At 33.8% G+C, this 72,089-nt stretch overlaps 2 protein-coding genes across 2 annotated transcripts; one reads left to right on the top strand and one right to left on the bottom strand.

Annotated features, from left to right (window-relative positions):
* Positions 1 to 33,384: 33,384 nt before the first annotated feature.
* On the top strand, positions 33,385 to 52,719 carry LOC139890161 (uncharacterized). The gene is made up of 9 exons (XM_071873057.1): positions 33,385 to 33,778; positions 49,555 to 49,842; positions 49,886 to 50,099; positions 50,208 to 50,379; positions 50,813 to 50,893; positions 51,009 to 51,456; positions 51,505 to 51,593; positions 51,723 to 51,780; positions 51,941 to 52,719. The coding sequence occupies exons 1-9, from the start codon at positions 33,385 to 33,387 to the stop codon at positions 52,717 to 52,719; spliced, it is 2,523 nt and encodes an 840-aa protein (XP_071729158.1).
* A 7,403-nt stretch (positions 52,720 to 60,122) lies between these two features.
* Positions 60,123 to 63,933, bottom strand: LOC139890160 (mechanosensitive ion channel protein 6-like). Its single transcript, XM_071873056.1, has 5 exons — positions 62,525 to 63,933; positions 61,865 to 61,985; positions 61,437 to 61,730; positions 61,138 to 61,340; positions 60,123 to 60,411 (listed from the first exon to the last, which is right to left on the bottom strand). Exons 1-5 carry the CDS (start codon positions 63,931 to 63,933, stop codon positions 60,123 to 60,125), a joined length of 2,316 nt encoding a protein of 771 aa, XP_071729157.1.
* Between the last annotated feature and the right edge of the window lie 8,156 nt (positions 63,934 to 72,089).

Genomic DNA, 72,089 nt, shown 5'->3' with positions numbered 1-72,089 from the left:
GACTTTTGTTGTTAAACATGACACAAGTGAACAATAACAATAGATTATTGTTTTTGAAAAGAATAATGATGCGTTAATTTTATTGTATAAAATAAAATTAAAGAAAATGGTTTTCATTGATGACTATGAACAAACGCAAACAAAGTGTTTGTGGTATTTGGTGATTAAAAAAAAAGTGCATCTAAAGCTTCTACTGAAAATAATATGCATCTAAAGCTTCTACTGAAAATTAATGTGCAAGGTACAACGTATAACTATATGGTCAAATTCATTTGAGCCTTCGGAGTCACAAGTATATGATGTATATATATATTACTCAATTAACAAAATAGTAAATCTAAATTAATTCATATGAATAGTAAAACGAAATTAATTAATTTACTATTCACATAAAAAAGCGCATATGATAAAAAGCGCATCGCATATGATAAGCGCATATGATAAAAAGCGAATATGATGAAAAGCACAACGCATATGATGAAAATCGCATATGATTAAAAGCGCATATGGTGAAAAACACAGCGCATATGATTAAAAGCGTATATGGTGAAAAGGATATATGATAAAAAAAAAAAACACATATGGTGATTTATAAATAAAAAAAAAAGCACATATGGTGATTAATGAAAAGTATATTGTGAAAAAGAATCACAAATGTTTCTTGAAAGAATTCAAGGTAAGATATATGAACCAATTCATCCATCATGTGAACCATTTTGATATTTCATGGTTCTAATAGACGCATCTAGCGGATGGTCTCATATTTGTATGTTATCAAGCCGTAATATGGCATTTGCAAAGTTTCTTGCACAAATTATTAAATTGAGAACACATTATTCTGATTACACCATTAAAAGGATGAGACTTGATAATGCTGGTGAGTTAACATCTCAAACATTTAATGATCATTATATATCTACAGGGATTGTTGTTGAACATCCAGTTGCTCATGTGCATACACAAAATTGGTTTAGCTGAATCAATAGATAAACGCTTACAGCTAATAACTAGACAATTGATAATGAGTACAAATCTCTCAATATTTATATGTGGACATGTAAATTTACATGCTGCGACATTAATTCGCATTATACCATGTGGAAGTCGTAAATATTTTCACTTAATACTTGATTTTGGCCAAGAGCCAAATATTTTCTACCTTAAAACATTGGTTGTGCAGTGTATGTTCCAATTGTATCACCACAACACAATAAAATGGTTCTTCAAAGAAAGATGATAATATATTTTGGATATAAAACATCTTCAATCATAAGATATATTGAACCCATGATGGGTGATGTTTTTACAGCACGTTTTGCTGATTGTCATTTTAATAAAACATTGTTTCCTAGATTAGGGGGAGAAATAAAAATAAAAATAAAATGATGCTTCATGATGTGAACATCAATTAAGGTATATTGAACTCGCACAAAAGAATGTGAAACGAAAGTTCAAAAATAATGCATATGCAAGAACTTGCAAATTAATTACTTTATGCATTTACAGATATAAAAAAGTGACTAAATCATATATACCAGCGATAAATGCTCCAGCTCGAACTGAAATTCCAAAAGCTGGCAATAATGTCACTGTTGAGTCTTTGCCACGCATCAAACGTGGAAGATCAATTGGTTCCGAAGATAAAAATCCTCGAAAAAGAAAATCAGCTGATAATGAGGTAAGAGAAAGTGTTCAAGAAGAACCACAAATCAATATTCCTTCTGCAGAGGATATTGATAAATGTAAATACTTAAATTGCGATAAATTATGCAATATTATGGAACCGAAATGAAACTAAAATCTCTATGAGATATTTTCATATAATGTTACAATGACATCATGAATAAAGATGATGATCTGGAACTAAAATCTGTCATTGAATATACAAAATGGACATGATTGAGCTCAATGGAAAGGAGCAATAAGAGCTGAATTAGAATCGCTCGATAAAAGAAAAGTTTTCGGATCAATCGTTATCACTTTTAAAGATGTGAAACGTATGGGATACAAATGAATTTTTATCCGAAAAGAAATGTGCAAATGAAGTTACAAGGCAAAACTAGACTTGTAACTCAATATTTCCCACAAAGACCAGAAATGAATTAGGAGGAAAAATTATCCTCCTGTAATGGATACAATTACTTATTAGATACTTAATCAACCTGGTAGTTATTTAAATGCATCTCATGAATGTTGTTACTACTTATCTGTATGGATCACTTAATAGTGATATATATGAATATACCTAAAGGGTTAAGGTATCATAAGCATCTAATGTAAAACCCAAGGGAATATATTCCATTAAATCACAAAGATTTCTAAGTGGGTTTATACAAACGGGACGTATGTGGTATAACCGATTAAATGACTACTTGATAAAAAAAAGGGTATAAATATAAACTTATTTTGCACGTATGTTTTATAAAAACAATGTTCGGATATGAGATCGTAGTTGTTTATGTCAATGTTCTTAACATCATATGAACAAATAAAGAGATCTATGAAATCATTCAACTTCTAAAGAATTATTTTGAAATGAAAGATCTTGAAAAAACCAAGTATTACCTTGGATTGCAAATTGAGTATATGCCTAATGGTTTACTTGTACATCAAACAACTTATACCGAAAAGATTTTAAAACATTTTTTTTTAAAGACAAACTCATTGTTGTTAGATCACTCAATATTGACACTGATCTATTTCATCCCTGCGAAGATCATGAAAATCTTAACAGATCGGAAGTTCCATATTTTAGTGCAATTGAGGTTCTTATGTATCTTATAGATTGTACAAGACCTGACATTTCTCTTGCAGTTAATTTGTTGGCAAGATTCAGCTCAAATGACAATGGAGCGGGATCAAACACATATTTTGATACCCTTGAGAAACTGCTGATTTAAAATTATTTTATTCTAACGTTTCAAAACAAGATTTGGTTGATTATGTATATACAGGTCATTCATCAAATCCTCATAAAGATAAATCTCAAACTCGATATGTATTCCTAAATGGAGGTACCACAAAATCATGGCGTTCTTAAAACAAACACTTGTTGCGACATCATCAAATCATGACGAAGTGATTGCATTATATGAAACTACTCGAAAATGTGTTTGGTTGAGATCAATGACACAAATCATTATTGATTCTTGTGAACTAGAACGCTATAAAAGACTAACAACTATCTTCACCAACAACTATATATGAAGATAATGCAGCTTGCATAATACAAATGAAAGAAGAGTATCAAAAGTGACTGAACAAAATATAAATACTGACGAGGCGCCAAAGCCATAGACGGTCTTAACGGTCATAAGTTTGATGGAAAAGAATGGTATGTTGGTAAGGCTCAGAAAAAACTACAAGGGAATAGGAATTGAAACAAGGGTTTGAGCAAACCATGAAGGAGACTGTAGACAAATCACAGGGGCTAAACTTGTACATAAAAGATTTAGATGATACAGTTTCAGATGAAAACCTCAGATTCTTCTCATATACTCAAGATCTCGTAAAAGACAACCAGATTAAAATGAGATACGTTCAATTAACAACTCTGCTGATCTTTATACCAAAGCACTGCCAACTGCTATTTTCAGAACACACGTTCATAATATTGACATGAGGCATGTTCAGAAGATGTAACAACTCAGGCGTTGCCTACTTGAGGGGGAGTCAACTCTATACTGCACTCTTTTTCCCTTAGCTAAAGTTTTATCCCAATGAGTTTTCTTTAGCAAGGTTTTTAACGAGGCAGTACTAGTTATTCTCTAATAAAATTGTCATCCAAGGAGGAGTGTTATAAAATATCTAGATTGTGTTATAAAATATCTAGATTGGATGTTAATTTTATTATTATTATATTTCTTGCATAGTAATATTTTATACTATAAATAGACATGTATGGTAACCATTTAAGGTGCACCATTTCTCTTGAAATATCAATATCAATATTTCTTCTCTCCTTCTTCTCTCTTTTTCTCTCTTTGTTCTTATAACCATTAAAGGTAGTTATAAGCCTACTGAATTATAACATATATATATATATATATATATATATATATATATATATATATATATATATATATATATATATATAACACATCCAACTGTCGGGATTATATCCAGGAAAAAAATGTAAAATAAGTCAAACTAAACTAAGTACAAATTTATTACTACAAGAAAAAATTAAAAGAATGAATTGAAAATGAAAGATAGAAAGATTTTCGTAAATATCGAGGAAGATGTTATCACTCTATTAATAAATAACTAGTTTTAGAGGTCCGTGCTTCTCTACGGAGACCAAATCCACATATAATTTCAATACTTTTGGTTAAATTATAAGTCGACTTCCAAAAATAGATAAAAATAATCATTATCTTTTGTATATAAGATAAAAATATAGGTAAAAAATAAGTGATTAAATGGTAAAGTAAATAAAAAGTATAATATAGTGAATGTAATGTTTTAAACTATGTATTTTTACCTAAAGACTATTAATATTGGACCGAGGGGTAACATATAACAATATTTTATGATACTTAAAAAAGTAAACAATTTTTCTATTTTGTGTGTAATATTTATATATGTTCGGTTTCATATTGGCTGGAGGTCTCCTTGAAAGCAATCTCTCGACCCATCAAGGAGAAAGATGACTTTCTATGCTTTTGTGAGTGTTTCATTTAGGGTGGAGAAACGACTTTTCTTTATTCAAGGATAGATGAAGGATTATCTACGTCTCACATCTCCTATAACCCATACATGTGAGATTGAGTTTTATTGTTGTGTACACCAAATTATATTTTAAAGAAAAATCAAAGAAATCATTTGGTCAATTACTCAACCAACATTTTAACCTCCAAAACCCACCAATGGGCCTCTGGGCTAGCCCGTCTACTAAAAACCCTAATCAGACTATATATTATATAAACAAAATCACTTTTCATTAATTAACTCATTTCTCCAGTTTTCTTTCTCCGTTCTCTCATCCCATATCCCTCATTCTCCTTATCATTCTTTTTTTTGTTATTCTTTTACTTATCATCTACTAAATGTTTAATATCTAATTAGGTAATTAAAATTGGTAAATGTATTATCATACCTTTTTTTTTAGTTTTTGACTCAAATTTTTGTTTGTATATCGATATACATAATATGTATATTTATAGTTGCAAAATACAGAGCAACTGTGTTTATCTATGGATTTATATTTTATACTTCATTGTGTTAAGGGGAAAAAAAATTAAAGCAACTGTATTTATCTATGGATTTATATTTTATACTCTATATTTTATAGTCTATATTTTATACTCCATTGTGATAAGGAAAACCAAAAAAAAAAAAAAATTAAAAAAATAAAAAAAATCAGAGCAACTGTGTTTATCTATGAATTTATATTTTATACTCCATTGTGGTAAGGGAAAATCAAAAAAAAAAAAAAAAAAAATGCTACAATAGCTACAGTGATTGCTACAGTATAACAGTGATTTTAAGCGAGGTGGCGAGATATTATTGGTACCCGTTGTTCATATTTAGTATATAGTATAATATGAGTGTGTTTAAGTCTCTCGTGCTAGCACTTTTTGTTCAGGCACACTAACAGCTCTAGTTATTGTGTCAACAGTAAGCGTCGATTTATTAGCGACTTCACTGACTTTTAAAGCTTCAATTAAATTTGAAGCAGGATTTATAATTCATGAAAATTTGATTTTACCATTTTAATGGCGTCTCAAATTTATTTTTAATTTAAGTTTATTTTTTAAAAATTTTTTCCTACTTTTTGGCCGCAGGTCCACTCCGAAGCAATCTCTCTATCCGTCGAATAGAGAAAGATGACTTTCTCTACTTTTGAGAGTGTTTTCATTCTGGGTGGAGTAATGACTTATCTTTATTCTCGAATAGGGGAAGGATTATCTACATGTAACTTTTCCATACATGCATGTGATATTGGATTTTCTTAATGGAGTTTTTAAACTAATCCTTGTATTCTGAAAAACTTATTTAAGAAAATGAGTACTTTCAAAAATATTTAATATCTACTATTATCTTTTTTTTTTTTGTTATATGAATTTTAAAAAACACAATACCAAATACAAAAGACGTAACAATGACGACTCTCTTAAATATTTTTTCAAATTACCCCATCCCTTAAAAAACTCTTTCTTAATGTGTATCAAAATAAAGCTTTTAAACAATCACGTGATCACTGACCATTATACGGAGTCATATACATTATTTAATATGGAGCAAATTTTTTGAGAATCAAGTAAAATCTTATCTTCATATTTCAACTCTGTATACCATTTCACCTCATTTCCATTGCCAAGTCTTCTCTCTCATCTACAATTTTCAACTCAAAAAACTCCATTACAACCTATTACCCACTTCTCTCATTTTAATTCATTCTCAAATAATCTAACAGTGAGAAAGACATGGATTTACTTTTGTGGTAAGCCTTAGTGTGGTAGCGATGGAGAGGCGTGTTGGTGGTTCAAGGTCGACGTTGACGGTGGTGGTTCAGGGTCGTCGTTGACGGTGGTGGTTCGGGGTCGTCGTTGACGGTGGTAGTTCCGGGTCTTCGTTGACGATGGTGGCTCAGAGCGATGACATACAGTTGTTACCCGGTGGTATAGTCGACGGAGGTTGTTTCCGGTGGTTAGGTTCTGATCTCATAATAGATTGAAATTTTATAATTTTCTTTTGTAGTAGATCTACTTGAAATGGAGTAAAATTGAGGAGGTGGATGGTGGTTAATGGCAGATGTCCAGGTGGTCAGTGGTGGTGGTCGAAGCTGGTTGGCGGTGGTGCAGAAGGTGTTTGACAGTGGTGGCCTTTGGTGGTGGTTGGAAGTTGTGTGTGACAGCGCCGGTGATGGGAGGCTGAAGATGGCGGTTGCAGGTGGCTGAGGGTGGCGGTGTCTGGTGACTAATGGTGGCGGTGGTTGGTAGGTGTGTAGAGATATAAAAAAAAATTGCTACAGTAGGTGTAAGGATTGCTACAGTGTGACAGTAATTTTAGGGAGTTGGCGAGATATGATTGGTTTCTGTTGTCCATATTTAGTGTATAATAATTTTCTTTTGTAGTAGATCTACTTGAAATGGAGTAAAATTGAGGAGGTGGATGGTGGTTAATGGCAGATATCCAGGTGGTCAGTGGTGGTGGTCGAAGCTGGTTGGCGGTGGTGCAGAAGGTGTTTGACAGTGGTGGCCTTTGGTGGTGGTTGGAAGTTGTGTGTGACAGCGCCGGTGATGGGAGGCTGAAGATGGCGGTTGCAGGCACGGGCGGATCTATAGTGGTGCAACCGGGGTCAGATGCCCCCGGTGCATCAAAATTTTTGCTGGTATATATATATGTGAGAAAACTGTGATTAAGAATAAATGCTATGAAACCCATTAATGGAGAAAACTGAGGTACAGGGGATTTGATTTGTGGTGTGGGAAGTTTGTTTAAGAAGATAATGGTTCCACCAGCTGTACTTTTATTACAAATTTTACCTTTGGCCTTTTATTTTAATTCGATATTCATTTGAATCACAAAGTTTAAAATATAAATCTCACATCAGCCCTTTATTTGAGTTCAAAATTCATTTTAATCACAGAGTTTACAAATTTTCATAGTTTCATGACTTCTTATAGAAAACAACTTTCATATATTAGTAATAATATTGATGAATAAGACTACTAAATACATGTATAAATTTAAATTATGATAGATGAATCGAGTTGTTTTAAATTGTTTTGTTTGTTATTGATTTAATTAGACAATTTTATTAATAATAATAAGGATCGCGTAGTGGTGGTGATTTGTCTTCTCATATGGGAGGTCAGAGTTTCGGCTCCCATTCACAACAAAATTTTTCTTGTCAGTGACTTCTAATCGCCGTTAAAATAAAATTAGACAATTTTATTAATATTTTAATATATATTTTTGGTATTTTTGTTAACCATATTATTTTACGAACTTTTTTACGACTCCGGTGATGAAAATTCCTGGATCCGCTACTGGTTGCAGGTGGCTGACGGTGGCGGTGGTTGGTAGGTGTGTAGAGATAAAAAAAAAAATTGCTACAGTAGGTGTAAGGATTGCTACAGTGTGACAGTAATTTTAGGGAGTTGGCGAGATATGATTGGTTTTTGTTGTCCATATTTAGTGTATAGTATAATATAATATAATATAATATAATATAATATAATATAATATAATATAATACTCCTCGATCATGATTTTCCCCCAAAAGGCCCTTCCTTTTTGGGCATGTTGTGGACCTGACTTTTAAGTATCTCTAGATATTTGCCCCCACCACACCACCACCACCATAATATTCACCCATTTTCAATGTTTAATCTTTACTTCATCTCATTTCAAGTGTTTTGTTTTGTTTTGATTTTTATTTAAACTTTATCTATAAATATTTTTTTTGTGTTGTAAAATTTATATGAATGGATTAGTTTTAAACTAGTCTGGGTCCGGCCCGCGCTATGCGACGGGGGGCTTTCGGCCACGTATTCATATTTAACGCAGTTTTATTTACAGAAGGAAAAACGGCCCATGTGTTATGCTTCGTTGTTGGTGTCGTCGTCTTTAGTGTTTTTTAAAATATGTCCGGTTCGAACGTATTGATAAAATATTTCGAGCCTAATGGTGCTGGCGAAAAAATTTAGCTCGCGGTGAGCAGGAAGATACGGGCTGTCGTTGTATTTGGCTTTTTTTTAAAAAGTGTCCGTTTTGAACGTAGTTAGTATCGTTTTGTTCATAAAATTATTTCGAGTCTGACGGTGCTGTCGGAAAAATTTAACTCGCGGCGAGTGGGAATATGCGGGCTGTCGTTGTGTTTAACTTTTTTTTTTAAAATTGTCCGTTTCGAACATAGTTAGTTTCGTTTTGTTCGTAAAAATATTTCGACTTTAATAGAGTGGTTGGTGAAATTTAACTCGGAGCGAGGCGGAAGATACGTTGAAAGGTTTGGGTGAAGTTTTTATTTTAATTTGGGGAGTTTACATTTTACTCCCCTAAAGTTCAGTGTAAATTTTGCAAGTTGGGTGTAGGTGAGGGGGAAAGAATGAAAATATGAGTGTGAAAAGGGGAGGGGAGAAACGACCACAATGTAAAGGATAAACTAGTTAAGAATTAAGAAACAAAATATAAAATTGGAGTTTTAATTATATTGTAACATATATATTTACTATATATGAATTAAATTCAACAACTACTTGTATTTTAAAAAAATAATGACCATTGATGTTGAATGAACCAAACATCTCCAGTTCTCCATGACTCCATCCCTATATGTAGATAGTTCATCCTGTTAAAAATTTATATATTCAAATAAACCATAATCTATTTGTTCTCATGGGAACCTTATTAGAATTTCTTTTCATCTTAGCACTAAACTTTTGTGATGCCACTCAATCACATCGTAGTAACGACACAAACAATATTCCTAACCATCATTGCTTTTTAACTGCATGGCAAGTTCATATTAACAGCGAGGTAAACAATCTTCACTTTCATTGCAAGTCAGTAGATGATGATCTTGGGGAGGTTGTTCGGAATTCAGGAGGGGAGTTCGACATTAATTTTTGCTTAAATCTTAGAGGAAGTACACTTTTCCATTGTAATTTTGCCTTGAAATCGAAGCAACAACAATTTAAAGTTTTCGAGGTGAAGAATGTGATTGATGTTCCCGTATATTGCAATTTCGTACAAAAGGATGGTCAAGGTGATTGTTATTGGCGAGTACAAGAAGATGGATTTTATATTCCCTGGTCTTACAATCATGAACCTATTGATTGGTACAAAGTATATGATTGAGCTTAGTTGAATTATTTAGTTTGTGTGAATTATTTATTATTATAATTTTTTTTAGGTAAACAAGGAAACCCTCCTATGAACGAGCACATTGGCTCCCTCATTGAAGGTAAAACTTCGGGTAATCAAACCCCCCGAACGCGAGACCTGGTACCGGGTGAATTGCGCATTATGCGCACCCTCTAGTCACACTCCATTTTTGAATAATTTGACATAGCCAGGAATTGAACCCGGGTGGTGTACTTCATTGGGCAACTCGATAGCCACTCCGATAACTCAGTACTAATTAAAGCCAACATATATAATAACGTATGGAGTAATAATAATAAAAATAATAACTAGAAAAACAATTATCTCGAGTTTCTATGAAAAATAGTTTGCAACAATACATAATATAACTATATATATTAAACTAGTTTACAACTACAATACACATATCTACGATTGTTAAAAAAAACTATATGCATCCAATTAAACTATTTTAATTTTCCCGTAATGACCTAACAGATTCCAGTTCTACCTAATGGATTTCAGTTCTACTATTAGTGTATATACAAAGTATTAATTATTATAGTTATAAATATATTCATTTAAAACACATGAACACATGAACAGTAGCAATAGTAAAAATTGATTGTCAATAAATTAATAGGGTAGTTGTGAAATTATAAAAATACTCTTTGCAATAAAAACTTGGTCTAAACCTATGAACTCACCAACCTTTTGGTTGACACTTGAAAGCATGTTTATTCTCAGGTATGAAAGAAATCTTCCGCTGTGCATTTTCTCATTGTAAAGACATTACTTGGAGTCATTCATGACATATTTCGGAAGACGTTGCATTCGAGTCATTAAGTTCATCAAGATTATTATTAAGTCAATTATAGTTGGATATATTATGAAATGGTATGCATGCCGTCAACTTTGGTTGTAAAGAAAGATTGTCTTTTAAAATCGAATGCAATGTTTGTAAAATATATCATATAGAGGTCATGTACCCCGCGATGTAACCAAATGTAATGTATTCGTCCAGGTGGATTTGGACGGACCAGATGTTGGTGACTTCGTCCAGACCGATTAGGACGGAGTATGACATGTGGTATCAGAGCGGTGGTCTTAGCGAACTAGGTCTTGCATTAGTGTGTCTAACTGATAGTTGTTTAGATGCATTAGTGAGTCTGGACTTCGACCGTGTCTGCATGTTAAAAGTTTTGCTTATCATTTCGTGTCGAAAATTACCAGCTTATCATCCTTAGGAAATTACCTGCTTATCATTCTTAGTCTAGACATATGTTACTGCATTAATTGCATGAATAGTGTATAGACAAAATTCATATCTTAGCATATCTGTTACTGTAAACTTTGCCTGACATATTCCGTGAATTTCTCCGTAATCCACGAAATCTTTTGTTCTATATATATAGATATTCTATGTAATTAGAATACCATCCGATGGCCGAAAAAAAAAAGAAAAAAAAAATCATTTCATATCAAAAACCGTTTATCTAACCGTACAAGATGGAACTCGCAACTAGTTCAAATTCCTTAGATTTCGACAGCTATTCCGACACGGATGTTCACCTAAGCTCCGGAAGCAGTGTCACCAGAATGGATCAACCAACTAGTCATCTTCAATTCATCTGATGGGTTCGTAGTTGATAACGCCAAAATCATACATGTTTATTGCCGTTATTTCGATCCAAAGTTGTTCCATTTGTATGTAATTGTTGTACGTATGTATTGTAATTCGTGTATATTTGTAAAAGTCCATTGTGAATGAATAAATGAAGACCAACAGCGAAAACAGAGTTAAAACGAAGATTGAACGCGTAAAACAGCCCGAAACCACTGAAACAGGTCCAAATGCGGGGCATCTCTCTTAGATGCGCGCATCTCTGCACCAAATAACTCCCGACAGTTTCAGATGTGGGGCATTAGGATTTCTGGACCAAAACAGCATCAGATGCGGCGCATCTGAGAGGGATGCGGCGCATCCAAGCCAGATGCGGCGCATATGTCCCAGATGCGGCGCATCTGGTCCACTGCCGACAGTCCTGAGTGCAGAATCGAACTGGAATCTACTGAACGTAAAGAGATGCGGCGCATCCCAAAGAGATGCGGCGCATCCCAAAGAGATGCGGCACATCCCAAAGAGATGCGGCGCATCTGGTCAATTTATGCCATTTTTACCTAACTTTTGAGCCTATTTAATGGAGCTTTTGGTTACATACTTCAGACACCTTCACTACTACGTTTTCCCTCAGTTCTAATATGATTTTCAAGGTTCAAGGAAGGCTACAAGTCAATCTCCACTCTTTCAACATCAAGATTAAGCTAGGATCATTCATCACTATTGGTATTATTGTTCTATATCTTTTAAACATGAATTCAACTTGTATTTACTGTTTCATTAGTTCTACTATGATTATGTTTGGCTAAAAGCCTTGTGTGTTTGCTTCAATGTAAGATTTATGGCTTGAGATTGTTCTATACTTTGATGTTATGCTAGTTATATATATGTTTGATTGATTAAATCATCTAGTCCAACTACAAGAACCATTGTTATGCTTGCTTAGTTCATTACTTCAATTATATAGATTGCAAACCTATTAATGTGAGTTAACTAGGAAAACAATCTATACTTCAATACACCTAGTAATCTAGACGATTAGATACATAAACTTAAGTGATTTTTGTTATGTGTTTAATTCGGTAATTGAATAAGTTCCAAAGCAACATAGTTATGAAATTACCTCAAGTGATTGTTGTAATTCAGGTTTCAAGTTTAACCGGGTTGGATCTAGTTAGTTAATCAATCTAAATTACCATGTTCTTTCAAAAGATCCATTGTTGTAATCATCCTTGTATCCTAGTTCAATTATGTAAGTTATGACTTAGTTTATGTGAGTTTATCAAAGACCATAGCTTATACTTCAACACCTAGTGATCTAGCCACCTATATGTGAGTATAGGATGTTAATTGAACGATATTTAGGATATACAATCATGTAGTTTACTTAGAGTGATCTTAGTAAACTAGGTTTTATGTGAATTCAACCACGCAAGAATCTTGTTGATTAAACATAGCTCTTAAGTTTATAGATATTGTGAAATTGATATAAACTAATCACTTGTAACTATGAAATAACCGTTTTAATTACAAAAGAACAATCCCTGTCATTTATCAAGCATAGAAGTAAACACCGCATTCTCATTCTTGTTATCCATTATATTTATTTACTGTTTCATTAAACAAAAATACAACTTAAAACACAAACCCCCCCTTTTAGAATAATTAATCGTTGTAAAATCCTTAAAACAAACTTCTCCCTGTGGATCGAACTGGTCAATTTACTTGCTAGTTACTACATGATCGGGTTTTATTTGCCTGTATTATGTGTTAATTATTAAGCATATTGTCTACATTTTAAAGGTTACGTCTTGACACATCAACTTTTTGGCGCCCCTGCCGGGGAGCGGTTTTGTTAAAAGATTTTAATAAACTTTGAATTATTCGATCCTTTTGTAGGAATTCAATTCCTAGAAAAGTTATTTTTTATTGTAAGCTTGTGTTTTTGCAATTGGTTTGTTTGTGGTGTTGTGATTGCAGGATAGGTATTAATGCATGAATCTACGTTCTTCCAACTCTAATTTAATTCCTTCATATCCTGAACCTGAAAGAGAACTTCACGAACGCTTAAGAGCTCAAGAAGTAGAATCTCTTGCTCAGGGTTTAGAATCACTTTCATTAGATTCTAACTCTGAACCAATTGTTCAACCAATCATCGAGCCAGTTATTAAAGAAGAGGAAGAGATGACTGCTACAAATCAAACGATGGATGCATTAATGAAGGCAACAAGAACAGGTCAGGGCCACGCAATTATTCAACCTACAATGACTGATGGTTTTGAAATAAAGGGTCAATTTCTCCACATGGTGACTAATACATGCCAATTCGGTGGAGCCCCAAATGAGGATGCTAACGAGCATCTTCGTAAGTTTGTAAGCATTTGCAAGCTTTTCAAAATCAAAGATGTCACCGATGAGGTAGCATGTTTAAAAATCTTTCCATGGTCATTAAAGGACGATGCAAGAGATTGGCTAGACTCATTACCGGAAGGTTATATTGAAGATTGGAATGATATGATGGACAAGTTTTTGTCAGAATTCTTCCCTGCTTCAAAAGCAGCAAAATTGCAAAGTGATATAAATCACTTCAAGCAAAAGTCTAACGATACTCTTTATGAAGCTTGGACCCGATTCAATAAAATGCTTAGGGTATGTCCTCAACACGGGTTGAATACTTTCCAAAAGGTCCAAATATTCTATAAAGGAGTCAATGTGGCTACCCGAAAGGATATAGATGTTGCAGCAGGATGATCAATCATGAAAAAAAGCCCGAAGAAGCTCACACAATAATTGCCGATATAGCAGCCCATTCTCATAATTGGCATCAAGAGATGGAGTTCTCTAGATCATCAACGGTTGATAATGTCGAAAGCAACGATGAAATCGCTGCATTAAAAGTTCAATTGGCAAATCAAGCAAGGCAAATTGAGAAGGTAACCAAAGAAATGCACGCTATCAGGGTAGGGTGTGAATTGTGCCAAGGTCCCCATCTCACTCGAGATTGCGACCAAATGACAATGGAAGAGCAAGCAAATTTCTTAGGTTACTTGCGTACAGGTGAAATGAATTTTGACGACTTTTCGGCGGTTGAAGCAATGAACCGGAAATATCCTCCTGTCAACAGTTATCAAATAGGAGGACCTTCAAGTTCAAACAACAATTACCACGAAGGAAATTCAGGTTACCAAAATAACCGGAATTTCCAAAATCAAAATCAAAGAAATGCACCACCGGGTTACAATCATCTAAACAATCGTAATCAACCTCCACGAAATTACCAAAATAATTTTCAACACAATCAACCACAACCACAACCACAAGCACTTATACAACCACAACCCGAGAAGAAATCCGGTTTAGAAGATCTTTTGAGAGATTTTATGGTTAAGCACGAGCAAAATGCGGAACTTCAAACTCAGCAAATTTGAAATCAACAAGCTACGATTCAGAATTTAGAAAGGGATGTTGGAAGGATCTCACAGTTACTATCAGAGAGACCTCCAGGTGCTCTCCCCTCAAATACTCAAGTGAATCCCAGTAACAATCAAACAAGGAATGAGCATGTAAATGAAATAACTACTAGAAGTGGTTTAACCACTAACCCGGAGACCCTTAAGTCCCCGGAAGTTCCTTTGTCTCCTTCTGTTTTGCAGGTACCTGTTGATGTAGATAAGCATGTTGAAAAAGAACAAGAGAAAGATGATCCACCAGTGACCATATCGAAGGAAAGTGAAGAACCACCAGTGAAGGTGTACAAGGCACCTATTCCATACCCAAAAGCATTGAAGAAAGACAGACTCGCGAGTCAATATTAGAAATTTGCGGATATGATCAAGCAAATCAGCATTAACATGCCACTCGCGGAGGTTCTTAAGGGTATGCCCCATTACGGGAAGTTTTTGAAAGATCTCATATCCCCGAAGGGTAAATACCACGAAGTTTCTGCCACATTCCTCCATGAGGAGTGTTCGGACATCTTGAAAAAGCAAAATGTACCTCCAAAATTGGGAGATCCGGGTAGTTTTATCATACCATGTATGATGGGTGATTCGGTAGTGTACGATGCACTAGCCGACCTAGGTGCAAGTGTTAACCTAATGCCTTACTCGTTATATTTGAAACTTGACTTAGGAGACTTGAAACCAATCCGGATGGGTATTCGATTAGCAAATCAATCATTTGATACCCCCATAGGTATAGCTGAGGATATTCTTGTAAAAGTTGGCTCACTTGTCTTTCTCGTCGACTTTGTTATTCTAGAAATGCAAGAGGACACAAAAGTTCCTATCATTTTAGGACGTCCTTTCCTTAACACCGCAGATGCTATCATTAATGTCTAAAAAGAACAATTAAGTCTAGGTGTGGGAAACCAGAGAATAATTTGTCATATTGACAAAGCCATGAAAAGACCCACTTCCACCGATGACTCTTGTTTTCAAATTGATGTTATAAATCTTTGTGTTGAGGATGAATTGCATGAGCTACTTGAAATTGATACCTCGGGGTTTGCCCCGGTAAGTGAAAGTGAATATTTCAATATTGATGAGGCTTTTGATGAGTTGATGAAAGTGGTCACGGATGATGAGACCATAGAAGAAGAAATTCCCAAGGAAGAGGAATCATTTGAAGATGTCGGAAATCAAGATAGATTCCGAATAAAGAATTCCTTAGAAGAACCACCCGTACTAGAGCTTAAAGAGCTACCCAAACCCTTGGAATATGCTTATCTCGAAGGTACATCTCAATTACCGATAATTATTGCTTCACATCTTTCCGGTAACGAGAAGGAAAAGTTAATCTCTGTTTTGAAAACCCATAAAAAGGCTATAGCCTGGAAAACGACAGACATTCTAGGGATAAACCCGTCTTATTGCACACATAAAATTCTCCTTGAGAATGACTTCAAACCAGTAGTACAAAGACAACGTAGGCTAAATCCCAACATGAAAGAGGTTGTTAAAAAGGAGGTAGTCAAGCTTCTTGACACCGGGTTAATCTACCCCATCTCCGATAGTCCTTGGGTTAGTCCAGTACAAGTAGTACCCAAAAAGGGGGTACATCCGTTATTGTAAATGAAAAGGACGAACTCGTTCCAACTTGAACGGTTACCGGTTGGAGAGTTTGTATTGATTACTGACGTCTCAATGATGCCACTAGAAAGGATCATTTCTCGTTACCTTTTATTGATCAAATGATTGAACGATTAGCGGGGAAAGAATACTATTGCTTTCTATATGGTTTCTCCGGTTACTTCCAAATTCCAATTGATCCCAATGACCAAGAAAAGACCACATTCACTTATCATTTCGGGACCTTTGCCTATCACCGCATGCCATTTGGTTTATGCAATGTACCCGGAACCTTTCAAATGTGCATGATGGCAATTTTTGATGATATGGTAGAGGATTGTATGGAAGTCTTCATGGATAACTTTTCCGTGTTTGGAGACTCCTTTGAATCGTGTCTTTTTAACCTTGAACGTATGATTATCCGATGTGAGAAAGCAAATTTGGTCCTGAATTGAGAAAAATGCCACTTCATGGTGAAGGAGGGCATTGTACTTGGTCACAAGATATCTCGTGCGGGAATAGAGGTAGATAAAGCTAAAATTGAAGTTATCTCTAAGCTACCTATACCGACGAATGTCAAGGCCATTAGAAGCTTTCTTGGTCACGCGGGATTCTATAGACGATTTATCAAAGATTTTTCTAAAATCGCCCTCCCAATGACCAACTTCTTAAAAAGGATGCTCCATTTGACTTTGATTCTAATTGCGAGAATGCATTCTCCATTCTAAAGTCAAAACTCACACAAGCTCCCATTATCGTATCTCCGGATTGGAGTATTCCATTTGAGCTAATGTGTGACGCGAGCGACTATGCCTTAGGTGCTGTTTTAGGACAACGCCCCGATAATCATTTTCGTTTAATTTATTATGCGAGCAAAACTCTAACGGGAGCTCAAATTAATTATACCACCACGGAAAAGGAGCTCCTGACGGTTGTTTATGCGTTTGATAAATTTCGGTCATATTTGGTGTTGTCCAAAACCATTGTTTACACGGACCATTCGGCCCTTAGGTACTTATTCTCGAAACTAGATGCAAAGCATCGTCTCATACGTTGGGTTCTTTTACTTCAAGAGTTTGACATTGAGATACGTGACAAGAAAGGAGCAGAGAATCTAGCCGCCGACCATTTATCCCGACTTGAAAACCCTGAATTAGATAAACTCGATGATACAATCATCAAGGACACATTTCATGATGAATCTCTAATGAGGGTTGACAAGGAATCTGAAATCCCATGGTTTGCCCATTTTGCAAACTATCTTGCTTCAGGCATTCTTCAAAAAGGACTTTCTTATCAACAAAAGAAGAAATTCTTTGCGGATTTGAAGTCCTATTTCTGGGAACACCCCGACCTATTTCGTGTTGGTGCGGATCAAATGATTCGCCGTTGTGTGTACGGAAAAGAGGCTCAACAAATTCTTGAGCATTTCCATCAAGGGCCCACCGGCGGTCATTTTGGACCAAACCTCACCTCAATAAAAATCCTTGACTCGGGCTTTTATTGGCTCACGATCTTTAAAGATGCCCATAATTTTGTTCAGACTTGTAATGCATGCCAACGAACGGGTAACATCACGAAAAAGGATGAGATGCCTCAAACCGGCATCCAAGTTTGTGAAATCTTTGATATTTGGGGAATCGATTTCATGGGACCATTTCCAAGTTCCCATAAGTGCAAATACATTCTAGTAGCCGTTGACTATGTATCTAAGTGGTCTGAAGTGAAAGCTTTACCTACGAATGATGCTAGGGTGGTGGTGAACTTCTTGAAAAATCTCTTCTCGCGCTTTGGAATCCCAAAGGCGCTCATATCCGATCGAGGAACACATTTTTCCAACAACCTTCTTGAAAAGGTGTTGAAGAAGTATGGCGTAACTCATCGTTTCTCTACTCCGTACCACCCGCAAATGAGTGGTCAAGTGGAGAATACGAATCGTGCCTTAAAACGCATACTTGAGAAGACGGTTGATAACAACCCTAAAATTTGGCAACGCAAGTTAGATGATGCGTTGTGGGCCTTTAGGACTGCTTTTAAAACACCAATCGGTACCACACCATTTAGACTTGTATATGGTAAAGCGTGCCATCTTCCGGTTGAAGTGGAACATAGAGCATACTGGGCATTGAAGCTTTGTAATTTAGACATGGAAAAGGCTGGTGAAAACCGATTCATGCAAATGCATGAATTGGAAGAGTTGAGGTTAGAAGCGTACGAGAATTCGAGCTTGTATAAGGAGAAAACGAAAAGGTGGCATGATGCCCGATTGAAAGAAGTGAAGGAGTTTAAAACCGGTGATAAGGTTTTGGTTTTTAACTCACGGTTTAAATTTTCTCCCGAAAAGTTGAAGTCCCGATGGACGGGACCTTATTTGGTGAAACAAGCATTTCCATCGGGATATGTTGAGTTGTTTGGAAATGGAAATACTTTTAAAGTGAATGGTCATCGATTAAAACTCTATTTTTATGGAGTTGATACCACGGTTCAAGATGACATCACTTTCTCCCCCAACGCTAATTAGCTTGGGAAGGAGTCGCGTGAACGACTCGCTAATAAACTTTACAAAATTGTACATAGTTCCTTTCGTGTGTTCGTTTCTTAGGATTGATTGTTTTAAGTGATTTGAGTGATTTTTCGAGCTTTAGTACGAACCAAGTTGTTTAGGGACCTTCCGCAATGTTTAAAACGCAAAAAAACATCAAAAACTGGTGAAACAGAGTGAGATGCGCCACATCTATGCTGGATGCGCCGCATCTGAACACAAGAAAAATCCCGACAGTTTTTGATGTGCCGAGAATTGGTCATGCGCAGCATTTGGGCCACCAGATGCGCCGCATCTGCTTCAGATGCGCCGCATCTGAGCCAGATGCGCCGCATCTGCTACAGATGCGCCGCATCTGTATCTGAATGTTGGAGTCTGCCTATTTTTTCCCCACAAATACGGGAGTTTATCAATTTTACTCATTTTTTCACCTACAACTCCCAACTTCATCTCATTTTCTCTCAAGGATTCCATCTCTAAACACTAAATCAACCGATTAAACCCATCTTTGAGCATCTAATCCGTCTATCAACATGAGAAAGGTAAGATTAATCTTCATTTCTTCATGGTTCTTGTGTTCTTCATTCTCAAATTCGGATTTAGCTTGTTCTAAGTATGGGGAAGTTTAAATCTTCATTTTTTGGTCATTATATGCTTGTATTGTTGTTACTAATCCTTATTTATGCTCAAATTTCATGGTTAATTGCTCAAAAAAAAATTACTTTAGAAATTAGGGTTCTTCATGAATTTGGGGATTTCGAAAGAATGACCATTACTTGTTTAAATTGGGATGTTTTAGAGTTCAATTACTAGTATACATTAGCAAATCCGCATGAACCTTAGTTGAATTACACGATTAAACAAATTATTGATTTTTAGGGTTCTTAAATTGGGGATTTTGACTTTTGTTGACTAGTAAGTGTTCTAAGTGGAATTAAAGCAATTCATTGATTATGCTAGACTCATATATGCCTTAACTTAGTGTTGTTCGAATTGAAAAGTTTTATTTGCAAAAGTTAAGGATTGTATGCTTAGGCTTTCTGATGAAATTGTTGACTTGAGTCGACTTTAGTGTCTAAATGTATGATAACCATTGATTGCATATTGTTTGACATGCTTATTGATGAATGATAATGGTTTCATATACTTGTTTTGGTGAAACTAATTATGCTAGATATGATTGAACTTATGAAGTGATAAAGATTATGAGTCATACTAGTACATGTTTGTTAAAAATGAGATAAGTACATCCATGATAGAATTATGTTTGACATGAGAGTTTGTGTAATGCGTACGATATAACGTGTTCTACATGGTTTTGGCTTGTGCAATATGAAAGATGTTTTGAATAACTTTAACGCTAATCAACTTGGTTTGTTGTTTTGTTTGTTTGGTTTTGTTGTGTTTTTGTAGACTAGAGCATCATCATCAAACCCAAAATCAAAGAAGCAAAAAGCCCCGACAATTATAGATCAGGAAACAAGTGAGGAGGAAAATGCTATTGAGGAAGAAGAAATGGATATTGACAACTGGCAATTAAATATCCGTGGATAAACCACTCTGGATCCATGGATCAATGCAGTTTTGAGGCATCTGGAATATCATGAACGGATGAAGGAACTTCTATACAAAGACGTATATCTGGGGAAATATATCGATTGGACACCATTAGAAGAAGCCGGTGAATATCAACATTTTCGCAACCTTTTTCGAGTAACGAATCAAGGCCATCGAATATATGCATGGGAAAATCTGTTCAGAATGCAAGAAAGAGTGTACCCACTTTTAGTCAAAGAATTCGTTGGTTCACTTAGGGTTGATTACACGTCACCAACATCCGGTACCTTTATGAGATTTCGTCTTGGAGGACAAGACCAGACATTAACACTGCTACAATTTGTAAAGGCGTTGGATATCTATGAAGGGTTGCCACACCAATTGATGCAAAATTACTTTAATCAGGCTATATACTATGTTTCCTCTTTTAATCATTCAGAAGCATGGGTGGACATGAGCAATAGCGCATATAGTGCAAGCAAGCAGACTTGTAGCAAGCTACGTACCTACGAGCATCGATGCGTCCAAAGATTCATTTCAAGTACCATAAACTGTCGAAAAGACAGTAGCGAAAAAGTTACCAACTTGGATATCTGGTAGATTCACGCGATAATGGATCACTCCTATGTTCATATTCCACGAATGATTCTCACTTTCCTTCTCGAAGAAAGGAAAAAGATTATACCAATCATGGGAGGCCATTTTGTAACCAGGATTGCCCAACATTTTTGTATCAATACAAGTGGGTTAGAGGAGAAACATATGATTGCCTTTGATAGAGTAAGCTATACAAGGGTAAACATTTTGACGAGGGGGTCGAACGGCCTTCTAAATAGGTATGTGGATACCGAGAACAGGCAACCGCAACAACCACAACCACAGCCAGATCCACAGCCAAATGTTGGAAGTAGTTCGGGTCCGGTAAATGATTGGGAGGCTTACATGGCGCGACAATTTTCAGATTTGCGACTCCATAATGATCAAAACACCCAAAAGGTAATTGATCACTACGATACAGGTAACAGGGAGATGCAACATTACATTGATGTAAGGAATGATCGAACGTGGTACACTCAAGCCGGGCAGCAAAATCAGCTTAACTGGATACATGAACAGAATGTGTCATACGCTGCAGATCCCGCTAACTATACCCCCTCTCCTTAGCCTGCATACGAACCATGGGTTCGAATGGGTGATCCATATCCTGCGCCTTATCCTCCTCCCCCTAACCCGCCTAATGAAGACACTGCTGTCTTCCCTGCTCAAGCAACCTAACAGGGGTACAACCCCTCAATATTTCAGGACGACGACGCGGGAAACCAAAATGAAGGCGGAGCTGATCCAAGTAACTCTTTTTGGAGATTCTTCTAAAGTTGACATGATTATTGGTGAAGTGTGTGAATGGTTTGATTGATGTTGGTTTGTTTCAAAAATAATTTATCTTTATGTTTGGTGTATTATAACTTGATAGTATTTTGGATGATTGTAATTTGAATAATTTAGATAATTAAAAGTGGGGTTTTTAGTACATGGAGTACACCCCCATTTATTTGTGTGAATCGTATGTTTGGTTTGAACAGGTGAGCATCGTGCTAATTGCTGCGATTTTCAAAGACTGGTAGTAAGTTCAGCACATACTTGATTAATGAATGAATTGTGGTAGCAAGAAGAGGATGATGTTCTTATGCTGGCATTCAGTTCAGCGCCATCATCCCGTGAACTTCGGTTTTAAACTTTGAAAGTAATAAACTCTCTTACACTCTTTAACCCTCTCGAATTTAAAATTTTCTGATTTCATGTAACGAGAGCGATACATGAACTCAAGTGTGGGGAGGAAGTTATAAATTCTTTCGGGTTTTTGATTTTGGTTAAAAAGGCTTAAAATGGTGAAAATTTTTAACTTTTATCTTCATAAATTCAAATTTTGTTTAAAATTTGTAGATTTTAAAACTAGGTGTATACAACGAAATTATTATCACAAAACAAATTAAGAAACAACCAAATGATTGAGTTTATTTTGTTAAAAATCATAAAACTAGTAGTCATATAAAAGATATAATCATCATGCTATACCACATTCTGAATGAAAAGAATCATCAAGTAATTTGTTGTTCTAACAATCTAATCCAATGCTCATCTATGTAATGATTGTGAAGGAAGTCAAGTCTTCCAATATGACACACTTGCTAACTTATGTTAGAAGATGTAGTCTATAACAGCTGTAGGTTGACGAAAAATCTTGAAAAGTCATCTCTATCATCGGCTGGAAATCCACCTCACCTCAGCATCAAACAGGGTTTTTAGTGGTCAGACTTATCCTAACCATGAGATGGATCTATCTCGTACAATAGGGGGCACATTGCAAATTAGCTTTTAAGACTAATGAATCTAATCCCCAGATGGATGATCTCCGTAAAGATCAACCGCATCTATGTTGACTGCGGCCAACATACATATGCCATAACAAATTGAGGTGTGAAAACTCATGGTTCACCGATGATATTTGGACATGATATAGTTTCTTCTAAAAACTTATGCTATTTTATGAACTATATTGTGTAAAACCATTTTTAGGACATCCGGTTTCAAGTTTCATGATACTTCAATCATGAGGGCGAGTAGCTTGCTAAGCGCCGACTGAGGCTTCGGTTTTCAGTTACCCTCAATCGGACTTTGAGGTTAAAACCGGAAAACTTGTTAGTGTAAAAACTAACATGTCTAATTTTCAAAATATAAAAGGTTTTTCGCAAAGGTCCCAATTTCCTTAAGGATCCAAATTTTTAAGAAATGTGGACTTTAAAACCCACCTTTCGACTTTGGTGTGATTTCATTTCGTGTGTGTATTAAAAGTATGTGTATTACATTGTGAAATAAATAAAAGCGTGTGTACTCCAAAGGGTTGTGTATACTCAAAACGCGTGAGTTTGATTCGTGTGTGAAATAAAAAGTGTGAGTGTGTATATATTGTGACCCGAGTATGTGTTCCATATAGCGTGAGTTATTGTGTTCCAAAATAATTTGTGTATCTTGTGTACTACATCGAGTGAGTGTGATTCCCATTTTTGTGTTCTCAATTAAATATGTGTGTTTACTGTAGTAAATTTCGATTTCTTGTAAGTCTTGCTTGAGGACAAGCAAGGTTTAAGTGTGGGGATTTTGATAACGCCAAAATCATACATGTTTATTGTCGTTATTTTGATCCAAAGTTGTTCCATTTGTATGTAATTGTTGTACGTATGTATTGTAATTCGTGTATATTTGTAAAAGTCCATTGTGAATGAATAAATGAAGACCAACAGCGAAAACAGAGTTAAAACAAAGATTGAACGCGTAAAACAGCCCGAAACCACTGAAACAGGTCCAAATGCGACGCATCTCTCTTAGATGCGGCGCATCTCTGCACCAAATAACTCCCGACAGTTTCAGATGCGGGGCATTAGGATTTCTGGACCAAAACAGCATCAGATGCGGCGCATCTGAGAGGGATGCGGCGCATCCAAGCTAGATGCGGCGCATCTGTCCTAGATGCGGCACTTCTGGTCCCCTGCCGACAGTCCTGAGTGCAGAATCGAGCTGGAATCTACTGAACGTAAAGAGATGCGGCGCATCCCAAAGAGATGCGGCGCATCTGGTCAATTTCTGGCCATTTTTACCTAACTTCTGAGCCTATTTAATGGAGCCTTTGGTTACATACTTCAGACACCTTCACTACTACGTTTTCCCCCAGTTCTAATACAATTTTCAAGGTTCAAGGAAGGCTACAAGTCAATCTCCACTCTTTCAACATCAAGATTAAGCTAGGATCATTCATCACTATTGGTATTATTGTTCTATATCTTTTAAACATGAATTCAACTTGTATTTACTGTTTCATTAGTTCTACTATGATTATGTTTGGCTAAAAGCCTTGTGTGTTTGCTTCAATGTAAGATTTATGGCTTGGGATTGTTCTATACTTTGATGTTATGCTAGTTATATATATGTTTGATTGATTAAATCATCTAGTCCAACTACAAGAACTATTGTTTTGCTTGCTTAGTTCATTACTTCAATTATATAGATTGCAAACCTATTAATATGAGTTAACTATGAAAACAATCTATACTTCAGTACACCTAGTAATCTAGAAGATTAGATACATAAACTTAAGTGATTTTTGTTATGTGTTTAATTCGGTAATTGAATAAGTTCCAAAGCAACATAGTTATGAAATTACCTCAAGTGATTATTGTAATTCAGGTTTCACGTGAGTTTAACCGGGTTGGATCTAGTTAGTTAATCAATCTAAATTACCATGTTCTTTCAAAAGATCCATTGTTGTAATCATCCTTGTATCCTAGTTCAATTATGTAAGTTATGACTTGGTTTATGTGAGTTTATCAAAGACCATAGCTTATACTTCAACACCTAGTGATCTAGCCACCTATATGTGAGTATAGGATGTTAATTGAATGATATTTAGGATATACAATCATGTAGTTTACTTAGAGTGATCTTAGTAAACTAGGTTTTATGTAAATTCAACCACGAAAGAATCTTGTGGATTAAACACAGCTCTTAAGTTTATAGATATTGTGAAATTGATATAAACTAATCACTTGTAACTATGAAATAACCGTTTTAATTACAAAAGAACAATCCCTGTCATTTATCAAGCATAGAAGTAAACATCGCATTCTCATTCTTGTTATCCATTATATTTATTTACTGTTTCGTTAAATGAAAATACTACTTAAAACACAAACCCCCCCTAGAATAATTAATCGTTGTAAAATCCTTAAAACAAACTTCTCCCTGTGGATCGAACTGGTCAATTTACTTGCTAGTTACTACATGATCGGGTTTTAGTTGCCTGTATTATGTGTTAATTATTAAGCATATTGTCTACATTTTAAAGGTTACGTCTTGACACATCAGTAGTTGACTTAATCAATGGAGACGCAAAGAAGGCGATCCCTTCCATCCACCATATTGCCCTCTTGACGATGAACCTGAAGCACTTACCGATGAACCTGTTCGAGACACCATTTTCTCTCTCATTTCCAGAGTATCTCGTCACGATTATATACTATCTCAGATTCTAGATCTTATTCATCCGCTCGTCTGAACCGACAATCATCCCGGTGTAATAGAAGAAGTCAACGAGCTTCGCGCCCAAGTTATAGCCTTGGAAAATATGGTGCAAAACGTACCAGCTTCAGCAACATCATCGGCACCAACAGTACCACCAACAACCTAAGTTCAAACATCACACGTCTCAACATATCATTATGTACCTCGAGCATAATCATCGTTCTACGTATCGTTCTACATCATTATCTTCGTTTTTCATGGCGATTATGTAATCTCTAATGTTTTAGAGATTATATATTCTTGTTCTAACGGTAAATCAAATGAGTCTAATATCATATTGACACATTAAATCCATGATTATATCTGAAGAAAATATATATGTATATATGTTTTCATAAAAGTTGTAATTAAAAATTCTTTCGTACAAACTGTTAATGATGAAAATATTTTAACGGGTAGGTAATACCCAAGGAATATTTAGATTTCACATTAATAAGTTACACTGTACATTCTTCCAATTTGATTCAACAGTCATTTACTATCCTACTTACATCCACAGATATACGAATCCGTTCACCACAAAATAACCATTTTCATTCAATTTCATATTTGGATTTTGACTTATCAGAATCCAATAAGTCGCATAATGAAGAAAACATTGGACAAAATAAAATTTGTTAGAAACAAACAAATTAACTATGAGAAATTTTGTTAAGAATCCACGCTAACTGTTCCTAGCTAACTGTTCCTAGCTAACTGTTCCTAGCTAACTGATTACATTTTATTTATCGCAATTTATTTATCGCAGTTTATTTATCGCAATTTATATTCTCGCAATTTTATTTATCGTCATTTAATTTCTGTTATTTATTTTACGCACTTTATTTATCGTCATTTAAATACTGTTATTTACGCATTTAAATATCGGGACACATATACAAGGTTTTGACATATCATATCGATGCATCTATATATATTATTTGGAATAACCATAGACACTCTATATGCAGTAATGCTGGAGTTAGCTATACAGGGTTGAGGTTGATTCTACAATAATATATATATACTTTGAGTTGTGATCGAGTCTGAGACATGTACACAGGTCACGACATGTATTAATTAATTCGAATATTATATATTGCTAACTGTGGACTATCAACTGAGGACTACCGACATTGGACAATTAAAATGAATTAAAATATTGATTATAACATATGAAACTAAACAATTCTTCAAGTTTGCCACTTGATTCCATACTTAACTTCATTTGTATCTTGACGATTATAATCTGCGTTCAAACCTTTCATAATTCTTGAAAACACCTCAATCGAGAGGATGAACCAACCGCACTTCATCTACGGAAGAAAAGATCTATGCATATAGTTATGCACCTGAAAACTCTCGAAAACTGAGTAAACGTTTAACGCGTAGCTGTGCTAATTCCTTTAGTGTTATTATTATCGAAAATAACTTTGCAATCTCTTTTCAAATTAGCCAATTTTGTCACAGATCCAACAAGTCAACTTCGATTTTTCGTTCGAAACAACCTTATTATAACCTTGATATATACGTGTGCTCTTTTATTGTTACCGGGGAACTTTTTATATTCCATCATATTACCAGCAGACATACCAGCAACCTCGTTGCTCCTTGGCTTAAATCTCTCCGACAAATCACTATATTTATCTATTGAAGTCCTATCATGAACTCATCAGCATCTTGTAACGAGAATTGCCATACCAAGTATCGGGAAATCAGCAATCAGTATTTTGAATCTCGCAGCATTTCTACATCAAAAGTTATATATACATATGACATTTATCTCTTAGAATTATGATTTCTCATTCTGAAACTCTGAACAAATCACAAGGACTAAACTTGTACATAAAGAATCCAGATGATTATGTTTCAAATGAAATCTTTAGCTAATACCTTGTTCCTTAATCGCTCTAAATCATCGTGAATGAAATTCTTCATCATAATTTGATTCTAACATTCCAAGATATTATCATATCTTTCATTATAAATATCCTTAATATTTCTGAAGATATCTTCATAAATATTCTCGTCCGATATTAATTATCTCTCCGCGCTATCTGGGATATATCATAAAAGGAAACTAATTTAGTTTCTAAATTCTGAAACCTTTGAGTTTAAGATATGAATGATTTTGAAGTAGTGTTGGGAATTGAAGCATGAGTTAGTATAATATAATGACACTTGATCAACGTGATTATATTACAATAAGTCATGCTGAGTTTCTAATGGGACGTGATGATTCACAGATCATAACGTCATCATGTGCCATGTTACATAACTCTTTCATTCTGCTTAACTTCTGAACATATCAAGAAAGTATATTCTTGATAATTCTATTCTCAGTGATTCTGGTAATTTGACAAATCAAATTGTGCTATTACATTCTTTCTTGTTTAGAACATTAAGTTCATTCGAAGTTCCATAATTACGAATTCTGGACTATTACTCGCATTACTAGGAGTCGAGAAAATAATAAAAAGGCAAAAAGCTCCAAAATATAAGAGAAAATATAAAGCCCAATAACAATACGGAGGTTACAAACCGTGGATATTAATACGAATAGCAATACGAAGACACGGTATAATTAAGAATAGTATCACCCAAGGTAATAGTAGAAGTAAACAGATTTTTCTGGTGAAAGATTGAAAAGAATGATGACAAAAATGATAATTAGGAAAATATCAAGGATTAGAACAGGGATTAAGCATTTTCACAATCTTTTGAATGTTTGAACTAAGAAAGAAAGTATAAGAATGGTGAGAATAATGGAACGGAAGAGTTTAATTTATAAAGGAAAAATCAGACGTAGCAATCGAGACAGATGACCGTATTTAATTATAGAGATCTTAATTTCCTCATTCGCCGAAGAATCAAATCTTTTAGATTTCAAAGATTTTCTTTAAATTCCTTGAATTCTGGAAATCAACCGTGACTACGTCACCAGTTAAGACAATCTTGCATTTACTCATTTCATTCTTTTATGATAACTTCACTCGTATTCCTCACATAAACAAATTGTTTTATCCATATTACTCAATGATGATAAAACTCTATTTATCAACTCATATTCATCCTCAAAACATTTTTATTGTTAGCCATGACGACCTCGATCAAATTTCGGGACGAAATTTCTTTAACGGGTAGGTACTGTGACGACCTGGAAATTTTCGATCAAATTTAAACTTTATCTTTAAATGATTTCGGCACAATAAGCAAAGTTTGTAATGTTGAAGACTCATAAACTTTGAACTGTGTTCATGCATACATTTGACCTTTGAACTATTTATATGAATTTAGTGAACCTTTGACCATTCCCGACGATTCACAAACAATTGTGTGTAAATAAAAAATGTAAATATATATAAATAAGATATATGATATTATTATAAATCTATATAGTTATAGATATAAAATATTTCTATATCGAAGTATTTATAAAATATATAAATAATAAATATTCAGTAGATGTAGTCATATAGTATATGATATAAATTGTAATATAAATATAAGTATGTATAATAAATTGAAATAATAGAAATATAAATTAGCCGTTTGAATTAAAATGTAGAATAATATTCAAAGTATTCAAGTTGTTATTAAAATAAAATTTATATATATGATTTCTATACCTCATTGATGATTATATATATTGTAGTATATTAAAATGTATAATTATTAAATATTCAATAAATGTTATCATATAAAATATATAGTTAATAAGTATTAAAAAATTATTAATATGTAAAATGAATATATTAAATTTAAATTATAAGTTGTTATAATAATAATATTATTATTATTATTAATGTTAAATATCAAAACTAGTATCATCATAACATATAAATATGAAATATAAGGTATATATAAATTGTTATATTATTATTACTAATATTATGATTGTCATTAATAATATTATTATTATCATCTTATTTATCATTATTGTCTTTATTATCATATTATCATTATCTTTATTACTATTATTATTAATATCATTATCAATATTATTATTAACAATTATTATTATCATTTATTATTATTAATATTAATAGAATTTATGTTAACATTATTAATATAATTATATATATTAATCATTGATTATTAATTATGTAAATATACATATAGCTATATATGAATCCGTTTTTTTCAACATCAGCTGTTTATAAATTTTGTTTCCATCTGAATCTATTAACAATCCACATCGTCCTTTATTTTTTTTTATTTCTTTTCACGTACGATCGATTATTGCTGTCAAATTCAATTTGGCTATATATGAATCAAATCCAGTTGTTATTTGATATGGGATGACACACATTATTCATAAAATTACAAAAATCAATAACTATTTTTTTTCTTACTCAAATAATAAGAAAAAGGGATGAACACAGATATATGCTCTGTACGAGCTCCTTTTTGTCTATAATTCAGTTTCGAATAAAATTTTAAAATCCTTAAATGTGGTCTTGTTAGGAATCATATGCACAAACTATCTGCAAACTTTGAGGTTTCAATTCATTTTATTGATCGAGAATTTTGGGGTCAAAGTTCGTTTTTAAAAAGGTCAAAGCTTTTGATCATCGTAAAATTTGAATTAGTTTCAATGTTTCAAGTCAAATTGATGACTTGAAAAGTTTCTATGAACGAATTAAAACATATTTCATGTTGAACTTGTGATCTGAAACTATCTTAAAAATCAAAATCGAATAGGTAGTTCTTGTTTTTTAGTCGCGAACCCAGCAGCATTGTTTTTCTTTTTATTTAATTTTTTTTATCCAGTTTACATCAACTAATCATGTATGCATTGGATATTATATCCTAAAATCGATTTTGTAACTAATATTAAGTTTGAAAGGACGTTGGTTCGATTTTGATTTCTAAATGTAGAAGATGAAGAAGATGAAACAAATAAATGGGTTATATAAATATGGGTTCAGTGTTATTTCAGAAAATGGGCATAGCCCAGATGGTTAGGAGTGTTATCGGGTATTCTAGAGGTCGCGGGTTCGAGTCTTGCTGGTGACATCAATTTTTTTTAGGCATTTTGAGGTAGTTTTACAAACACTAAAAATCATTATTATTATTATTATTATTATTATTATTATTGTTGTTGTTGTTATTATTATTATTGTTATAATTATTATTATTAGTATTAATAGTGTTACCATTAATATAGTTTATAGTATTATCATCATTAATATTATTAGCATAAATATTATCAATATTAATATTATTAGTATTATGATTATAGTATTATTCCTGTTACTATTATTAGTATGCTTACGAACATGTTAATAACGTCTATATTATAAAGATAATAATAAAAGTTTTTATGGTAAAATTTTGGAAAATAGTTATAAAAATTATATGAATACATGTACAATTATGAATATGACTATGAAATGAAGTTATAGGAACTATAGACATAAGTATAGAAATTAAACACGATTTTTATGATAAATCTGATTATTATTAGTATTAACACTGTTATTATTATCATTATATTATTTAAATAAAGTATCATTTTATTATTATTAGAACTATTATTATTATTATTATTATTATTATTATTATTATTATTATTATTATTATTATTATTATTATTATTATTATTATTATTATTATTATTATTATTATTATTATTTTTATTAAAAGTATCATATTAATTAAAGTTCTCAAATTATTATTATCATTAATATTAGTATTATTATTTATATTATTACGAGTATTATTATTATTGTGTACTTACTAAAATCAATATCATAACTATCATTAACAGTAAAAATTAATATTTTTACAAGTATTATTATTAATATCATTGTTATTATCACTAATAGAGTTATTATTAACATAAGTATATTATTAATGTTATTATCATTATTTTTACTAACATTAACTTAGTATAATATGAACTACTGTTTTGATAAACAAATGAAATATATAAATCTATATATCTAACACATATAACATAACAAAATATTTTTATTATATAAAAAGAATATATGAAATATAAATATATTATTAATATAAAATAATATCAATAATAGGTTATATATATAAACTTATTCGATTACGATTATGTGTATTAATATATATACACAAATGATATAGGTTCGTGAATCCAAGGCCAACCCTGCATTGTTCAGTTTCGTCATATGTATTTTTACTACAAAATACAGTATTGTGAGTTTCATTTGATTCCCTTTTACTCTTTACATTTTTGGGACTGAGAATACATGCGCTATTTTTACAACTGCTTTATTAAATGCTTTTGAAATACATATTTGAACTGTGAATACATGAAATGCTTTTATAAATGTTTGACGAGATAGACACAAGCAAAACATTCCTCGAATGAATTATTATGCAGACAGAAGTTCTGTGGATTATTATTGAATTAGTTGGACGTGATAATTGCCACTAATTGTTGTGAATATTTTTCCCCTGATTATTATTGCTTGGTAACCTAAGAATTAGAATCGGGTATGGCCCTAATTCACGCGAATCCTAAAGGTAGCTACCGGGTTTAACACCCCCACCCAGAATGTTTACTAGACGGAAGAGCTAGTGGGCGTGGTGTTTAGTACTTCGAGGTTTATATATTATACAGACGAGATGTTCTGTTTTTGGGGATATTATTGATGCACATTATATGTTAAGGTCGGTTACCAAGCCAAGCTATGAAAGCAATGAAAAGTGAATATTATGTATCGAGAGAATGATTTTACACACAGGTTATGTATATGTTATTTTTGTGCAAGAGATATGTGTACGGTTACTAAGATTTATGAAAGATGACTTCGTACACGAGAAAGGTGTAGTGTATTTAAAAGATATCGCATGTACATTACAGGTGGGTAGAGGATTCGGGCCCATTTGTACCATGCAGCATTTAAATCTTGTGGTCTATCAAAATGATGAATTTATTGTTTTATGATAAATCTATGAACTCACCAACCTTTTGGTTGACACTTGAAAGCATGTTTATTCTCAGGTATGAAAGAAATCTTCCGCTGTGCATTTGCTCATTGTAAAGACATTATTTGGAGTCGATCATCGTAATGGAACCAGATGTTGGTGACTTCGTCCAGACCGATTAGGACGGGGTATGCCAGATTCTGTGTTTGTAGGCTTATCTGGGGTTACTTGCTTACTTGTTTATTGTTTGTCTTGTTTGCTATCTGCTTTCTTGCTTGTTTCTTTATCTGCTATCTGCTATTTGCTTATTTCTTTTTCTTGTTATTGTTATCATGGCTGATGAAGGTGCTTTGACTTTGGTCTCCAAAATTGATTTTGGAGATCCTCTTTATTTACATGCTAGTGACACCACTCGGACACCTATTGTATCTGTAAAATTAAAAGGAACAAAAAATTATACTATTTGGAGTAAATCTATTCAACTAGCTTTAACAACTAAAAACAAACTTGGTTTTATAGATCAAACTTGTGTTAGAAGTACTACTGATCCTATTCTTGCAAATCAATGGGATAGGTGTAATTCAGTGGTGTTATCTTGGATTCTTGGATCTGTGTCTGAAGATCTTTATTCTGGTCAAATTTTTTCTAGTCTTGCTTCTGTTGTTTAGAATGAACTGAAAGAAACTTATGATAAGGTTGATGGATCCAATATTTTTTTTAATTTGCATATTAAAATCAATTGTTACAAATAAAATGGCATGTCTTTGTCTGATTATTATCATGGTTTGAATACACTTTGGAAACAATATGATGCTATGGTTAAACTGCCAAGTTGTACTTGTGCAGCTGCACCAGAATTTCAAAATCATAATAAAATCTTAAAACTTAATCGGTTTCTTATGGGACTTGATGATGGGTTTATGCATATTAGGAGTAATTTACTTCTAAGGGACCCAATTCCTGATGTTAAGACTGCATTTGCAGTCATATCTAGGGAAGAATCCCATAGAAGTATTACTTCTAATCAAAGCTCATCAAAAGGTCAAAATACTGCTTTTCTGTCTCAAGTTAGAAATATTGGATCTAATCAATCTAATAACAACAATAATAACATAAACGAATATAATAGGGGACCTAATTCAAATTTGAAGTGTACTAAGTGTAATAAAATTGGTCACACTATTGATAGATGTTATGAAATTGTGGGATATCCATCTTATTATAAAAAACCTGGAAATCAAAACAACAGAAATTTTAATTCAAATAATGTTTTTACTAACATTTCATCTGCTAGTACCTCTTGTTCTAGTGAAACATCTTCATTACAGTCTCTTACAAATGAACAAATGGCAAAGCTCTTAAATCTACTAAAAAAGTGACACTGCAAAAAAAAAAAAAAAAATTATACGTGGCGGAAGCATTTATTAATTAAATACAAAACACACTTTAAATATTGATCATTCAGTACAACCAGTGTCACTTGCCATTTCAACAATATACATGTTTATATGGAGAAGACGTATTTACAATATGTTTACAAAAGATTGCTATTTAAACAAAACAAGACCACATCAGAGTTGACTACTATTAAACATAACATCACCATGTCCGTCTTCTCCCCTAAAATGCCTCACTACAAAAGCTAACAACCTGCAGGGAGAGGATGGAGGGGATTAGCATGAAGCTAAGTGAGTACAACTAACTACAGGCAATAGTATACAGGAACCGTTATACTAATCATGTCACAAAGGCTAACACATAATCATCACCCAAGTGCCGTCTACAGAGACTCTGGCGGCTCGGCCAAACCATTAACCACCAGTTGATTGAACTGGAGCTTACCAGAAGTTCCTCCACCACCGTGTTGTATATATATAATCCACACGTGACAGACGCGTCATTCACACATATATACACCATGATTGTCTAGGCTACCACATGAAGAACCCAACCCGCAGGTTGATCTCCCCTACCGAGGCTACCACACAATAGGGATGCACTGGGCTCCAACAGACAAACATCAACTAACATGCAGTCATCACAACATACTAATTAACCATAGTAACAAGTATATCTAACAAGCATGACAATCATAATATAACATGCTACTCTAATACTATATACTGCAGTTAGTTCCACTCACCGAATACCAGCAACTCGCTCAGATAATCTATCACTGAGCGGCATCCTTATCTTTATCACTTGAGCATAAGGCAAATCAAGTTAGCTTCTGTCCGTTAACACAAAACAGCACAGTACAGTATATCAGTATCAAAACGGCGCCGTTAAAAATTTCTACTTAACACTTATGCATTTTCAAAATTTACATCCTGATCATCAATATACAAATAGGCAGAATAACGGCTATAAAATCAACACTTAGTAAAATATTTCACTGCCAAAGACACTCGTTCGACTGTCAGAGATAGTCTGCCGACAGTCTACACTCACTCGACTGAGTGTCTAGTCACTCGGTCGATGGTCTCTCACAGACACACTTGGCTGTGGGTCATACACACTCTGTAGATAGTCGAGTCGGTCGGTCGAGTGTCAGGAGACATTCGGCCGACTGTGTTTATCTGCAGGTGGTGATTAACAAGGCTACGATTTTCACCCCAAATCAACCAATTCTTACTCCAGAACTCGATTATGACTTCAAAACTGACCAAATCGAAGACACTAAACATGTAGAAACATAAACCCATAAGATTTGAACTCAAACAACATCAAATCTAATCACTTTGACCCAAATTACTCATTTTGTAAAAACTTACACAAAAACTCAAATTTCACAAAGATTAAAGCATGAAATGCTATGATTCTTTACCTTGTTAGAATCAATAAATCACAAGGAACAAGATAGTAAGAAAGATTCGAGCTCAAGAATAAGGATTTAGATCTAGGGTTAGGTAGTTAGAAAGAATGAAGAACAAGGTGTGTTTTGAGAATAATCTGGAAAATGCAAGAAATGGGCACACTAGTCATCATATTTGGGTTTAATTCCCACATTGTGCAACACACGGGTATTTATCAGTTATCTGATATCTTTTGTACATCATTTGGCAACCCAAACGAAGTCCAAATTAAATAAACAAACCTGTTATGTGGCCCTTGTCACAAACTGGTTCTAACCAGATCATTAAATAATAATAAATATTAATTAAAAATAAAAGCATATACTAGCACAACGCCAACTTAAGGGCAATTTAGTAATCTTACGACTAGGCCCGATTGAGGATGTTGCAAAGAGCCTCCTACTCAGTCTTCTAATGCTTGTGCTAATATGGAAGGTATAATCTGAAATGTCCCGTTCTTATTTATTAAAAACGTTCCATATTAATTGATTTCGTTGCGAGGTTTTGACCTCTATATGAGACGTTTTTCAAAGACTGCATTCATTTTAAAACAAACCATAACCTTTATTTCATCAATAAAGGTTTAAAAAGCTTTACGTAGATTATCAAATAATGATAATCTAAAATATTCTGTTTACACACGACCATTACATAATGGTTTACAATACAAATATGTTACAACAAAATAAGTTTCTTGAATGCAGTTTTTACACAATATCATACAAGCATGGACTCCAAATCTCGTCCTTATTTAAGTATGCGACAGCAGAAGCTCTTAATAATCACCTGAGAATAAACATGCTTAAAACGTCAACAAAAATGTTGGTGAGTTATAGGTTTAACCTATATATATCAAATCATAATAATAGACCACAAGATTTCATATTTCAATACACATCCCATACATAGAGATAAAAATCATTCATATGGTGAACACCTGGTAACCGACATTAACAAGATGCATATATAAGAATATCCCCATCATTCCGGGACACCCTTCGGATATGATATAAATGTCGAAGTACTAAAGCATCCGGTACTTTGGATGGGGTTTGTTAGGCCCAATAGATCTATCTTTAGGATTCGCGTCAATTAGGGTGTTTGTTCCCTAATTCTTAGATTACCAGACTTAATAAAAAGGGGCATATTCAATTTCGATAATTCAACCATAGAATGTAGTTTCACGTACTTGTGTCTATTTTGTAAATCATTTATAAAACCTGCATGTATTCTCATCCCAAAAATATTAGATTTTAAAAGTGGGACTATAACTCACTTTCACAGATTTTTACTTCGTCGGGAAGTAAGACTTGGCCACTGGTTGATTCACGTACCTATAACAATATGTACATATATATCAAAGTATGTTCAAAATATATTTACAACACTTTTAATATATTTTGATGTTTTAAGTTTATTAAGTCAGCTGTCCTCGTTAGTAACCTACAACTAGTTGTCCACAGTTAGATGTACAGAAATAAATCGATAAATATTATCTTGAATCAATCCACGACCCAGTGTATACGTATCTCAGTATTGATCACAACTCAAACTATATATATTTTGGAATCAACCTCAACCCTGTATAGCTAACTCCAACATTCACATATAGAGTGTCTATGGTTGTTCCGAAATATATATAGATGTGTCGACATGATAGGTCGAAACATTGTATACGTGTCTATGGTATCTCAAGATTACATAATATACAACACAAGTTGATTAAGTTATGGTTGGAATAGATTTGTTACCAATTTTCACGTAGCTAAAATGAGAAAAATTATCCAATCTTGTTTTACCCATAACTTCTTCATTTTAAATCCGTTTTGAGTGAATCAAATTGCTATGGTTTCATATTGAACTATATTTTTTGAATCTAAATAGAAAAAGTATAGGTTTAGAGTCGGAAAAATAAGTTACAAGTCATTTTTGTAAAGGTAGTCATTTCAGTCGAAAGAACGACGTCTAGATGACCATTTTAGAAAACATACTTCCACTTTGAGTTTAACCATAAATTTTGGATATAGTTTCATGTTCATAATAAAAATCATTTTCTCAGAATAACAACTTTTAAATCAAAGTTTATCATAGTTTTTAATTAACTAACCCAAAACAGCCCGCGGTGTTACTACGACGGCGTAAATTCGGTTTTACGGTGTTTTTCGTGTTTCCAGGTTTTAAATCATTAAGTTAGCATATCATATAGATATAGAACATGTGTTTAGTTGATTTTAAAAGTCAAGTTAGAAGGATTAACTTTTGTTTGCGAACAAGTTTAGAATTAACTAAACTATGTTCTAGTGATTACAAGTTTAAACCTTCGAATAAGATAGCTTTATATGTATGAATTGAATGATGTTATGAACATCATTACTACCTTAAGTTCCTTGGATAAACCTACTGGAAAAGAGAAAAATGGATCTAGCTTCAACGGATCCTTGGATGGCTCGAAGTTCTTGAAGCAGAATCATGACACGAAAACAAGTTCAAGTAAGATCATCACTTGAAATAAGATTGTTATAGTTATGGAAATTGAACCAAAGTTTGAATATGATTATTACCTTGTATTAGAATGATAACCTACTGTAAGAAACAAAGATTTCTTGAGGTTGGATGATCACCTTACAAGATTGGAAGTGAGCTAGCAAACTTGAAAGTATTCTTGATTTTATGTAACTAGAACTTGTAGAATTTATGAAGAACACTTAGAACTTGAAGATAGAACTTGAGAGAGATCAATTAGATGAATAAATTTGAAGAATGAAAGTGTTTGTAGGTGTTTTTGGTCGTTGGTGTATGGATTAGATATAAAGGATATGTAATTTTGTTTTCATGTAAATAAGTCATGAATGATTACTCATATTTTTGTAATTTTATGAGATATTTCATGCTAGTTGCCAAATGATGGTTCCCACATGTATTAGGTGACTCACATGGGCTGCTAAGAGCTGATCATTGGAGTGTATATACAAATAGTACATACATCTAAAAGCTATGTATTGTACGAGTACGAATACGGGTGCATACGAGTAGAATTGTTGATGAAACTCAACGAGGATGTAATTGTAAGCATTTTTGTTAAGTAGAAGTATTTTGATAAGTGTCTTGAAGTCTTTCAAAAGTGTATAAATACATATTAAAACACTACATGTATATACATTTTAACTGAGTCGTTAAGTCATCGTTAGTCGTTACATGTAAATGTTGTTTTGAAACCTTTAGGTTAACGATCTTGTTGAATGTTGTTAACCCATTGTTTATTATAACAAATGAGAAGTTAAATTGTTATATTATCATGATATCATGATATATAATATATCTTAGTATGATGTATATACAGTTAAATGTCGTTACAACGATAATCGTTACATATATGTCTCGTTTCGAAATCATTACGTTAGTAGTCTTATTTTTACATATGTATTTCATTGTTAATACACTTAATAATATATTTACTTATCATTTAACATAATTAACCAAGTGTATCAATATCTTAATATGATTCATATGTACCTAGTAAGACGTTGTTATAACGATAATCGTTATATATATCGTTTTCGAGTTTCTTAAATTAATAGTCTCATTTTTATGTATATAACTCATTGTTAAAATACCTAATGAGATACATACTTATAATAAAATCATGTTAACTATATATATAACCATATATATGTCATCGTATAGTTTTTACAAGTTTTAACGTTCATGAATCACCGGTCAACTTGGGTGGTCAATTGTCTATATGAAACCTATTTCAATTAATTAAGTCTTAACAAGTTTGATTGCTTAACATGTTGGAAACATTTAATCATGTAAATATTAATCTCAATTAATATATATAAACATGGAAAAGTTCGGGTCACTACAGTACCTACCCGTTAAATAAATTTCGTCCCGAAATTTTAAGCTGTTGAAGGTGTTGACGAATCTTCTGGAAATAGATGCGGGTATTTCTTCTTCATATGATCTTCACGTTCCCAGGTGAACTCGGGTCCTCTACGAGCATTCCATCGAACCTTAACAATTGGTATCTTATTTTGCTTAAGTCTTTTAACCTCACGATCCATTATTTCGACGGGTTCTTCGATGAATTGGAGTTTTTCGTTGATTTGGATTTCATCTAACGGAATAGTGAGATCTTCTTTAGCAAAACATTTCTTCAAATTCGAGACGTGGAAAGTGTTATGTACAGCCGCGAGTTGTTGAGGTAACTCAAGTCGGTAAGCTACTGGTCTGACACGATCAATAATCTTGAATGGTCCAATATACCTTGGATTTAATTTCCCTCGTTTACCAAATCGAACAACGCCTTTCCAAGGTGCAACTTTAAGCATGACCATCTCTCCAATTTCAAATTCTATATCTTTTCTTTTAATGTCAGCGTAGCTCTTTTGTCGACTTTGGGCAGTTTTCAACCGTTGTTGAATTTGGATGATCTTCTCGGTAGTTTCTTGTATAATCTCCGGACCCGTAATCTGTCTATCCCCCACTTCACTCCAACAAATCAGAGACCTGCACTTTCTACCATAAAGTGCTTCAAACGGCGCCATCTCAATGCTTGAATGGTAGCTGTTGTTGTAGGAAAATTCTGCTAACGGTAGATGTCGATCCCAACTGTTTCCGAAATCAATAACACATGCTCGTAGCATGTCTTCAAGCGTTTGTATCGTCCTTTCGCTCTGCCCATCAGTTTGTGGATGATAGGCAGTACTCATGTCTAGACGAGTTCCTAATGCTTGCTGTAATGTCTGCCAGAATCTTGAAATAAATCTACCATCCCTATCAGAGATAATAGAGATTGGTATTCCATGTCTGGAGATGACTTCCTTCAAATACAGTCGTGCTAACTTCTCCATCTTGTCATCTTCTCTTATTGGCAGGAAGTGTGCTGATTTGGTGAGACGATCAACTATTACCCAAATAGTATCAAAACCACTTGCAGTCCTTGGCAATTTAGTGATGAAATCCATGGTAATGTTTTCCCATTTCCATTCCGGGATTCCGGGTTGTTGAAGTAGACCTGATGGTTTCTGATGCTCAGCTTTGACCTTAGAACACGTCAAACATTCTCCTACGTATTTAGCAACATCGGCTTTCATACCCGGCCACCAAAAATGTTTCTTGAGATCCTTTTACATCTTCCCCGTTCCAGGATGTATTGAGTATCTGGTTTTATGAGCTTCTCTAAGTACCATTTCTCTCATATCTCCAAATTTTGGTACCCAAATCCTTTCAGCCCTATACCGGGTTCCGTCTTCCCGAATATTAAGATGCTTCTCCGATCCTTTGGGTATTTCATCCTTTAAATTTCCCTCTTTTAAAACTCCTTGTTGCGCCTCCTTTATTTGAGTAGTAAGGTTATTATGAATCATTATATTCATAGATTTTACTCGAATGGGTTCTCTGTCCTTCCTGCTCAAGGCATCGGCTACCACATTTGCCTTCCCCGGGTGGTAACGAATCTCAAAGTCGTAATCATTCAACAATTCAATCCACCTACGCTGCCTCATATTCAGTTGTTTCTGATTAAATATGTGTTGAAGACTTTTGTGGTCGGTATATATAATACTTTTGACCCCATATAAGTAGTGCCTCCAAGTCTTTAATGCAAAAACAACCGCGCCTAATTCCAAATCATGCGTTGTATAATTTTGTTCGTGAATCTTCAATTGTCTAGACGCATAAGCAATCACCTTCGTTCGTTGCATTAATACACAACCGAGACCTTGCTTTGATGCGTCACAATAAATCACAAAATCATCATTCCCTTCAGGCAATGACAATATAGGTGTCGTAGTTAGCTTTTTCTTCAATAACTGAAAGGCTTTCTCTTATTCATCATTCCATTCAAATTTCTTCCCTTTATGCGTTAATGCAGTCAAGGGTTTTGCTATTCTGGAAAAGTCTTGGATGAACCTTCTGTAGTAACCAGCTAGTCCTAAAATCTGGCGTATGTGTTTCGGAGTTTTCGGGGTTTCCCACTTTTCAACAGTTTCTATCTTTGCCGGATCCACCTTAATACCTTCTTTGTTCACTATGTGACCGAGGAATTGAACTTCTTCCAACCAAAATGCACATTTTGAAAACTTAGCGTACAATTCTTCCTTCCTCGATACTTCTAACACCTTTCTCAAATGTTCACCGTGTTCTTGGTCATTCTTTGAGTAAATAAGTATGTCATCAATGAAAACAATGACAAACTTGTCGAGGTATGGTCCACACACTCGGTTCATAAGGTCCATGAACACAGCTGGTGCATTAGTTAAACCAAACGGCATGACCATAAACTCGTAATGACCGTAACGTGTTCTGAAAGCAGTCTTTGGAATATCATCTTCTTTCACCCGCATTTGATGATACCCGGAACGTAAGTCAATCTTTGAATAAACAGACGAGCCTTGTAGTTGATCAAATAAGTCGTCGATTCTCGGTAGTGGGTAGCGGTTCTTGATGGTAAGTTTGTTCAACTCTCGGTAGTCAATACACAACCTGAATGTACCATCTTTCTTCTTGACAAACAAAACAGGAGCTCCCCACGGTGATGTGCTTGGTCGAATGAAACCACGCTCTAAAAGTTCTTGTAACTTGCTTTGCAGTTCTTTCATCTCACTGGGTGCGAGTCTGTAAGGAGCACGAGCTATTGGTGCAGCTCCTGGTACAAGATCTATTTGAAATTCAACGGATCGATGTGGGGGTAATCCCGGTAATTCTTTCGGAAATACATCGAGAAATTCTTTTGCAATGGGAACATCATTGATGCTCTTTTCTTCAGTTTGTACTTTCTCGACGTGTGCTAGAACAGCATAGCAACCTTTTCTTATTAGTTTTTGTGCCTTCAAATTACTAATAAGATGTAGCTTCGTGTTGCCCTTTTCTCCGTACACCATTAAGGGTTTTCCTTTTTCTCGTATAATGCGAATTGTATTTTTGTAACAAACGATCTCTGCTTTCACTTCTTTCAACCAGTCCATACCGATTATCACATCAAAACTCCCTAACTCTACTGGTATCAAATCAATCTTAAATGTTTCGCTAACCAGTTTAATTTCTCGATTCCGACATATTTTATTTGCTGAAATTAATTTACCAATTGCTAATTCGAGTAAAAATTTACTATCCAAAGGCGTCAATGGACAACTTAATTTAGCACAAAAATCTCTACTCATATAGCTTCTATCCGCACCCGAATCAAATAAAACGTAAGCAGATTTATTGTCAATAAGAAACGTACCCGTAACAAGCTCCGGGTCTTCCTGTGCCTCTGCCGCATTAATATTGAAAACTCTTCCGTGGCCTTGTCCATTCGTGTTCTCCTGGTTCGGGCAATTTCTAATAATGTGGCCTGGTTTTCCACATTTATAACAAACTACATTGGCATAACTTGCTCCGACACTACTTGCTCCGCCATTACTCGTTCCGACACCATTTGTTCCTTTCGTTCTATTAACCCCTAGTCCGTAGACCTCACACTTCGCCGCGCTATGACTATTTCTTTTACACTTGTTGCAAAATTTGGTGCAGAACCCCGAGTGATACTTTTCACACCTTTGGCATAGCTGCTTCTGATTGTTGTTGTTGTTGCGGTTATTATTGTTGTTGGGATGATTGTTGTTGTTGTTGTTGTTGTTGTTGTTGTTGTTGTTGTTGTTGTTGTTGTTGTTGTTGTTGGGCCATTTGTTGTAGTTGCGATTGATGTTGCGATTGTTGGGATAATTGTTGCGATTATTATTGTAATTGCTGTTGTTGTTGTATTGGTGATTCTTATCACCGTTTTCCTCCCACTTTCTTTTGACTTGCTTCACATTGGCCTCTTCAGCAGTTTGTTCTTTAATTCTTTCTTCAATCTGGTTCACTAGTTTGTGAGCCATTCTACATGCCTGTTGTATGGAGGCGGGCTCGTGTGAACTTATATCTTCTTGGATTCTTTTCGGTAATCCTTTCACAAACGCGTCGATCTTCTCTTCCTCATCTTCGAATGCTCCCGGACACAATAGGCACAATTCTGTGAATCGTCTTTCGTACGTGGTAATATCAAATCCTTGGGTTCGTAACCCTCTAAGTTCTGTCTTGAGCTTATTGACCTCGGTTCTGGGACGGTACTTCTCGTTCATCAAGTGCTTGAATGCTGACCACGGTAGTGCGTACGCATCGTCTTGTCCCACTTGCTCTAGATAGGTATTCCACCATGTTAACGCAGAACCTGTGAAGGTATGCGTAGCGTACTTCACTTTGTCCTCTTCAGTACACTTACTTATGGCAAACACCGATTCGACCTTCTCGGTCCACCGTTTCAAACCGATCGGTCCTTCGGTTCCATCAAATTCTAAAGGTTTGCTGGCAGTGAATTCTTTGTAGGTGCATCCTACACGATTCCCTGTACTGCTAGATCCAAGGTTATTGTTGGTATGTAGCGCAGCCTGTACTGCAGCTATGTTTGAAGCTAGAAAAGTACGGAATTCCTCTTCATTCATATTCACGGTGTGTCGAGTAGTCGGTGCCATTTCCTTCAAAATAGTCAAATGGAACAAGTTAATCATACAGAATATTAAGAGTAGTTAATAGTATTTCGTAGCATAATATGAACTCATTTATAAAAGCTTTTTCTTCATATTAGCGTTTTATAAGTTTAAATTCGGGTAGTACCTACCCGTTAAGTTCATTCTTAGTAGCTAATATACAATTCAACTACTACAATTCTATATGAAAAACTGATTATAATAATATTTCGCGTTCAAACTTTTACACAATATTTTACAAACTTACAATACCACTTATTTTACATATAGCATGAAATATAGCACACAATAAATTTGATACAAGATGGTTGTGAAGATAATTCTAGCTAGTACACAAGTCGTTCAGCAAAGGCAATAAAGACACGTAATTCATACGTCCAGAAACAAGTCATGCATTCTGGTTTTACTAGGATTACTTCCCATCCTTGGTCTTGTGGAACATAACCGTTATGGCCGTTGATAAGACAGCGTGTTGTAACGTCGTCAAAGGGACGAGGGTTACGTAATGTCCAACAGTCCCGTAACAATCTAAAAACCTCATTTCTTACCCCAATTACCGACTCCGTCACTTGTGGGAACGTTTTGTTTAATAGTTGTAGCCCGATGTTCTTGTTCTCACTTTGGTGAGAAGCGAACATTACTAATCCGTAAGCATAACATGCTTCTTTATGTTGCATGTTAGCCGCTTTTTCTAAATCACGAAGTCTAATATTCGGATATATTGAGTCAAAATAATTTCTTAACCCATTGCGTAAAATAGCATTTGGGTTCCCCGCAATATATGCGTCAAAGTAAACACATTGTAATTTATGGATTTCCCAATGTGATATCCCCCATCTTTCGAACGAAAGCCTTTTATAAACCAAGGCATTCTTAGAACGTTCTTCGAATGTCTTACAAACTGATCTCGCCTTAAATAGTTGTGCCAAAGAATTCTGACCGACTCTAGACAAGATTTCATCAATCATGTCTCCGGGTAGGTCTCTTAAAATGTTGGGTTGTCTATCCATTTTGTATTTTTATACTGTAAAATAGACAAGAGTTAGATTCATGGAAAAAATACTTATTAATACAAGCAATTTTTACATATATCATAAAGCATAAGCACACTATATTACATATATTACACCACACGAATACAACTATCTTATTCCGACTCGCTTGTTTCTTCTTCTTCGGTTTTGGTTCGTTTTGCCAAGTTTCTACGGATATATGATGTTCCCCTAATACGAGCCGTCGTTTTCCACATTGGTTTAGAAAAACCTGGTGGTTTAGAGGTTCCCGGGTCATTGTTACAACTTAAGGACTTCGGGGGTTGACGATACATATAAAGTTCATCGGGGTTAGAATTAGATTTCTCTATTTTTATGCCCTTTCCCTTATTATTTTCTTTTGCCTTTTTAAATTCAGTTGGGGTAATTTCTATAACATCATCGGAATTCTCGTCGGAATCCGATTCATCGGAGAATTGGTAATCCTCCCAATATTTTGCTTCCTTGGCGGAAACACCATTGACCATAATTAACCTTGGTCAGTTGGTTGAGGATTTTCTTTTACTTAACCATTTTATTATTTCCCCCACCGGTTCTATTTCTTCATCCGGTTCCGATTCTTCTTCCGGTTCCGATTCTTCTTCAGGTTCCGACTCTTCTTCCGGTTCCTCTTCGGGAACTTGTGAATCAGTCCACGAATCATTCCAATTTACATTTGACTCTTCATTATTATTAGGTGAGTCAATGGGACTTGTTCTAGAGGTAGACATCTATCACATAATATCAAACGCGTTAAGAGATTAATATATCACATAATATTCACATGTTAAAAATATATAGTTTCCAACAAAATTTGTTAAGCAATCATTTTTCAAGTAAACACGGTCGAAGTCCAGACTCACTAATGCATCCTAACAAACTCGATAAGACACACTAATGTAAAATTCTGGTTTTCTAAGTCCAACGCTCGGATACCAACTGAAATGTCCCGTTCTTATTGATTAAAAACGTTCCATATTAATTGATTTCGTTGCGAGGTTTTGACCTCTATATGAGACGTTTTTCAAAGACTGCATTCATTTTAAAACAAACCATAACCTTTATTTCATCAATAAAGGTTTAAAAAGCTTTACGTAGATTATCAAATAATGATAATCTAAAATATTCTGTTTACACACGACCATTACATAATGGTTTACAATACAAATATGTTACAACAAAATAAGTTTCTTGAATGCAGTTTTTACACAATATCATACAAGCATGGACTCCAAATCTCGTCCTTATTTAAGTATGCAACAGCGGAAGCTCTTAATAATCACCTGAGAATAAACATGCTTAAAACGTCAACAAAAATGTTGGTGAGTTATAGGTTTAACCTATATATATCAAATCATAATAATAGACCACAAGATTTCATATTTCAATACACATCCCATACATAGAGATAAAAATCATTCATATGGTGAACACCTGGTAACCGACATTAACAAGATGCATATATAAGAATATCCCCATCATTCCGGGACACCCTTCGGATATGATATAAATGTCGAAGTACTAAAGCATCCGGTACTTTGGATGGGGTTTGTTAGGCCCAATAGATCTATCTTTAGGATTCGCGTCAATTAGGGTGTCTGTTCCCTAATTCTTAGATTACCAGACTTAATAAAAAGGGGCATATTCGATTTCGATAATTCAACCATAGAATGTAGTTTCACGTACTTGTGTCTATTTTGTAAATCATTTATAAAACCTGCATGTATTCTCATCCCAAAAATATTAGATTTTAAAAGTGGGACTATAACTCACTTTCACAGATTTTTACTTTGTCGGGAAGTAAGACTTGGCCACTGGTTGATTCACGAACCTATAACAATATATACATATATATCAAAGTATGTTCAAAATATATTTACAACACTTTTAATATATTTTGATGTTTTAAGTTTATTAAGTCAGCTGTCCTCGTTAGTAACCTACAACTAGTTGTCCACAGTTAGATGTACAGAAATAAATCGATAAATATTATCTTGAATCAATCCACGACCCAGTGTATACGTATCTCAGTATTGATCACAACTCAAACTATATATATTTTGGAATCAACCTCAACCCTATATAGCTAACTCCAACATTCACATATAGAGTGTCTATGGTTGTTCCGAAATATATATAGATGTGTCGACATGATAGGTCGAAACATTGTATACGTGTCTATGGTATCTCAAGATTACATAATATACAATACAAGTTGATTAAGTTATGGTTGGAATAGATTTGTTACCAATTTTCACGTAGCTAAAATGAGAAAAATTATCCAATCTTGTTTTACCCATAACTTCTTCATTTTAAATCCGTTTTGAGTGAATCAAATTGCTATGGTTTCATATTGAACTCTATTTTATGAATCCAAATAGAAAAAGTATAGGTTTAGAGTCGAAAAAATAAGTTACAAGTCATTTTTGTAAAGGTAGTCATTTCAGTCGAAAGAACGACGTCTAGATGACCATTTTAGAAAACATACTTCCACTTTGAGTTTAACCATAATTTTTGGATATAGTTTCATGTTCATAATAAAAATAATTTTCTCAGAATAACAACTTTTAAATCAAAGTTTATCATAGTTTTTAATTAACTAACCCAAAACAGCCCGCGGTGTTACTACGACGGCGTAAATCCGGTTTTACGGTGTTTTTCGTGTTTCCAGGTTTTAAATCATTAAGTTAGCATATCATATAGATATAGAACATGTGTTTAGTTGATTTTAAAAGTCAAGTTAGAAGGAATAACTTTTGTTTGCGAACAAGTTTAGAATTAACTAAACTATGTTCTAGTGATTACAAGTTTAAACCTTCGAATAAGATAGCTTTATATGCATGAATTGAATGATGTTATGAACATCATTACTAACTTAAGTTCCTTGGATAAACCTAATGGAAAAGAGAAAAATGGATCTAGCTTCAACGGATCCTTGGATGGCTCGAAGTTCTTGAAGCAGAATCATGACACGAAAACAAGTTCAAGTAAGATCATCACTTGAAATAAGATTGTTATAGTTATGGAAATTGAACCAAAGTTTGAATATGATTATTACCTTGTATTAGAATGATAACCTACTGTAAGAAACAAAGATTTCTTGAGGTTGGATGATCACCTTACAAGATTGGAAGTGAGCTAGCAAACTTGAAAGTATTCTTGATTTTATGTAACTAGAACTTGTAGAATTTATGAAGAACACTTAGAACTTGAAGATAGAACTTGAGAGAGATCAATTAGATGAAGAAATTTGAAGAATGAAAGTGTTTTTAGGTGTTTTTGGTCGTTGGTGTATGGATTAGATATAAAGGATATGTAATTTTGTTTTCATGTAAATAAGTCATGAATGATTACTCATATGTTTGTAATTTTATGAGATATTTCATGCTAGTTGCCAAATGATAGTTCCCACATGTGTTAGGTGACTCACATGGGCTGCTAAGAGCTGATCATTGGAGTGTATATACCAATAGTACATACATCTAAAAGCTGTGTATTGTACGAGTATGAATACGGGTGCATACGAGTAGAATTGTTGATGAAACTGAACGAGGATGTAATTGTAAGCATTTTTGTTAAGTAGAAGTATTTTGATAAGTGTCTTGAAGTCTTTCAAAAGTGTATAAATACATATTAAAACACTACATGTATATACATTTTAACTGAGTCGTTAAGTCATCGTTAGTCGTTACATGTAAATGTTGTTTTGAAACCTTTAGGTTAACGATCTTGTTGAATGTTGTTAAACCATTGTTTATTGTAACAAATGAGATGTTAAATTGTTATATTATCATGATATTATGATATATAATATATCTTAGTATGATGTATATACAGTTAAATGTCGTTACAACGATAATCGTTACATATATGTCTCGTTTCGAAATCATTACGTTAGTAGTCTTATTTTTACATATGTATTTCATTGTTAATACACTTAATAATATATTTACTTATCATTTAACATAATTAACCAAGTGTATCAATATCTTAATATGATTCATATGTACCTAGTAAGACGTTGTTATAACGATACTCGTTATATATATATCCTTTTCGAGTTTCTTAAATTAATAGTCTCATTTTTATGTATATAACTCATTGTTAAAATACCTAATGAGATACATACTTATAATAAAATCATGTTAACTATATATATAACCATATATATGTCATCGTATAGTTTTTACAAGTTTTAACGTTCGTGAATCACCGGTCAACTTGGGTGGTCAATTGTCTATATGAAACCTATTTCAATTAATCAAGTATTAACAAGTTTGATTGCTTAACATGTTGGAAACATTTAATCATGTAAATATTAATCTCAATTAATATATATAAACATGGAAAAGTTCGGGTCACTACATAATCTATAACATGAATACTTATTTCAATGAAAACTTTTAAAAGAGTTTTTAATTGTCATTCAAGTATAAATGAAAGTCAAGGATGGATTATAGATTCAGGTGCAAATCATCACATGATTGTAAGTGAAGAAAATTTGTTTAATGTTGTTGATATTACAGATTTTAACCTTAAAATTTCACATTCAAATGGAACTGTAGCTAAGATTAGAAAGATTGAAAATCTTAAACTAAGTAATGATATCACTTTATATGATGTGCTGGTAGTACCTGGCAACTGTGTGTCCTTGTTATCTGTGAGTAAAATGACAACTGATAGTAATTTGTTTGTGGGGTTTGATAATCAAAAGTGTTATATTCAGGATTTGAAGTCAAGAAACATCCTGGGGACTTGTAGTATTCATAAAGGATTGTATGTTTTTGATAATAAAGAAGGTGAATTTTTAAGCTGTAATTCTAAATCTTATGAATCTGTAATGCTATGGCATTGCAGACTTGGTCATCCCCCAAGTCCTGTTTTACACATTTTGTCAAAACAAATTAAACATTGACAAAAAAGATATTGAAATTTCTTGTGAAATCTGTTTGAAAGCAAAACAAACTAGGGATCCTTTCCCTTTAAGTGAGCATAAAACTACTGAGTTGGGAGATTTACTTCATATGGATTTGTGGGGACCTTATAGGGTTGTCAGTAAGGAAGGATATAGGTTCTTTCTTACTATTGTAGATGATTTCACTAGAGCTGTGTGGGTTTTCTTATTATAAACAAAAAATGAAGTGGTAGATAACATAACAAATCTGTTTAACCTAATCAGTACACAGTTTAATAAAAAAGTTAAGATCATAAGAACTGATAATGGTACAGAATTTGTAAATTTTCAAATGTCTAACTTGATCAATTCTTTAGGAATTATTCATCAGACCACTATTCCTTACACACCCCAACAAAATGAGGTGGCTGAGAGGAAACACAGACACCTGCTTAATGTAGCTAGGTCCCTTATGTTTCAGGGGAGAATTCCTCTAAGTTTATGAACTGAATGCATACTAACTGCAACCTATCTTATCAACAGGACTCCATCCAAGGTTCTAGCATGCAAAACTCCTTTTGAAATGGTTCATGGCTTTGAACCAAACCTCTCTCACTTAAAAAGCTTTGGTTGTCTTGTTTTTGCAAAGTTTTTAAATGAAAATGACAAGTTTGATTCAAAATCATAAAAATCTGTTTTTATTGGTTATTCTAGTGTAAAAAAAGGTTACAAACTGTGGAGTCTTGAAAGAAATCTTATGTTTTGTTCTAGAGATGTTAAATTTTTTGAAGAAGTTTTCCCTTTCAAACTTGTTAAGTCAAAAGTTTCTGAAACTGATTTTGGTTCTTTAAATACTCTAAACTTTTTTGATTTATATTTTAATGAAAAAGATACCAAGGTTAATGAAAGTCCCAATGATGAAGGGAGAGGACTATCAGATGAAGATTGCTAGGTGTCAACCCCTACTGTTGGTAGCCCCAATGTAGGTGGAGGTAACGTTGGTGACTCCAGTGGTGATAGTGATCATTTATATGATATCCCTGAGGGCAATTCTGAACAACTAATTCAAATATTAATTTGGATGAGCCGGCTGGACCTGAACCTAGGAGATCTGATAGGCAGTCCACTTTTCCTAGAAAAGATGATGATTATATTATTGAAGGGAAGGTTAAATATGGGATTGAAAAAGTTGTTAACTATTCAAATTTAAGCCATAATAATTATTGTTTCATCTCTAGTCTAAATAAATCTACTGAACTTAAAACGTATAGTCAAGCTGTTACTGATCCTAATTGGCAAGCTGCAATGAATGATGAAATGGAAGCTTTGTATAGAAATAACACATGGGTCTTAACTGAGTTACCAAGTGGTAGAAAACCAATAGGCTGTAGATGGATTTATAAGATTAAGTATAGATCTACTGGAGAAATTGAAAGATATAAAGCTAGACTTGTTGCTAAGGGTTATAGTCAAAAAGAAGGCATAGACTATGATGAAACCTTTTCACCTGTTGTTAAGATGGTAAATGTTAGATGTTTGTTAACATTAGTTGTACAAAATGACTGAAAATTGTTTCAATTAGATATTAACAATGCTTTCTTGTATGGAGATTTAACAGAGGATGTTTATATGGAACTTCCTCAAGGTTATTTTCCTGAAAATGAAACAAATGTATGTAAATTAATAAAATCTTTGTATGGCTTGAAACAAGCACCTAGGCAATGGAATGAAAAGTTAACAATGGCTTTAAAAGAACATGGTTTTGAACAGAGCACAAATGATTATTCATTGTTTGTTTAGAGTAGTGGTTCTTTGTTTATGGCACTTTTGGTTTATGTTGATGATATTGTAATTACTGGCAATGATGAAATTGAAATTGAGAATTTTAAGACATTTCTAAAAACAAAGTTTTTAATAAAAGACTTGGGAGAACTTAAATATTTTTTTTGGAATTGAAGTCTTAAAAACTGAAAATGGGATTGAATTGTCTCAAAGGTAATATTGCATTGAGTTATTAGATGAATTTGGGCTTGTTGGTTGTAAACCTGTTGGTGCACCATTAGAGGCTAATCTTACTATATCATCTGAACCAACTAAAAGTGATCCTCTACTTGATAATGTCACTGAATTTCAAAAGTTAATAGGTAAATTAATTTACTTAACCATGACTAGGCCAGATATTTCTTTCTCTGTTCAGTGTTTAAGTCAGTTTATGCACTCACCTCTTCAATCACATCTTAAAATTGCTCTAAGACTGCTTAGATACTTGAAAGCTTCTCTAGGTAAAGGTGTTTTAATTACCAAGTCTGATTCAAATTCTCTAGTTGCTTATTTAGAAGCTGACTGGGGTAAGTGCACCTCTACTAGAAAATCTGTAACTGGCTATGCAGTTTTCTTTTGTAATTCACTTGTTTCTTGGAAAAGTAAGAAGCAAGCTACTGTATCCAGATCCTCTACAGAGTCCGAATACAGAGCAATGGCTTCTGTGACTTGTGAAATTTTATGGATTATAAAAATTTTAACTGATTTACATTGTAACAACTTGTTACCTGTTAGACTTTTCTATGATAATAGATCTGCAATTCAACTTGCAGCTAATCCTGTTTTTCATGAAAGGTCAAAGCATTTTGAAATAGATTTACACGTTGTTAGGCAAAAGTCTGTTTCAGGAGTTATTGAAATTGTTAACATAGATTCTGAAAAACAAATTGCAGATATTTTCATAAAGGGGTTGGGTATTAATCAACACAACTTCTTTTGTGATCATTTGAATCTAGTTGACATGTTTCATGCTTAGATTAAGGGGGCATGATAAAATATATATCTAATCTAGCATGAAATATGAAATATTTTGTTTCTTATTGTGTTGGTGTGTTTCAGGACTATCAGATTGATCAAATGCATAAGCCTATGATGATTTGCTATTTCTGGAATGAGAGTGTTGATTACTGAAGGTCTGGTGGCCAAGATTGTTGCAGATTGGACTTGGAGCAGCATATGGACTTTATTTATTCTCTACATGGGCTGTTGGACAAGTTCTTTAATTTATTGGTATTTTGGCCCATTATTGGTGTTTAGGCCCATCTCTATGAGCCTTCATATAAAAGGCTATTGATGTGATGAAGGAATCAATATTCAGTTGATTCTCAGTCTGCACACATACACACACACGTCTTTCTCTCTCAAATATTAGGGTTTTCTCTCAATTCGTTCTACGACTGATTCAATTGTTAGAATCTATTAATTTGAACAGACTGTTCAAATTATTCTGTAATAGTTAGTGTGTATTGTTTTCTTGTGTGAGATTTCTGAGTATTCGTGTATTCTGGATGATTTGATTTGATTAGAGTATTGATATTGTGATTGAATCTTCATCTATTATATTTCTTGGCAGTTTCAAGATCAACAAGTCAATATTTAATCAAACAGTTGGGTATATTTCAACATGATTACATCACCAGTATGCTGGGTTTTATAGACTTGTACTAAAATAAACTTGAGAAGATGTTGCATTATATAATGTTCAAGTTTATTTTGTTATTTCTTGATTGTTGGAGGTCTTATTAGTGGTTTCTGGAAGTTTCATGTTCAAAATGTTGGTTGCTGATAGTTGAGGGGCTTAAAAAGAGCAAGTGATTGAATTTGTTCTACAATAATTTTGGTGTTTGATTGTTTGAAGTATTTTTCTGTTTTCTATATGAGATTTTATCAAGTGCCTGTTCATACTTCATTTTTTAAAGGTTAAAATGAGAATTGATCAACAAACAAATACGGAGTAGTAAAATTCCTGTGTATAATAAAATTACACATTATGCATAAGTGTTATAATTCAGTAGGCTTATAACTACCTTTAGTGGCCTAGTTCTTGACTGTAGACTACTAATAAGTATATAGAGAGAATATGAGAGAATATGAGAGAATATATTTAGTGTGTGTTTTATAAACTCATAACACATATATTTATACTCAAAAAATCTACTATACAATATCTATAATAATAATAAAATTAACATCCAATTTAACTTTTATAACACTCCCCCTTGGATGACAATTTTATTAGAGAATAACTAGTACTGCCTCGTTAAAAACCTTGCTAAAGAAAACTCATTGGGATAAAACTTTAGCTAAGGGAAAAAGAGTGCAGCATAGAGTTGACTCCCCCTCAAGTAGGCAACGCCTGAATTGTTACATCTTCTGAACATGTCTCATGCCAATATTATGAATGTGTGTTCTGAAAATAGCAGTTGGAAGTGCTTTGGTGAAAAGGTCAGCAGAGTTTTTACTTGACTGAACATATCTCATTTCAATCTGGTTGTCCTTAATGAGATTTTGAGTGTATGAGAAGAATCTAGGAGGTATGTGTTTTGTTCGGTCACTTTTGATATACCCTTCTTTCATCTGTGTTATGCAAGCTACATTATCTTCATAGATAGTTGTTGGACTTTTATCGCGTTCTAGTCCACAAGAATCAGTAATGAGTTGTGTCATTGATCTCAACCAAAAACATTCCCGAGTAGCTTCATGTAATGCAATCACTTCGGCATGATTTGATGATGTTGCAACAAGTGTTTGTTTTTGAGAACGCCATGATATTGCGGTACCTCCATTTAGGAATACATATCCATTTTGAGACTTAGCTTTATGTGGATCAGATAAATAACCTGCATCTGCATAACCAACCAAATCTTGTTTCGATTCGTTGGAATAAAATAATCCTAAATCAGTAGTTCCTCGAAGGTATCGAAATATGTGTTTGATCTCATTTCAGTGTCTTTTGGTAGGAGCTGAACTGAACCTTGCCAACAAATTAACTGCAAAAGAAATGTCAGATCTTGTACAATTTGTAAGATACATAAGAGCTCCAATTGCACTAAGATATGGTACTTCTGGTCCTAGGATATCTTCATGATCTTCACAGGGAAGAAATGGATCAGTGTCAACATTAAGTGATCTAACAACCATAGGAGTACTTAATGGTTTTGCCTTGTCCATATTAAAAAGTTTTAAAATCTTTTCAGTATATGTTGTTTGATGTACAAGTAAACCATTAGGCATATGTTCAATTTGTAAACCAAGGCAATACTTGGTTTTTCCGAGATCTTTCATTTCAAATTCTTTCTTTAGAAGTTGAATGGCTTCATGGATCTCTTTTTTTTGTACCTATGATATTAAGACCATTGACATAAATAACTACGATATATATCTGGTCATTGTTTTCATAATTAAAACACATGTGCAAATAAGTTTATATGTATACACTTTTCTTATCAAGTAATCACTTAATCAGTTATACTATTGTATCAACCCATATAAAAATCTTTGTGATTCAATGGAATACATTTCTTTAGGTTTTGCGTTAGATGTTTCTGATACCTTAAACCCTTCAGGTATATTCATATATATCACTATCAAGTGATCCATATAGATAAGTAGTAACAACATCTATGAGATGCATTTAAGTAACTACCAGGTTGATTAAGTATCTAATAAGTAATTGTATCCATTACATAAGGATAAGTTTTCCTCATAATTCATTTCTGGTCTTTGTGGAAAACCTTGAGTTACAAGTCTAGTTTTGCCTTGTATCTTCATTTGCACATTTCTTTTTCGGATAAAAATTCATTTATATCCCATACGTTTCACATCTTTAAAAGTGATAACGATTGATCCGAAAACTTTTCTTTTATTGAGTGATTCTAATTCAGCTCGTATTGCTCCTTTCTGTTGAGCTCAATCATGTCTATTTTGATATTCAAGGATAGATTTTGGTTCCAGATCATCATCTTTATTCATGATGTCATTGTAACATTATATGAAAATATCTCATCAAGATTTTTCATTTCATTTCAGTTTCATAATATTGCATAATTTATTGCAATTTATGTATTTACATTTATCAATATCCTCTGCAGAAGGAGTATTGATTTGTGGTTCTTGTTGAACACTTTCTTTTACCTCATTATCAGCTGATTTTCTTTTTCGAGGATTTTTATCTTTAGAACCAATTGGTCTCCCACGTTTCTGCCGTAGCAAAGACTCATGAGTGACATTATTGCCAGCTTTTGTAATTTCAATTCTAGCTGAAGCATTTACTGCTGGTATATATGATTTAGTCACTTATTTTTTGTATCTTTAAATGCATAAAGTAATTAATTTGCAAGTTCTTGCATATGCATTATATTTGAACTTTCTTTTCGCATTCTTTTGTGCGATGATCAATATTCCTTAATTGATGTTCACACCATGAAACATCATTTTATTTATATTTCATTTCTCCCCCTAATATAGGGAACAATGTTTCATTAAAGTGACAATCGACAAAACTTGCTGTAAAAACATCACCCATCATGGGTTCAATATATCTTATGATTGAAGATGTTTCATATCTAACATATATTTCAATCCTTCTTTGAGGAACCATTTGTTGTGGTTGTTCAATTAAAAATACACTGCACAACCAAATGTTCTAAGATGGAAAATATTTGGTCTCCACCAAAATTAAGTTGGTAATGGAGAATATTTATAACTTGCACTTGATTTAATGCGAATTAATGTCACATCATGTAAATTTACATGTCCCCATATAAATATTGAGAGTTTTGTACTCAGTTCTAATTGTCTAGTTATTAGCTGTAAGCATTTATCTATTGATTCAGTTAAACCAATTTTGTGTATGCACATGAGCAACTGGATATTCAACAACAATCCTTGTAGACATATAATAATCATTAAAAGCTTGAGATGTTAACTCACCAGCATTATCAAGTCTCATCCTTTTAATGGTGTAATCAGAATAATGTGTTCTTAATTTAATAATTTGTGCAAGAAACTTTGCAAATGCCATATTATGGCTTGATAACACACAAACATGAGACCATGCGTTAGATGCGTCTATTAGAAAAATGGTCCACAGGATGGATGAATTGGTCTATATATATACCCTTGAATTCTTTCAAGAAACATTGGTGATTATTTCTCAATGTGCTTTTCATTAATCGCCATATGTGATTTTCATTAATCACCATATGTGTTTTTCGTTAATCACTATATGTGCTTTTCATTAATCACTATATGTGCTTTTCATTAATCACCATATGTGATTTTCATTAATCACCATATGCGCTTTTCGTCATATGCACTTTTCATTATATGCGCTTTTAATTATATGTGCTGCGCTTTTCGTCATATGCACTTTTCATTATATGCGCTTTTAATTATATGCGATGCGCTTTTCATCATATGCGCTTTTTATCATATGCGCTTTTAATCATATGCGCTGCGCTTTTCATCATATGCGCTTTTTATCATATGCGCTTTTAATCCTATGCGCTTTTCGGTGCTACATAGATATTTCTCATTTTCGATTATCATTGACTGATAATCATATCCATTATGATATATATCAGAGAAACTTAACAAATTTCTCTTTGATTTGGGAGAAAACAAGACATTGTTTACCAAAAAATTCGTACCATTTGGTAATATGAAATTTTGCCTTTTTCGTTTCTTATATCAAGTTTGCAAGAGCTGATATAGTATTTATAATTCCTTCATTTGATTTAAATCAATGAAATATTTCTTTAATTTGATCATAGTGTGTATGTTACTACTATCTGCAATACAAAGGTCTTTACCATTTAATTGATGTTGTATTTCTGCAGGATTCATACTAAAACTTCAAATAAGATATGCAAATAATGAGTTATATTTCAGCAAGATAATCAAATTATATTACCTGCAAACAAGTTATAATCTGAAGTACATAAAAGATAACACTTAATAAAACATATGCGTTATGGTCTAAAACCATTTATTTATGAGTGATACATAAAAAAACTAGGCATCTTAGAAAATTCAAACCATTCAAGTCTCAAGGTAGCTCAGGGTTAATTTAATCAAGATTTGTCAACAGATTCACTCTCGTTTTCTTTTCTTTTGGGACTTATTTGTAGAGCTAAACAAGATGTTCATGTATTCAAGAAATACTAGACTGATGATCCACGTTACCAGATCATTAATAAGAATCTCCGGAATTCTTATAAGAGCGTCTACTAATATCTTTAATTTTATTCTTTCATGGATCACTGTTATTATTTTTTATTTTTTATTTTATTTTTTAATATTTTAATTTTTTTATTTTATTTTTTGATAATTAATATCGTATCTATCTTTGAGTATTTTTCATAATACACTTGGATTTTCGATCATATAATATGTAGATTCTAAGGACTCGTCAATATGTTTGCTAAGAAAAATACTTACTATTGCTTTCTCTTGTTCGGAATAATTGTTATTTTCATTCAGGGTTTCTAAAATACAGTTTGATTCGAGATGTTTTTCTACATTCATAACCCATGTTAAGTAGTTGTTCCCACTTGTTCTAAATGAGCAAATTTAAGCCTTTTCAAATTCGACATTTTCTATTATCATAAAGATGAATAACATAAATCATAATCATAATCAACTTCTATTCATAGACAAATAATAAAATGAAATTAGAATCATTTTAAATTCATAAGCAGCAAACAACAGAATAATGGTATGATTACAAATAATAAAACCACAAGGGCAGGATAGAATATAGGTTCACCCGGTGGTATATTAGCAACAATGATGATAGTTAATATGACCAATACAATAGGAAAAATCATCCTTGTGTGAATCATTTTTACAAAAACTTTTTGAGAGTAGTAATCTGAAAAATGAAGATTGATTTGTGAAAATGTGAAAACGGAGATGTTTATTTTATATTTGAAAAATATAGTTGTTGTAACGTCGTCAGTTGACGTTAACAACCGTTATGTATATATGACCGTTGTAACGTCGTTAGTTGACGTTAACGAATAAAGTCACTATATCAAAACGCGTATGAGTAATATAAAGGACAAGATTTTTTTTCTTATTTTAACTTTTAAGATTTACTTTTAATAAAAATACAAACTACTTTTTCTTATTTTAACTTTTAAGATTTACTTTTAATAAAAATACAAACTACTTTTTCTTATTTTAACTTTTAAGATTTACTTTTAATAAAAATACAAACTACTTTTCTTATTTTAACTTTTAAGATTTACTTTTAATAAAAATACAAACTACTTTTTCTTATTTTAACTTTTAAGATTTACTTTTAATAAAAATACAAACTACTTTTTCTTATTTTAACTTTTAAGATTTACTTTTAATAAAAATACAAACTATTTTTTCTTATTTTAACTTTTAAGATTTACTTTTAAGAATAAACATTAGTATGCATGAAATAAATAATGATTAATTGCATAAGTAATCATAAATGTTAGATAACATATAAAGACCCCATCGTATTCGTATTGATCGGAATTAATCTCGACCCATGGTACTGTGTTGTCAAATGGCGTGTTGCGTACATAAAGTACCGTGTTGTCAAATGACGTGTTGCGTACAATCATGAGGTCTTATTAACATAAATATAAATGTTAGTGAAGTTAATAAGAGTCAGATTACAGAAAATATAATTCAGGCGGTATAACCGACCATATATAACTTAAATAACATAAATATAAATGTTAGTGAAGTTAATGAAAGTTAGATTACAGAAATATAATTCAGGCGGTATAACCGACCATATATAACTTAAATAACATAAATATAAATGTTAGTGAAGTTAATAAAAGTTAGATTACAGAAATATAATTCAGGCGGTATAACCGACCATATATAACTTAAATAACATAAATATAAATGTTAGTGAAGTTAATAAAAGTTAGATAATTTCTTACCTTGATTAGTGACGTGTGCTTGCTTAGATAAACCTTGATTATACGGAGCACTTCGTGCTGATAACGTGTTATAATTCAGTAGGCTTATAACTACCTTTAGTGGCCTAGTTCTTGACTGTAGACTACTAATAAGTATATAGAGAGAATATGAGAGAATATGAGAGAATATATTTAGTGTGTGTTTTATAAACTCATAACACACATATTTATACTCAAAAAATCTACTATACAATATCTATAATAATAATAAAATTAACATCCAATTTAACTTTTATAACAATAAGCAAATACATCTGCATCCAATAAACATTTAATTTTTAAAATTGGTGTATCATGACTCAAACAGAACAATCTGTTCTTATTCACAATTTTAAAACAATTATAAGTATGTAGAAGTATAATTCTTGCATCACAACATGCCTCCTTGTTTAATAAGTAGATCAAATCAATTTGCACATGTTGTCCAATTCGATGGAAAACGATTAGAAGCCAATTCAGGTAAATTGCGAACGTTAATATCCATTGGGAGCATACGATACTCAATATCAAGATCTTTGAAAGTCTTGATCATTTCCTCAACTAGAAGAGCTCTTCTTTTCCATCTTTCACCCATATTCTGAAAATTCATTCGATGCGAAAGCCATACTGATATTTTGAGGCGGTTCAAGTCTTCAACATCTCTCAACAGGACCATTGGCCCAGGATGCCAGTGCTCGCTCTTGTTGTCGACATAACTGCAACCACATCAGTCCAAAGTTACATGATCCATATAATTTTAATGAATAATAGGTAAAAGCATAAGGTTTTTCATGTTTACACAGGAATGTCCGAATTATCCTGTGTGACTGTTTCCAACCGTTTTACTGACTACCCCAAGATATACTACTAATGAGATTTGAAGTTCTCTAGAAATTAAAAAATCTTTGGTTGCAAATCAAAGTCATCGATAATTGAAAGAAACTAATGTATGCATCCCTCTAACAATAATCGGTTTTAGAACACTAAAGTACTCACGTGAAGACATGTTTTTTTTAACTACAAAAATATATGCAAGACATGTTGTTGGGTTAAAGCGGACCTAACAAATGTTAGGCTAAAAGTTCTGAAACTACTAGACTATCTTGGTATGGTTAAAATACTAATAATAATAGTTATTTTACATAGACAATGGTAAACAGTGTTTGATACATGAAGATACTTCAGTGTTAGATTCAAAATATTGAATAAATCAATTGTAAAAATTAACAAAAATGGTATTTTCATGAAAACAAAGGTAGATATGTTGCACTGGGTAATCTTACTTAGCTTGTATGAACAAGATCATCAAAAAATTGATCATTTGTTGCGAAAAATCAACTAATAGGATGTCTAATCTGTTTATTAGGACATCAAATTGTATATCATTAATTCAAGTTATATAAGTGCAAAACATAAACAAGTTCATGAAAAACATTACTTACCTTATAATCCTTTCCTTCATTTTAGCGATTTTTTCGGTTGAAGTTGATATATGGATGCAGAAATCAATGGCATCACCCATATCAGGACTACGATGGAAATTAGCAATGGGCAAAGTAGTCAACACACTGTTTGGATACGCGATTTTCTGATTATCGTACCTTAAAAAGGTGGTTGTTAATATATTCATCTCCTCCACAATCATCTGCATAAAAAAAGAAAGAAAAAAAACATCAAAAACTACATCCCGAGAAACAGGAAACAAATGTATGCTGTTTTGGGAGATATTTTAGAGTCTAACCTGAACACCATCGATCTCGCAACGATCACCAACATCAAACGGGTGAACTACGAATAAGAATATAATGGACTCGAACATCGTCTTACATGTGTTACCAAACACAAACGCGACCAAAACTAGTTGCGAACTTAGGAATATGAAAAAATGGGTGGTTGCAACTCTAAGTATAAGTAGCCATATTATGATTATAATGACTCCCACTATGACATTAATCATTCGATGAAGCTTGTGCACTGCGGTTCTTGTGTCGTTGAGTGATAACGCAAGAGCCTTACGCTCGGTGAACACCTTAACCTGCCATAACATAATTTTCACATCAATTATTATGCTGTATTATTTTATCTTGTACATCTTTTAATTCGTTTTTTCTTAACATCTTTTAATTCGTTAACTAGAACAGAAACTGCACGATGATCGAAGGCACGTACCACCCAATTTTTGAGAGATCCTTTGCTGATTCCTTTGGTCTCACTTACATCAAAGAGTCGAAAAGTTTTCAATGCTTCATTAGCAGGCAAAAATCGCATCAAATCGTCAACATAAATGTGTCTGTCAAACAAAGAAACAAATAAAAATTAATAATGTAAATACAGTGTTTGTAATCCTGATTAGTGTTATGTAATTAACTTTCTTTTAGATGGATGAAAAAGTGTTTGCGGGTCACCCAAACCTTAAGTACAACACCTACTCTATATTGACCGATACTAAAATATGACATGTTAACCACGTGTAGGCCGGTCCAAGAATTTAAGTACCTAGAACGAGGACGATGTGAAAAAAGGCAGTTAGGTCCTAACGAATAATATAAGCGATTTAAAAAACGCTCTTTGGGCCTTGCTAACTACTAGTGGCCTTTGATTTATTTATTTTCTGGGGTTTTTGATTGATGTTTTTAGGCCTTTTGTGTTTCGCCTCTGATCATGATTCAGTTATGTTTTCCTAGTTCTCATGTTTCTCAAATTTTTGATTATGTCGGTGTATAAAAAAGAAATTGGCCCACTAAAAACATGTGCCCTAAGCGGTCGATTGGGTTGCTCCCCCATTGGGCCAACCCACATATCTTGCAAAACTTGAAAATGAAAACTTACTTGAATCCTGGCTTAGCCACATTGAAGAATATCTTCTTGGCAGCAACTTTAGCCTCGTTTTCACTCGTGATTTGCTTCAAACCGTCATCATCATCACTCGTTACATCTTGAAATCGATCATCAGAAGTACTTAACATTGTCGTGTTTATTACATTCATCATTCTATTCATATTAAAAGCCGAAATATTCTTCTGATTCAACCTATGTAAATGATTAATCGTGATCCCCTCATCGTTTTTCTTACAACTACCACCCGAATTTTTAGCATTACTAGTTCTCGGGGTCCCAATACCTTTAGAACCCGTAAACATATTCACCTTAAGTTGCATTGGCAAATTTGCACCCGCACTTTGAAGCTTCTCAACCTCTTCCATCATCCGATCTTCCTCTTCTTGTTCATGCTGAATCTCAATCATAGGTGGGCCCGAGAGTGTTTCAATCACGTATTGGTTAAACAACGAGTCTTGAATCTGATCGAAAAACTTGTTCACATGGAAATTAGAAGCAAGCACTTTAATAAGTATAGTTTTAAATAACCAAATAATAGTTCCAACCAAAAGACATATCCAAATCTTGGTAACATAAGGCAAAACCTTCTTCCCGTACGTCGTTCGTTCGACTTTTTTGTTGAATATACATAACCAGGCAACCAAAACCAAACCCAACCAAATGCAATTTTGAACTGCGTTTTTCAACCCGTAAACAAAATACAAAACTTGTTTCCGTAGTAAGAAGCTTCGTTCGATGAAGAAAACGATAACCCGAACCACCCATCCGGATACTAATCGCCCTGAAATCACCACTAGTATCATAATCTCCCATTTCAACAACTCAAGATCATAATACTTTTTGTTTCCCAAATTTGGGATTGCAAGTGTACAAGCCAAAGCAATAACAATTAATATCAAACAAGTTAATTGAACTAAAGTCCACTTATTATACCTCAATATCTTATACTCATCTGGCAAATAATCATCATTAATAGAAAACTCATCTTCTTCATCATGAGCACCTTTCCCTTGATTACCAGACTTAGATTTTTTCTGGTTTGATGATCTCTGATCAATATCTGATTGATCCATTAACCTCGACTTTGTTTTCGTCCTCATTAAAGTCGAGTTTCCGTCAAACGCTCCGTTTGACGAACAAACGACTACTTCATCTCCTCCACGACCAATTCGGCCGCTAGCGTTGGAGCTTCGAATGACAGGTGGCGGGTCATCATTGAGTGAAATCCTGAACTCCTTATTAGGAGTGAGCTGGCCACTCTTTTTCGGGATATCGTAACTGATATCTTTCCATACGTTGTTGTAATCAGTAGTTGTATTTGATGGGGTGTGTTTTACGTTAAGTTCGAATAGAGAATCGTTTGTTGAAGATGCTAGGAATGATGTTCCCTGATTCTCCATAAATTTTGTTATTCAAAATAATTGATACATATGCGATTGAGAAATTTATTTGTATGTAAATGAAGATGGGGATGAATGATCAATGCTTGAACATCAAAGACATTTATAGTGTTTATTAGGGATGAAAGTACCTAACTAATAAGGGTGAACTATATATGTCGTGACAAAAGAGACTGAAAGTGTGTGTTGGAAGTATGTATGAAGAAAAATAGGAAAGAAATGGCGGGTAAAGTAACCAAATGTTCCTAGCGATTTTTTAAATTGGGATTAAAATTTGGTAGGTTACTTCCAGTTTTGTAAAAATCAATATTCGATTTATAAGGTTTAATCTGAAAATTAAAGATTCTAAAAAAAAAATCAAAACAAAGAAGTTTGATTTGATTTTGATTCAATTTACAAATATATTTTCAATTTTTATTTTGGTGTAAATTTTACCCTTTTAAATTCGCATAATCAACTATATTGATTATATATGATACAATAAAACCTGACTAAACCCTAACGAACTTAAATTCAACAATCGGACTTAGACCATATAACATAATATATCATATAATAGTTACATCATCAAATTACTGCCAGGGAACGATCGGTTGAGGAACGATCGGTTTCTGCTAGGGGTTTAAATGTGGATGGCGCGGAGATTGGCACAGAGGTGGTGATGGTGGGGAATGGTTCGGAGGATAAAGTAGGAGAGGAGGATGCAGCGGTTAGTCGAGGTGGATCCAATATTTTTTGAGGCTATTATGGATCCAATTTTTTTTTTTTTTTTGAAAGGCAAGCTCCCAAAGTGTAGCAATTGAGGATGGTGAAGTTCTTGTCCATCCTGATGCAGAGGGTAATTTGATTACAAGTTATATGGAATCAAATGTTGGTGGAGTTGATTATGAGACTCCCGTTTTGACTTCGTTTGAGAGGCCGATTATTCTTGATCTTAATCTAAACGCACCTTCACATTTCGACAAGGATGCGGTTTTGGATGATCGTGAAAACTTCATGTGTGCCGGGAAGGATTGTGAAAATTTATGTCGGGTCGAGTGGGACAACTTAGTTAAAGGCAAAGCGTTGGAGTTATCGAAGACGAATGTAGGTAAAGTGGATCTCGGGCCGACAAAGAATGTTCTTATAAAATTCGGGAAAAGGTGTCGTTTAATTTGAAAGACAAGAAAGTAGATATAGAGGTGTGGTTCATAAACCTTCTAATGATGTGTCTTCGAGTAGTGATGATGATGGTACCCTATTGGATTGGAAAGGGTTGGTCCTTCCTCGAATAATTTTGCCTCTATTTATGAGTATGCTATGAAAGGATCCGAACATTTGAGGGTTGAAGGAAAGATTCTTCGTCCCACTCCCGTCCAGAATACGAGGAAAGGTAGAAACAAAGTTAAGAAGGTTCATCGTGCCAGTTAGCCAAGTTTAATGTAGATGGGATGTGAGTTCCATGTGTGTTGGTTGCGATTTGTGTTATTTGGTAGCTTGTATTTTAGAGTTGAGTTGTGTCGGTTGTTCCTTGTAGGCTAGATTGTTAGGATTCCTACTGTTAGGTGTGAAATTTTCGCCCTCTACTTTTTCTTGTATTTGGCTTTTTGATTAGTTTTTGTCTTGTTTGGGGTTGCCCTTGTTACGGGTTGTTTTGTGTTCTTCGCTGGAGTTTTTCTTGTTTTTAATAAAGTTCTAGTTATTTTTGTCAAAAAAAAATTGTTATACGAATTTAAATGATAGTGATATACAAAATTTGGATTTACTTAAAAAGCACCTATAAATATCTTTAATAATATAATATAACTAATTTTATGAGCCCGTGCGTTGCACGGAAACGTAAAAACTAAAAAAATTATCAATTATATGAAACAATCGTTTTATGAGTCCATGATTTGAAGATATGTTAAATGAACATACCAATTGAGTTATATTTACATACTAATACTAATCTTGATGCAAATGTTTTGCTAGAGAAATCATTTAAAGATTTACCAAATAATTATTTAGTTAGGCAGTAATAATAAATATAAATTATTTAATCAAATGATGTGCAAATTTTTAGATATACTCCTTCTAACAACTGAGTACATGTTATCATTTTTTTATATTTTGTATTAATTAAATGGTAATTAAATTATATATATAATCATATTTCTAACATGGATAATAATATGGCCATGTAGTGGTAGCTACATAAACAAAAGGAAATATATTACCCAGAGTTGAAAATACTACAGAATAATAGATATTGAGCTATATTTTGGTGTTATTAATAATAAAATTATTATCATAATAAATTAAAACTAAAATAAGATTGTTAAAACAAATATGGTAAGTTTATTCTATAGAAAAATATAGTAAGTTTATTTTACAGAAAAATATGGTAAATTTATTATAGAGAAATATATGGTAAGATTATTCTTGAAAAATATACAGTGTAAATAAAATATGATAAGTTTATTCTAGAGAAAAAAATGGTGGTTATACAGTTATACATGACATAATTAAATGAGGTAATTACATGTGGCATAATTGAATCTGATAATGACACGTAGGATTTATTGCACGCGTTTTATATAATGTATATAAATATAAATACCGTAATATATTTATGCAAAAAGTAATGCATGGTAGTATGGTACATTAATGCTGATTAAGGTTGATTGGGATATATAAGTGAACTATTGGGTACAAATCATTGTTTCTTACATCTTTATGTTTTTGCTTATCACTTTGTTAACGTATTTCTGAAATACGTAATCATAATATTGACAAATAAAAAATTACTGTGAAATGTGAATGGTTATTAGCATATCACTTCTCTAAGAGGTCATGAGTTTAAGTTTGGGTGTGAAAATTTGTACATACGCGTAGAAAAATTTGTGTTGTATGAATGAGTTTATCTTTTAAAAACTATATAAATAATATAAAATATAAATGAAAAATAAAGAATTGAAAAGTGATGTTCGATCATGTTATACGACTGAAACAGAACATGTCGTTGGTTAAACGAATGGATAATAGTTTGTGACTATATTAGCTAACTACTATCTATAGATAAAGTTGGTAAAGTCTTTCTACACATTAATGCATTTGTGAGGCCATAGATCGGAAACTATGGTAATCATCAGGACTTATTAGGCAGCTCTTCTCTATGGGACGTCGTGTATATGATAATATGAACGAGATCGTACATTTGTGAAAGTTCCGAACATTCGTTTAGAGAAGGTGTGTTCGGTTGTTTGAAAAATAATGGCAATTAACGGCTTAAATTCAGAGGAAACATGTTTTATCTTAGAAAAAGCTTTGTAGGTATATATGTGAACGTATTTTTAATTGGATTGGGCAAACCAGCTAAGGTATCAGAAATGATGGACCTAAATGAAACGACATAATAATAATATTGGGAATTTGGGATAACAGCCCACCTTTGATTGCAAGCAATGTCTTCATATTTCTGATAGGGAAAACTGAAACTCGATATTTTTGGGTCGGGTTCGAGCCGGATAAATGGGTCTAGGGTCGAATATCGGAATGGTTTTTAATTTTTTCGTTTTTAATCACAAACCGATTACCCGTCCCGATTACCAGTCTCGTATACCCGACAAAAGACTCGAGTCCATATACCCGGCTCGTAAACCCGGTAACCCGGCCCGTATACCCGATTACCTAGCTCGTATACCCGAATAACCTTGAGAAAATGTAACATCCCACATTTTTCTGTTAAATTATTTTAACGCCCGTCTTTTTATTTTAAATAATATCCTTCGTATCTAGATTCGTATCCTCCGTTAGCTAACATTCTTAATATTTTCATTATCGAATTATAACATCTTCCGTACTCTCGTATAATTCAAAATAACTCGTTCGGTTAATCCCGCACCCGACTACAAACTTGAGGGACTAAACTTGCCAAGAGACTAAACTCTTGACTAGGTCAACTAGTCAAGGTATCCTCCCCACCATTCATTCACCACCACCACCATCTTCATACTTACACTTTTTCTCTCAACTTTCCAATCCTTAATTCATCATCTAAATTCGATTTTGGAAGCTAACATCAAAACAAATTACATATTTGGAATCCTCTCTTCATCCTCTACAACTTGATACCAATTTCATCTCATTTGGGTAACTTTCTAAAATCACTAGATTCCTTGTTCTTGATGTTTTAAACTTATAAAAGTGTTAATTAGTGTATATGGCTCAAGTCTAACATGAATATATGATTTGTATGCTCGATTTTGTTGTTTTAAGTAACTAGCATGAACTTGAAGTTTGGTGTGTTTGATTTAGTGATTTGGTTGTTTATATGTTGTTAGATGTTAAAAGTGCATGTATTAGATGTGTTACTAGCATCATTAGCTTCAAATTGATGTGTAGGTTGATTAAGAACACTTCATAAACATGATTATTGATTTGGTGAACTTTGGGTTAGGGTTTGATGAACTTGAAATGAACTTTTGATGCCTTGAATGACATGAGATGTTGTTAACAAGTGTTTAGTTGGATTGTAGGCTTGACTACCTTCGAAACGACATATCATACATGTAAATTGGTTACCCGAAACATGAAATGAGATTTATGAACTTGAATGTGATAAATGATGAACATTAAATGCGGTTTTGGTTGTTGTAAGTGGTAGATTGATTGATGAAATGAGTTTAGTCGTTTTCCTCGTCAAAATACCTTTCCAACGGTGTATGATACATGTCCTAGGTGTTTTCGGTTCACAATTTGAGTTTGTTTGAGTTTTGGTTCGTGCATTTGTTGTTGCAGCAAAACAGGGTCTGCCTACAGATCTGGACGCCGTCCCGATTATTGGACGCCGTCCAGGCCTTCAATGCTGGACGCTGTCCAGCAAATCTGGACGCCGTCCAGATGCACTGCCAGTGACTGTTTTGAATTGCCATTTTAGGAAAAATGTTTGCTATGCTACGCACCTCCGATTCACATGTAACTTGTTCTAACATGCTCATATATGATTAAAAACCTCAGAAAAATAGTTCGAGAGCCGACCCGAACGTGTTGACTTTTTCGTTGACTTTGACCCGACCAAGATTGACTTTTAATCAAACTTAACCAAATGTTTGTGCAATTGTTCTAACATGCTTTTATACTTGTATCTTGCATGAAACGTGACAATTTGACTCACATGCTATAGTAATCGAGTCGTAACGAGCCATAGGACAAATTGAACAACTTTGACCAACCGTGTTTACCGTTATTGATACAACTTATTTGTTTAAGTCAAGGCTAGCATTTGTTCTTTGCACGTTACTTGTTAAAGTATCTTTTTACTCTTGCACTCGAGGTGAGATCATAGTCCCACTTTTACTCTTTTGAACTTACATTTGGGATGAGAAAACATAAACGTTTCTTTTACTAAGTGAACACAAGTACAGGAAAACAAACATTCTACATACGAGTTTAGAACAAAATCCTCAATTCGATTATCATTAGTTACACTTGCCGGGTGTAAGCGAGAACTTATGTTGTATGGATCCATATGGGTTTGACAAACCCTCATTCAGACGGTTCACTACCGTTTACGAATGAAATATATTTTCGAGAAACAGTGTATGTTCTAACACTATTGTGATGGGGTTCTACGGAAGGAATGTTAAGCATTGATAATTGGGTGCTCGTGAAACAAATTTTGGAATGGTTAACTATTATTTCGATGTTGCAAATCTTGTGGTTCAAATTACTTATTTACTCACTTACTTACTTAAACCTATGATTTCACCAACGTTTTCGTTGACAGATTTTCTATGTTTTTCTCAGGTCTTTGAACGATATGTGATACATGCTTCCGCTCATTATTTTGATACTTGCTTTGGATGTCGAGTATATGTGCATACATGGAGCGTCTTTTGACTTTATTTAAAACTGTGTCGCATAGGTTTCATTTGTACTTATAACTTTGTAACGTAACTTTTAGTTGAACAATTCTTGTAAACTTGGAAACAATCTTTACTTTTGAAATGAAGGCGACATATTTTGGTCAAACGTTATTTTAAAGACTTATGACCACGTAACGGGACCTAAGTAGTCGGCGCCGTCAATGATGATTTTGTCGGGTCGCTACAGATGGTATCAGAGCGTTGGTTGTAGGGATTTAGTGTTCATTGGTGTCAACCCCGAGTCATAGGGTACATTAGTGAATCTAGACTACAACCGGCATATAGACTTGAAGTAGGAATTACTTGACTACTTGTGAATTTATACTCGAACTCTTTTATTCACATCTAACTCTTATTCTACCTTAATCTCACATGGTTGATTTGATTGACACGCCACCTTGACTATATGAAATGATGTCGAATGCACATATGAATCAGGGTAATATAATTTCCGGGATTATATTACGGTGACTCATATGAACGTTCCGACATTATGACATAAAGAATTTAAGGCGAGCTAAGGAAAATTTTCTCTTTATCTTGATTCCATATCATGATTAGTATTATTGATAATACTAATCAACGGTATTCTTGTGTCATGAAGGAACAATGGCTCACCAAGGTCAACACAATACTCCTTCCGAAACTCTCGAACAAGCTCTTCAACGAATGATAGCCACCGCCGTGGGTAAGGCCGTGGCCGATCACTTCTCCAACCACAACAACAATCAGGGAGCCGGTAATTCAAACGAGGGGTGCTTCTACAAAAACTTCATGAAGTACAACCCTCCCACTTTCGATGGAACCGGGGGACCGGTTGCTCTCACCCGATGGTTCGAACAAACTGAAGCCGTTTTTAGCATAAGCGGTTGTCGGGACCAAGATAAGGTCAAGTTTTCCACCCTCACTCTCACCGGTATTGCTCTCTCATGGTGGAACACGTATGTACAATCGGTGGGTATCGATGAAGCCCTTACACTCTCTTGGACCGAATTAAGAGAAAGAATGATCACCTAATACTTCCCGCGCGAAGAGACTCGAAGGCTCGAACAGGGGCCAAGAAATTTAAAAATAACCCGAGATGACCTCGAAGCTTATAATCAACGGTTTGCCGAACTAACCTCAATTTGTCCAAACCTCCAGGCTCCCGGGCCCCAAGGAGTTGAGTTTTACATGGATGGCCTCCCTAAGAGCATTCCACACGGGGTAATGCCATCAAATCCCGCCGACATACAAGAGGCTGTGATGATAGCCCGCCGATTTATAAAAACGGTAGACGAAATTGAAGCACCGGCACCAACGGCCGAGGCCCAACCGGAACAACAAAAGAAAACGGGAAGCCTCTCCACCAAGCAACCACAACCACAACGACTCCACCAAGAAGCTTTTCACCCCCAGCGGCAAGAAGGGGTATGCCAGAAATCTACCTTATTGTAACAAGTGCCGCAAACATCATTTGGGTGAATGTGGCAAACCATTTTGCAACAAGTGTCAAAGAAGTGGCCATGTGGCCAGCGATTGTAAACGTACCGCCCCCGTCGTTCAAAAGGGGCCCAATGTACCAAAAACGGGTGTTTGCTATAAATGCGGCTAACCGGGCCATTTTAGAAATGCTTGCCCAAAGAATAAAGCTAAAACCAACGTACGCCGTTGAGCTTTCAACATTGACGCCAAGGATGCCCGAGATGACAATGAACTAGTCACGGATACGTTTCTTCTCAACAACTCTTATGTTTCATATTTATTCGATTCGGGTGCCGATAAAATGTTTTGTATTCAAGGCATTGGAGCCTACCCTTTGCACTCCACCACTCCCCCTAGATATTACTTACGCCATTCAAGTGACCAACGGAAAACCATTGCGTACCGATAAATTTTATCGATGTTAAACTTATTGGATGGATAATTTAAATTTTGACTCAATACCTATAGAACTAGGGAGCTCAAAACCTATTCGTTAAGAGGAAAATGATTCCTTTCATGTGTATGGATTATCGTGAACTAAATAATTTCCAGTTGAGAACCGATATCCTCTTCCCCGCATCAATGACCTCTTGATCAATTACAAGGATTCCGTGTGTATTCCAAAATTGACCTCCATCCCGATTATCAACAATTTAGGGTTAAGGAAGAAGACGTCTCCAAAACCGTTTTCCGAACTCACTACGATAGTTATGAATTTCTTTTAATACCGTTCAGTTTAACTAAGGCTCCGTCCGTATTCATAGACCTCCTGAACCGCGTATGCAAACTTATCTAGACAAATCC

Source organism: Rutidosis leptorrhynchoides, chromosome 2, assembly GCF_046630445.1.
Source record: "Rutidosis leptorrhynchoides isolate AG116_Rl617_1_P2 chromosome 2, CSIRO_AGI_Rlap_v1, whole genome shotgun sequence".
Lineage (NCBI taxonomy): Eukaryota > Viridiplantae > Streptophyta > Magnoliopsida > Asterales > Asteraceae > Rutidosis > Rutidosis leptorrhynchoides.
The sequence above is the reverse complement of the archived record's forward strand: the minus strand, read 5'-3'. Positions and strand labels throughout refer to the sequence as shown.

Bases quoted from the DNA above. Each gene is read 5' to 3' on its own strand.
- LOC139890161 (XM_071873057.1), top strand. From the start codon at position 33,385: ATGTCTTTGTCTGATTATTATCATGGTTTGAATACACTTTGGAAACAA. The intron at 33,779-49,554 runs GTACTAAGTGTA...TTGATATTACAG, and splicing joins ACCTAATTCAAATTTGAAGT to ATTTTAACCTTAAAATTTCA. The intron at 50,100-50,207 runs GTTCTTTCTTAC...TAACCTAATCAG, and splicing joins GTCAGTAAGGAAGGATATAG to TACACAGTTTAATAAAAAAG.
- LOC139890160 (XM_071873056.1), bottom strand. From the start codon at position 63,933: ATGGAGAATCAGGGAACATCATTCCTAGCATCTTCAACAAACGATTCT. The intron at 61,731-61,864 runs GTACGTGCCTTC...ATGTTATGGCAG, and splicing joins GATCTCTCAAAAATTGGGTG to GTTAAGGTGTTCACCGAGCG. The intron at 60,412-61,137 runs GTAAGTAATGTT...ATGTGGTTGCAG, and splicing joins ATGAAGGAAAGGATTATAAG to TTATGTCGACAACAAGAGCG.